General features: G+C 39.2%; 1 protein-coding gene across 7 annotated transcripts; it reads right to left on the bottom strand.

Moving 5' to 3' along the window:
- Window positions 1-24,198: 24,198 nt before the first annotated feature.
- MTX3 (metaxin 3) lies at window positions 24,199-50,499 on the bottom strand. 7 transcript variants are annotated; one of them, XR_013167132.1, is made up of 11 exons: window positions 50,398-50,499; window positions 49,827-49,896; window positions 49,409-49,485; window positions 48,295-48,387; window positions 47,605-47,787; window positions 47,396-47,472; window positions 47,012-47,169; window positions 45,778-45,866; window positions 41,953-42,356; window positions 38,374-38,422; window positions 24,199-24,282 (listed from the first exon to the last, which is right to left on the bottom strand). XR_013167132.1 is itself a non-coding variant. In XM_077139326.1 (9 exons), exons 1-9 carry the CDS (start codon window positions 50,476-50,478, stop codon window positions 42,246-42,248), a joined length of 939 nt encoding a protein of 312 aa, XP_076995441.1. In that variant the 5' UTR covers window positions 50,479-50,499; the 3' UTR covers window positions 40,503-42,245. The 7 variants fall into 7 exon arrangements, 2 of the variants coding, with proteins under 2 accessions (XP_076995441.1, XP_076995442.1); XR_013167134.1 differs by having other exon boundaries at window positions 42,141-42,356; XR_013167131.1 differs by lacking the exon at window positions 24,199-24,282 and having other exon boundaries at window positions 35,690-38,422.
- Between the last annotated feature and the right edge of the window lie 5,126 nt (window positions 50,500-55,625).

Genomic DNA, 55,625 nt, shown 5'->3' with positions numbered 1-55,625 from the left:
ATTTAACTCTGGGAAGGGACAAGACTAGGGGTGATTTTATTTTTCAAGGAGAATTTATTCATATATTAGTGGAGTACTTGAAAATCAATTACACACAAATATAAAAACCAATTTTTAAATTGTAAAGCAATAGATACAAGAATAAGAGAAAGTTTCAATCTGAGGGCCTTAGTGAACTTTATAAGTTGGTCAGAGCCCTCTGCAAAGAGGTAGGACTTTTAGCTTGCTAAAGCTGCCAGAATGCAATATACCATAATTGGATTGGTTTTTATAAAGGGGATTTATTTAGTTATGAATTTACAGTTCTTTGGAGGAAAGGCAGCTAGCTTTCATCTGGGTTTCTCTGTCACATGGGAAAGCACACAGGGATGTCTATAGGACTTCTCTCCTGCCTTCTGGGTTTCGACGCCTTTCCCCGGGGCATTTCCTCTCTGCATCATCTCCAAACAACTGGGTCTGTGTTGGCTCTGAGCTCTGAGCTGAGCTGTGCGGAGCTGCTTCTCTCTCTTCTGACTTCTCCTTTTAAGCCTCCAGCTAATTAAATGAAGTGTCATTCATTGTGGAGGGCGCTCCCCTTAGCCGACCACAGGTGCAATCAGCCACAGATGAATTTCACATGCTGATGCTTTAAGTCCACAGCAACAGAACAACTGGGCACTATCGCCTGGCCAAACTGACACCCGAACCTAACTACTACATTTGAAACATGGGATCATTACTGAGAGGTACGTGAACACATGAGCATTCCCAGCAGCACAAGAAGGAGCAGGATGGGGAGGAGGCTGCCTTAAACTGGATGCGTTTGGAGAACCCAATAAGCCTGGCCTTCCTGGACCTTTTTAAAAGTGGCTGAATAATTATTCTGATTATAAAATAATTCATGCTGAGAGCAAAACTATCAATACAGAAAAATATAGAGAGAAGAAATAAGTATCACCCCCACACCACTCTGCAGAGAGAACCACCACGCACTTCTGCATGTGCGTGCTTGCCCTGACTGTCCCTTAAGGACTCAAGTGCGGACACTGCCCATCAGCTAATTCCTCGTGCTGTGTGCAGCCCTTGGAACAAAGTGGCTAGCCTCAGGGCTCAGCCAGGCCTGGGTGCAGGCAAAGCTTATCTTCATCCATATCCCTAATTAGGACCTGTTGAGGAAAAGCTCCCTGAAAATTCACAAGCTGGAGATGAAAGTGAAATAAGTGCAAATATCTTCTAGATGTGTAATAAATGTCATTTCTTAAAAAGTAAAAGAAATACCCATTCCTCAAAGCTACATTTTACCCCCGTTAAAATGTCTGGCTCCTATCACCAGTCAGCAAAAGACCAATCTGAAAAGTTCCTTGTTAGTGTTCTTTTAGGAAGGGGACAGGACAGTATGGGCTGGATCCCTAGATTTTTTCTCAAACTAATAAACACCTGCACAATGTCATCCCCAGGTTCCTTGGCCAACAGAATAAGGTAGCTGAGTTTGAAATGATTGGAATGGAAAGAGCTTCCCCTCATTCCCATTGATTACTCCTATATCTTTTGGGGCCAGATACTTGTCAGCAAGAGATAAATTTCTGCTGTGGCTTAGGACATTGGGTGGACATGCCTGAGATGGTCAGCATCAGGGCAGGTTCCGAAACTGCCTGACCAGCCGGTCTGTAGGGCAGGTGCCCCATCCTTCTCCTCAGAAGGACAAAGGACCATTTAGATGGTCATGGGACCAAATCAGTGTGTTCAGACAGAGCCACGTTTCTAAGTCCTGAGTAAAGGACCTGTGTGATGGGGGATGGGGTAAGGAATTTCCTGTTGTTTACATTATTAGGTGGGTGTTCTGATTGCCCTTGGTGTTAAAATCAGCCCAGTGAAGCACACTGTATCTATACGTAGCCCCCATGGCCATGCTGCTTTCAATGAAACACCACCACAGTGACTGAGGTATGACTATATGGGACCGACTGTCAGATGCTGGGGATGCCAAAACGAAGGACCCATGGTCCTTGGACTCAAGAAGCTTAAAACCTACTGGTCCAGACAGATGTGAAAGACACTGACACCAACACAGATGGAATGACATAAGTAAATTACAATAAAATACCCAATGACAACAAAGGAAAAGAAAAACAAATAAAACCCACCCAACATTCACATGCTTCCAGTGAACCTACTTCTTTGCACGAAATACTTTCACATATGTATACTAACTTAGCAAAGTTAACGTAGGAGTATCATTTTGCTCTCTGCCAGGCAAGCTGTTACAGGTTCAGGTTGTGTTTCACTGTTCCCACAGCCTCAATCCAACCTTCTGACTTCCTTCCATTCCTCTCCTATAGATCAAGTTTCCTCTTGATCCTTTATTTGATGCTCTGTCCTCATTCAAACTGATTCTAGTTCCCCAGGGCCATCCCTGAGGATAGGATCATGGCATAGGGTCTGTTCACTAAGACGAATCAAGTGTCAGACAAAGATGTGCAGACAGATTGCTGAATGAGGGCAGAGAACATCTACCTGATGCAAAGAACTTGGAAATGAAGCCTTTTCACCATGGGTGCATTGGAGCTCTTGAGTCCATCCCTCTTTCAGTTATACTTGGAGTCACTACACTCTTCCCTCCACCCATACTGCCCAATGCATGCCTTTGCTTGAGTTTAAATACTCTGTTTTCACTCTAGATCCTTCAGAGGCCTCCTCAGACAGTTTGGTGGGGCCCAGGTTATAAAGCTGCCCTGCCTCATGAACTTGGAACAGTAGCCTTGGATCAAGTTGACATGTAGTGATTAAAATGATCTTCTCCATATTCCCAGCTGTGCCTGGCACCAAAGCCAGTATTTCAGTCCTGGGCTGGAAGCTTCTTTGGAAATCCACAAGGACTCTCCCACTTCACTATGAAAAATTCCCAATTTCATGTTTATTCCTCACTAGAACTCAGCTTCTATTTGTCTATGTGTCATAGGCGTCAATTTTAGTTATTTTTAAACTTCATTTTTTTTCAGAATTTGAGAATATTTTCTGGGCAGGATCCCCCAGAGTCCTCTGAAAATATTAGTCCCTTGGCCCCCTTTCAACGTCAAGCCTAGTCTAAGCTAGGGGATATGATGCACGGACTCCATGGAAACTTTTTGGAATTATCATTAATCATCTAATCTCAGAAGAAGAGGGATCCAGCAAGCGATTTCACAACGCAGCCAGGGAGGTTGCAGTCCTTGACTCAAAAAAGAGGTGCCCTCAAGAGAGAGACAAGGGAGAGCCCCCAGTGCCCACCAAGCTATGCCCATTCCTTCTGAAGCGACTCTGCTGCTCTCTCTTTAAGCCCTCCAGCCAATCCCTCACCATCCACCATCTACCATCCCTCCACCCCACTGGAGACAGGGAAAGGCCTACGGCCCCACATTTCTGAGGTTCCATCCATGACCCACGATCTACACCCATGCAGCCAATTATTGAATTTCAGAGCTCCAGGAAACCTCAAACTTGAAAAGAATTTGGCCAGTCAGCATCCCTTTTATCTTCCTGGGGTTACATCACCCCACTTTTCTTTTGGGAAGCACATTTCCTCATAGTATGTGGCTTGGAAGAAATGTCAATCAGTGTGCCCTTATCTACTTCATCCAGGGTGGGGCATATGATCCAGTGAAGGACAGTCAGAAAGTGAATATTAGCAAGAGGGAAGCAAGGTGGGGTGAAAGCAGCTGGTGCTCATTCACTGTAGAGACACCCCCCGACAAGACCAATGATGAAATCTTGCCAACTGGACTCTGAAGCTGTCCTGTTCCTGTCCTTTATCAAGCCTAGTTCTCCAGTCATCCCTTCAATTTTATGTACTACCAGATATCCTCATAAGAAATTTCTTCTTGGCTTACATTGGACCAGAATCAATTTTTGGTGTTGGCAACCAAAGCATCCTGACAAAGGAATTATCTGACTCCACTGCTTCATGGAAGAGGAAACTGAGAACCAGAGTGAGTGTTGCCGAAGGTCACACAGTAGAAAGAAACCGAGCTAGAGAAAGAGCTTGGATTTCCCTGACCTTCTCCAGGCTCTTCTTCTCCACCAGCCTGCATGCTGGTCTTTGGTAGTCAAGACAGGGTACAAGACACAGCCTCTCTGTCACTTGGCTGCTGGTGGCCCCGTAGTCCTGGAAACTTGTCTTCTCTCCATCTCAGCTGCTAAACACTAACAAGTATCTTCAGCATCTCTGATATAATCCATCTTCTTCCTGGTGTTCTTTGAGCCTGAGATACTGAGAACCTACTAAGAAATAGCTCTGAACCAGACTCCAAGGGGCGATGAGAGGGTTGCAGCACAGGGGAACATGCTCTGTCAGTGCCCAGAAACATTTGACCAACTGTGGGCCCTCCACCTCTGCCCAAGAGTGTGGGCTGTGGGAGAGCACCTGCTGGACAGCTGGCACCTCTGAGGAGCGATGTCTTCAGGACAATCATGACGTCCCGCTCCCCACCCCTCTCCACGTCCGGTCCTCACTCATGTCCCTGCCTCTTCATTCCCTAAGCCACTCTCAGCACAGGCTTGCATCGTTTCTTACCTGTACACATTTCATTAGCCTTCTACCAGCCCTGCCTCTGGTTCTTACTGATTCCATTCCTCCCACACTTATTCCATCACTCCCTCATTGATTCCAACCCTCCCTCACAGCCAGAGGAGTAATTATGAGGGCAGGTCATGTCACACTGCTCATTCTAACCTTTCCAACCTTTAGTAGCTTCCCATGCCTAAGGAAGGAAGTAAAAACTGGAAAGACAGCCAAAGCCTTCCCCAACCCTTTACCTCTGGCCTTAATTTCTGCTCGATGACACCATTTGTTAAGGGTTCCCTCATTTGGAATTCCTTCCTCATCTTTTCCTACTTTAGAAATTCTTTTGTGTCTTATGGGTTGAGTTCATACCTCTTGCTTAAAGAATTCTTTGAACCCATCTTACTTTCCCCAGATATGGTCTCTCCCTGCCTGCTCCCACAGTAGTTCACTGGTGCTTATCTTGCACTACTGTTGCCATTCTGCTCTCTGTGATCATCGGTTGTTGGCAGATATTCTCTCTCACTGAACTGAAAATTCCTTGAACCAGAAACTATGTCATATCACCTCTGTATCCCACCCATACTTCCTAGCACATAATCTTCAATAAAAATGTGTTGAGTTCATATAGTCAACAAATATCTATTGAACAGGGGATTGGAGGCATATCAACCTAGATTGGGTGCTAGCTGCCACCATTGTTTTTTCCCCTGTTCTAGTTTGCTAGCTGCCAGAATGCAATATACCAGAAACAGAACAGCTTTTAAAAAGGGGAATTTAATCAGTTGCTAGTTTACAGTTCTAAGGCTGAGAAAACGTCCCAATTAAAGCAAGTCTATAGAAATGTCTGATCAAAGGCATCCAGGGAAAGATATCTTGGTTCAAGAAGGCCTATGAAGTTCAGGGTTTCTCTCTCAAGTGAGAAGGCACATGGCGAACACAATCAAGGCTTCTCCCTCAGCTGGAAGGGCACGTGGCGAACATGGTGTCATCTGCTTTCTCTCCTGGCTTCCTGTTTCATGAAGCTCCCTGGGAGGCTTTTTCCCTCTTCATCTCCAAAGTGCGGGCAGATGGACTCTCTGCTTCGTGGTGCTGCAGCATTCTCTGCTCTCTCTGAATCTCCCATTCTCCAAAATGTTTTCTCTTTTATAGGACTCCAGAAACTTATCAAGACCCACCCACAAGGGTGGAGACATGTCATCACCTAACCCAGTTTTACAACCACTCTTGACATCTCCAGGGAGATGATCTGATTACAGTTTCAAACATACAGTATTGAATAGGGATTATTCTGCCTTTACAAAATGGGATTTAGATTAAAGCATGTCTTTTCTAGGGGACATGCATCCTTTCAAACCAGCATATCCCCCAAAATAGATTTTCTCATTTTCTACCAAGAAATTCTTGTTCTCCTCTGTACCCCAACTTCCTTCTTCCCTACAGACACACATTCACAACTCCCAGATTAATCAAATCATAACATTTTGTCACACTTTTCATATCCTTTAAAGAAATAAAACATAAACACAGTTATAAACCTGAGAGGTCTCCTTGATCTGTCTCTTCGGCTCCCACCCACCCCTGACCTAGAGTTGACTACTTTCCTGAATTTGGTCAGTACCATTCAACGGGAACCTCAAGTAGCTCTGATGTCTCAGCCAGAAATAAACTATGGAAGTTTATAACTGTGGTGTGGCAAACAATTCCTATATAATGCACTGGCCCCGGCCGAAAGTGATGTTTAGTATACTTTATGTTCTTAATGTTTGAAGGGAATTTTTTAGATCTGTGGATTTTATTTTTTTCAATCTTATTTTACAAATTCCTTTTCCATGAATGATAAGCTAGTGGGCCCACATTAAGAGACCCTCTCACCAAGGGTTTTTTCATTCTATGAAGGATTCTGAGACTGCAGAACTTCAGGCATGAGTCCTTGGAAGGAAGGTCTTGGGTTGGAGACTCCATGCTCACCTCCATGCACCTTGATTGCTTTCACCCAGCCTTGGTGGTAAACCAACATGAGAATCATCTTTGCCTCCTTCTCCATCCTCCAGCCTAGACCAGCCTTTGCAGCCTGGTTTAGCTCATTATGTATCCTTACTCCACAACAGAGTGGATTAAGTTTGCACGTTTTCAAATTTTATATGTGGCGTGCTATTATAGTCTGTATCATTCCGCAACTTGCTTTTTTTGCTCAACTTTTGGTTTTGGAGGTTTATAACCATGTTAAATCTCAAAAAGTTGTCTAGTGCATGCATATAGCAAAACCTCCATCTTTTTTTCCTGGTGAAAAATCACCCAGTTTTAAAATTATGACACACAGCGCTAAAGTGAGCATGCTTGCACATGACTCTGCTACCTGTATGTGGGTGTTTCTCACTTTTCTCATTTTATGCTTTCTGATAATTTGATGCATGTGGAATTGTATCCCCTTGTAGTTTATTGTTCTTGTACTAGAAAAAGAGCAAAGGTTGGTAAACTTTTTCAGAAAAAGGCCAGATAGTAAATATTTTAAAACAGACAGCCTCTATTACAATTATTTGGACTCTATACTTGTGGCACAGAAAGCAGCCACTGACAACACATAAGCAGATGGGCATGGCTGTTGTTCCAATGAACGATTATTTACAAAAAGAGGCAGCCAGCCAGGAGGCCATAGTTTTCAAACCCTTCTTCAAGAGAGAGTGCCTGAAAAATACAATCAAACCAAAAGAAAAATAGGCAGGATATGAACAGGCAAAAATACAGAAGGTAATCCACAAAGGGCCAATAAATCTAGAAAAAGCTTAACCTCCCTGGTCAACAGATAGTGTGTTGGTAACTTCTGTCCCTAACACAGCCACAGAAAGCCTTCAGGTACTTCTCCTAAGGTGGCAGGAGACATCTAGGTAAGTGAGACCAGTGATTCAGAACATCCCTGGGGCAGCTATCCCACCCTGAATGAGGGGCCTGAGCCCTGTCTGGTCTTTACATTGGAAATATTCGTGACCCTCCTTGGCATCTTCAGATTCATGTAAAAATGTACCTCCTGACTTTGAGCAAGTGGAGGAAGCAAGAATAGCATCTGGTGAAATCACTGATAAGGGACAGAGAAAATTTCCAGACCATCCTTCTTGAAGGTTAAATGCTTTCTTTGTGAGTGGACAACAGGACAGTGGGATAACAGAGCAAAGGCAAAGAAATTTCCAAGTCCTTTCTGCTTGATCAGCTGTAATTCATTTCCTCTGAACACTGCTGATAGCATACTTTTTCTTTTCTTTTTGGGGGGTGTATGGTCCGGGAATAGAACCCAGGTCGCCTGCATAAAAGGTGAGCATTCTGCCAGTGAACCACCCTTGTACCCTGCTGATAGCATATATTTTAAATGACTCAAGGTTAAAGATAGTTTACCACTAGAAAAACACCCCACCACCCTGAAGTGTGATCAGCAGGGAAATTAATAATTGCAGAGTTGGCAAAAACACTGCATCTTGCCTGGATTAAGTCTGCAACCTGGGAAAACACTGGGCACAGATGGTTCACTATCTGGGTTTAACAAGCAGACCTGAGAGGAACTGAATTTCTGCCTGCAACAATCTAACAAGGAAGCCTATCCACTACCCACTGAGCGGCTCTGGGAGTATACTGATTAGGTCAGTGCTAAAGTCAGGGAAGGACCCCAAGGAACAAGGGTTTTAAAATACAGGCTTATCTCACCAGCTGAGATAATGCTAGTGCCTCCTGTAAACTGTCCAGGATTATCTGAAGCCTTCGTTATCGCTAATGTCAAACAGCTCTTAGTTGGGTGACATGACAGATACCATCAGCCATGTCCGACTTAACTCGTAAGATTTGAACATAAGCCACCCCCTATTCCTTCAAGGAACTCCAAACCGTATTCCATTCCAGAAATCCCTCTATGTGATGCTACTTTCATCCCTACTGTGATGGTTAAAGTTCTTGGGTCAACTTGGCCAGGTAATGGGGTCTAGTTATTTGATGAAGCAAGCACCGACCTGATTATTATTCTGAAGGTATTTCGTGGATTTAAATCATCCGTTAGTTGATTGCATCCATGGCTGATTACATTTACAATCAACTGAAGAGCTTGCTTTCAACAATGAGAGAAGTCTCATTCAATCAGTTGAAGGCCTTAAAGGGAGAACTGAGGATTTCAGCAGTCAGAAGAGTTTTCATCTCTACTTCACCCAGCCAGTTTCTGCTGGGAAATTTCATCAAAACCTTCATCAGAGTTCACAGCTCGTGACCTGCCATACAGAAGGAATTCAGACTTCCCCATTCTCACAGTCCATGAGCCAATTCCCCTCCTTCCCCCTAGTGTAACCCGCCAGCTTTCCCTGGGACCCACAAATACGTCCTGTACTCAGAACCAGGTGTGTCCAGAAGGTTAAAACACAATCCCCTGGCAAATAAAGGACTGCTGGTACCATCATCCCCCTATTGTCCTACGCATATATAAATATTCATGGAAGACAGTCTGACACTGGTGGACCTGTTTTATGCCATACAGCTCACAGCCCGGTGGTATAGCTGTCCATGGTGGGGAGGGAGCAGGATTCCTCCATTAGGGCACGCACACATAAGAGAAGGGTGCTGTGTGTAGAACATCTCCCTGCCTGAGGGGGTCTGGCTATGGGGAACCTACACCCACCAGTTGAAGCTGACCTTGCCCTGTCTCTTCTCCTAAGGAAGACGTCTCTCCATCTGACCCTGCGTGAGTCGTCCTTTTGCTGATGACCCTGGCACCTGTACTGAAGTAGGATGACACCTCTTTAGGTTTCTCTCCTTCTGACATGAGTATCCCACAAGTAATTCTGGGATCTTCCAGAGAAGATCTGCTCATGTTCCCACCCAAATCTTTTTCCACTAATGATGCAACGGCCACATCTGCCGAGAACCCATGGCCTCCCAGTGGGCATCAACAGTCCCCAGCTTCACTCTGCGAGGGGGGCACAGGTTCAGACAGATCCTGGCCCCGCCTTCACAATACCAAGTGGTTCCACTTCCTTTCAGTAGGCGTGACTGCCCAGCTCCCCAAAGAACTCCGCCGCACTTTGGTACTTGGAAACTAATGTGACACTATTGTGTCACCAGGTCTCATAAAGTCTTTCATAAAAACAACTCTTTCAGCTTCTACCTGGAGACTTTTTCTCCATAAAGGCTCAGACACTGACTGACAACGGAAGTCAAGATACCTTACTGTCCCCTCCATTCTCTCTTCCTCACACCCATATCAACACTTGAACCCACCCAGGGACCAGTATCCAAAACCCTCCAGCAAATAACCTCATGCACAGTGACCCCACATAGGGTTGCCTCCCAAATCAAGAGACAAACCCTATATGCTGAAATAACAGTTTGAGTTCAAGGTTAAATTCCCCCTTCATTTATGCAAATAAAATACAGCAAAAGTTCATTGGACTGAAGAGAAAATTTATCTGAAATCCTAAAAAGCCTAAATGTCATAATTAAAAACGTATGTATTCACTCATTTATTCATCACCAAGCATTTATTTACTGCTGGAGGACACAAATATAAGAAGCAGGCTATGCCCAGGCGAATGTTGATAGTTAATCCCACATTTTCCCACTGACTCTAGATGAGACAGTGTGTCTTTCTCTAAGCAACATTCCAGGCAACTATTATCAATCCATAGGAGTTGGTCTGTGAAAGAAAATCAATTTGCTGCTCCTAATTAATTGCCCATTAGTGACACTAGATGTTAGAGATACCAAGATGAATAAAAATAAGATGCCTGTATTTGAGCATCATCAGTTGCTCAACACCTGGGCATCTACCTATCAAGACAGTTTTAGGGGAGGAGGTAGTCAGGAGAGGACTAACTGAAGAGGTAATAGTCATACTAAAAAAATACTAAAACAACGCAGTAGAAAGGAGGAAGAAAAGTACTCCAGGCAGACAGAATAGCATGATCAAAAGCAAGGGGACATGCTGTACACATACTCAATGGAATATTATTCAGCCAAAAAAACCAGAAAGCAGTTCTGATACAGGCTACACCATCAATAAACCTTGACGGTATCATGTTGAGTGAAATAAGTCAGACACAAAAGGACAAATATTGTGTGATCTCACTTGTAGGAAACACCTAGAAGCAGCAAATTTCATAGAGAGAGATAATAGCTCATAGGTTACCAGGGGCCAGCGTGATGGAGGTGGGGTGATAGGGAGAGAGGAAGAGAGAATTATAGCTTAATATGGCTTAATGGGTGACGAGTTTCTGTTAGAAGTGATGAAAAATTAGGGGTAATGGATACTGGTAATGGCAGTACACTATTGTGAACATAATTGATACTACTGAATTGCACACTTGAATGTGCTTAAAATAGGAAATTTTGAATTGTTATTTGTTACTACAATAAAAAATTAAAAATTTTTTTTTAAGATAACAAATGTCCATAGTGTATTGGGGAATGTCTCACAGGACACAGAAGGGAAAGGAGGAAATATAGGTTGGGGCCAAACAATGAAAGGCCTAAAGAGATAGAATTTGAATTAGATGACAAAGAGGAGACAAAAATTTCTGGAAAGTGTGGTGATAGGATCAGATCTGAGTTTAGGAAAATTAATTCTACTCTTAGGTTGGGTGGTATATGGTAAAGTTTAGAGATTAGTTTGCTAGAGTTGATGAAATGCAATATACCAGAAATGGGCTGACTTGTAATAAAATGGGGATTCATTAATTTACAAGTTTACAGTTCTGAGGTCATGAAAATGTCCAGATCAAGGCATCAACAGGCGATGTTTTCTCCCTGAAAACTGGCTACCTGTGACCCTCAAGGTACAGGGCAACCTTCTCTCCCAGATTTTGTTGCTTCCAACTTCTGGCTTCAGTGGTGTCCGCTGTTCCCGTGGTTTCTCTCCGTTTTCTGTGCGTCCTCTCTCAGCTTCTCTGGCTTTTGTCTGTATCTTCTCTCTGTCTTTTATCCCTTTGTGAAGGACTCCAGTAAGAGGATGAAGACCCACATCTCAACGTAAGATCCTACTTATCTACTGGGAGCCAGTGGTTGTATACTTTGGAGGTTTGTGTGGTGTGTGACTATATCTCAGTAAAACTGCTTAGGAAATTTTAAAAAAAAGATCCTACTTACAATGGGAATCCACAGGAATGGATTAGCTTCAAGAACCTGATCTTTTCTGGGGAACAAACAACTTCAAGCCATCACACCTAGTGACTAAAGCTAGGAAGCCCAATCAAGAGATTAAGTAGATGCACTTCCCAAAAAATAAACAAGCAAAAATTCAACAAATGGTGCTGCAATAATGGGATACTCACATGGAAAAATAATAAAATGTGACCCTGCCATACAGCATACAAAGAAAAAAAAGATTAAGTGGATGGATTTTCAATTAATAGTAACTGAATAAATGAATGATGGAGGCTGAGGGTCAGCTAGCAGGAGCCAACACTCTCCCATGGTGCAAATAATGTAGCTCTCTGCCTTTTTTTTTTTTAACAATTTAATTTCTATTTTTTAATATAATTTGGTATTTTGAGCAGTTTTAGGTTTACAGAAAAATTACCCAGAAAGTACTGAGTCCCTATATCTCTCCCTCTTTTCTCCAAACCCCCTTGACACCATCTGCATCACACATAGTTTCCCCTATTATTAATATCTTTCATTAGTAGGGTGCATTTGTTACAATTGACAAACAAATGTTGATACATTATTAATTAAAGCCCATAGTTTGCATTAGGGTTCATTCTTTGCATCAACAGTTCTATGTGTTTTGACAAGCACATAATTGTCAGAATGTATTCACCATGTATTCACCATGACAGAATCATACAGAATGTTACACCACCTAAAAATGCCCTCTGCTCCACTTACTCGTTCCTTTATTCCTTCCCCTGAACCTTGGGCATCCACTGATATTTTTACTGTGTCTATAGTTCTGCCTTTTCCAGAATGTCATATAGTTAGAATCATATTCAGTAGGTAGCCTTTTTTTCTTTATTTTAACATTTGTTTCCCCTATTATTTATTTTTATTCCATATGTTCTGTTGACAAGGTAGATAAAAGGAGCATCAGACACATGGTTTTCACAATCACACAGTCACATTGCAAAAGCTCTATCATTATATAATCATCTTCCAGAAACATGGCTACGGGAACACAGCTCTACATTTTCAGGCAGTTCCCTCTAGCCTCTCCATTACATCTTGAATAACAAGGTGATATCTCAGTAGGTAGCCTTTTAAGATCAGCTTCTTTCACTTAGCAATATACATTCAAAATTCTTCCATCAGATGAGTAAAAAATATGGAAAAAAAATAGGGAGAACAAATGTTAAAATAAATTGAGTAGATTGAAATACTAGTAATCAATGAAAAGGAACGGTAAGGGGTACAGAAACAGATAGGGGGAACAAAGGTTAAAATATATTGGGTGGATGGAAACACTGGTGATCAATGGGTGGGGTAAGGGGTACGGTAGTTATGAGTTTTTTCTTTTTTCTTTTTGTTACTTTTTCTGGAGTAAATGTTCTAAGAAATGATCATAGTGATGAATACGCAACTATGTGATGATGTTGTGAGCCATTGATTGATTGTACACCAAGTATGGAATATTCATATGTTAAGAATGTTTGTGTTTATATGTTATTTTTTCAATAAAAATATTTTTAAAAATAATAAAATAAATTCAGAGAGCATCAGAATACCATGAGAAATAGCAAACATTTCATAAAATAAGGTTTTGATTATAAATAAAACAAAAACAAAGTACTTGTCATTACCCTCTTTAAAACTGTACTTGAATGTGCTCTAATAAAAACGTATTTGCGGGCAAAAAAAAATAAAAGCAAAAAAAAATGATTCTTCTATGTCTATACCTGGCTTAATAACTCATTTTTTATTCGCTGATATGATATTCCACGGTATGGATATGCCACAGTTTATCCATTCACTATCAAAGGGCATCCTGGTTGCTCTCTGCTTTAGGCTGTTATGAATAAATCAAGCAGCTCTCTATTTATAAACTAGGCTTCCATGTTGATTTTGTCTGAAGAAAGTACCTTGTGATTTTAAAAAAGAAATCTGGCAAACATGCTTTGGGCAGGAGGTGATAAGGGTCTGGACTAAGGCAGCAACCATGAGAGAAAAGGGACGGAGGACAGTTAAAACAGATTGCCAAGAAATCAGAAAGGAGAGGTGACTAACAGGGTATACATACGTTTCTTTCCTTTTTCGTTCTCGTTTTTACTTTTTTACTTTTAAGAACTGAAGAACACAGGCAAAATATTGCTAAATGCATGACTACTCGAATCTGTCTGAAACATGTTTGTGTTTTCTTAAATACAAATAGATATTTTAATATTATTTGGAAGATAATATTCCTAGGTAGATTAAATGTTTCCCGGTAAATTTGTTGTTAGTTTTGCGTTGCTTATTCAACTTCTCCCATCCACTCCCACACCTCAGGAGATAGTAACTTTTAACTGAATTTAGCCTAAAAATAATATTTCAGTTAGTCCAAATTAATAAAGTTTAGGAGGAGTACCCTTGTCTTACCCAGAATTTGTCTTCTAAACTGTTAGAGAAAGTTAAGCTCAATCAGTCCTCCCTTGGAATGTTGTATTCATGTGTAAAGCATATGCTTCTATTCGCCCATGGTGAAATACCAGTGAGCCCCCATCCCCGTCTGCTCCCTCCCTTTAGCTTATCCCTCCCAAACCCTGGGGAATGAATGCTAGAGCAAGAAGCTTTCCCCTACTCATCAGAAAAATCAGGTGATGAGCAGTGCTTCTCTGAACTAGAGTTGCCCAAATTTTGGAACACAGTTCTGAAGACCAACAATATGGGATTGCCAATATGTTGTTTTTCCAAGAAAAAATACTAAGAAACCAAGTACCATTTATTATCATGATCATTTCCATAAAGACAATGCTGCACCAAAATTGAAGAGAGACATCTTGAGAATAAAGGGTGGTTCTTTAAGTTAAATTAACTTGGCTTTGTGAAAAACTTTCTGCACAGGGCCTGGGTGTCATATTTCACTTTAGATCAGTGAGAACCTTTGCCACTGATGAGCACAACCCAAGGACAGGCTGTGAGAGCCAGTGTGTAGAGAGTTAGCAAGTTCCTAAAGCCTGGGTGAGAATTCCTACCTCTTTCCCTGACCCAAGGACCCTGGGATCCCCTCCTCCTCTCTCCCATCCCAGAGAACTGAAGGGGAAAACCATTACCACCCAAAGAAGAGGGACAGGAGCTTCTGGCCTTCTGAGCTGAGACGGAATTTGTTTTTCTATGAAACAGTGTTATAAGTGGTGGCTTACTGCAGTTGGAGTATCAGGATCAAGTTCTATGTGAAATAAGCTTCTGTGAAGTGACCTGGGAGTTTTACTACCATTTATAACACTTTCTATGGGTAAGGATATTTTGGTTTCCAAACGAATGACTTGGAAATGAATTTTGGAGCACAATCTCATCAGATTCCGGAGAAAGTCTGTATTCCCGTGGACCTTCCCCATCCCTCTAATTCAACACACAGGGTTATTCTCCTTCCTAATTCCAGGATGCAAATATCGAGGGGTGTTTAGCACCCTGTAATTAAAGAACTGAGAGCATTTTCTGAAAATGTGTATTCTCGCCACTCTAGGACATCTGCCTGGATGGTGAGAAGGGTTCAGGCAGGGAGGTAGGAGCCCAGGTCAGAAGCTGCAAAACTTGGCTTTAAGCCTTTGGGCAAGGTGAGGTGACTGGGCTATTTCTTTGAGGTCCTTCCATTGCCAGCATTCTATGACTTATAATTTTATGAAAAGTAAACCATAGACGGTGACTGGATCTTTCCTTTTTCTGATCAAAATACTGAGAAAATAGTCCAACCACTTTAGTAGGACATCCTTATTTTTAAGACTTTTCCACCAAATGCATTGCTTTCTCTAGTTGGCCTGGGGGTTTGGAGACACAGAGTTGGCTATTATGTCCCCAAATGCTCTTGACAACAGGCCACAGAGGACACGGGAGCAAGACTCTGTGATTTCTGTAACTTAAGATTCCCGCTGGGAGTTTGACTTGATGAACCTGTTTCACCTTAGTAAATTGCTGAGGCTTCTCTTTTCCCTGAATCTCTCCTTGTGTCTTTATTCCAAACTAGGCCAAAGACACGCTCTAGTAATTGGCCACCTTCCTGTTCTGAAGGAGAAAGACTGCTGGGGTCACCCTGAAAGGCGATTTCGCTTATTACATGTTTCCATGATTCCAAGCCCAATGTGAGTTGTGACTTTGACTTAGCAAAGAAGTTTACTGTTTAAAGCTATTTCTAACTCAGCACAGCTGTTCCACAGCTTACCCTCAGCAAATGCCATTTTTGCACACTCAGTCCCAAGACCCAGCGAGAAATTATGATAACCCAAGTGTGTGTTTTTGATGAATTACCAAGGAGTGCACACTTGTCCACAGTCTCACAGGAGTTTCCCACTGGACATGCGATTATGCGCTCTCTTTTCTGGCCTAACCTAGGATCTTACTAAATGTTCTTAGCACTGGGTTCCTGCCCTGTCCTTTCACTAATGAAATCTAGGGATTAGATGGTACAATGATATTAATATTAATAAGAGCAGCAACTCTTATTTATTTGGGGCTTATTGTGTGGCAGGCAATAGGCTAGATACTTCACAAAATGATTATCTCCATTTTATAGATGAGAATAAAGGAGGCTTACCAAGAATATGTGATTGCCAAAGATTACATAGCTAGGGAATTGAAGATTTAGAATTTAAACTCAGGTTCACCTGGATAAAAGGCTCATTGTATTCCACAACAGTGGATTAAAATACCAGAGAGGAGATGAGGATATAGGCTGCTTCTAGTTTACAGATCCTTGTTATGGTTCTTTAACAGCTTCCCCTAATTTTAGCCACCTCCCCAACCTGCAAAAGGACAGACTTCTTTCCTTGGCCTTTCTTCCGTGTATCTGGGAATATTCAAAGTCAGGGTGGCAGGAAGCTGTAGCACACATAACGCATGCCTCTATTTGCACTGCTAGTCTCTGCTATCCATTTGACCAATCACGCAATGCAGACTGTACCATCTGCGGATCCACCAAAGCTCCCCGGGGGGCACAAAACCAGCCATGACCTCTTAAGGACCTCTCCTTATTAGGCTCCCTCTACTCACCCTGAAGGACTCTCGGTCCCCCACTCACCCAGGTCTCTCTGGCTGGAGGGGAGAGGACTCTACCTTCTGTGTCCTGCTCTTTTTGTGTGTTTCATTCTTGTGGTGTGTGGCATGGTGGCAGGGAGGGGATGGGGAGAAGGAGACAAGGAGCAGACTTGCCTTGGCACATTCTGGGGTTACAGTTCTTTCAGGGTCTCCATGCAGACTTCTCATTTCAGTGCAGATACCCACCCGGCTAATAGCAGCGTCAACCCAGGGCAACAGTGCTGAAGAACTTTTGCGTTGAAGAGGGGACCTCAGGGGAGGTATATGAGTGTTCCTAATGGATAATATTTTAAGCTATCTTCATTTCCCTGTTTTCCCCCTCTCTTTTCAACTCACTCAAGCCAACTGCTGATTCTATGTTCCTACTTCAGGGGAGTTTTGTTGGTAGGACACAAAGTAAGCTTTGGAAAAGTCCTTAGAAGACGATTTACTAAAAAAAAAAAAAAAAAAAAAAAAAGGACATTATCCTGGAGAAACATGAGAGATGAGAGGAGAGAAGCATTTTCCCCAAACTAGAAAGAGATTCTGTTCAGCGGGGAGGAGAGGAAGGTGGAGGTGACAGAGAGATGGATTTGTGACCTCTAGGAGCAGAGAGCTGAGACCTGTTTCCCAAGAGAGTGACGTCCGTGTGGCATGAAGGCCACCTGATCTGAGATGCTCGAGCTACGTGGCCAGCAGCGCAGGGGCAGCTGGGCTCAGGGGCCCCACAGTCTGATCAAGGGTGAGCAAGGCTGTCTCAGATATAAATTTTGCAGACAAAAAGAAAGGATCAGGGCGGGCACGGTGGCTCAGCAGGCAAGAATGCTTGCCTGCAATGCCAGAGGACCCGGGTTCGATTCCCGGTGCCTGTCCAGGTATAAAAAAAAAAAAAGAAAGGACCAGGTGGGCGCCACCCTGGAAGCCTTGGCACTGCACAAGCACCAGAAACACTGGCTAAATAACCTTAGGAGGGAAATCCGGGGAAGGACCAAGGGTTTAGGCTTTTTGTGTCTTTTTTTTTTTTTTCTTGCCAGCCAGGAGGAAAAAGAGTTTGATATGAGAAATTAAGTGGTTACAGGAAATGAAGAAAGGCATCCTTAAGCTTTGTGTCTGTGGACTGGGACTCATGCTCTTTGTCACTCGTCTTTGTCCCCTTGTCTTATTCCAGTAAGGAAAAGAGGAGAGGCTGTGCTCTCACTCTGGCCAGGGCATCTGACCAGACTCAAACCTGAGTAGGTAGACTTGACCAGGAGACATGGAACTTTCTTTTCCATTTCAATCATGTCATAAAACCGTCTTAAATGGAAAGCATTCAGTAAACATTGTTCAGTTTTTCCAGGACATCAAACTTCAGAGGGATGTCATAAAACCATCTTCAAAGAAGTATGTGATGCTTGCAAGCCCAAGAAAACAGAAGTAGAGTCCTTAAAGAAAAGTTCTAATTAAACATTGCAGAGCATTGCATTTCTTGCTTTATAATTGTGCTGAACAATGTGACTTTGTTTTTAAACACCACCGAATCTTTAAAATGACTCTGTTGAGAAAACAAGCTTTTTTTTCTTCAGAATATGTCCACTGTGTGTATTAAACTGGCTAAACATCCAGGAAAAAAGGAGCACAAATCAGACCCAGGAGAATCTATTGCTCAGTGTAAGTAGGAGGGAAGATGTTACAAGTATTGAAAACACACTAAAATTCTGATTAACATACCAGCTCCACTCCCCTGCAAGCCTCTTAAGGACACTCAAATCATTGAAAATAAAATGGAAAAAAGCTATACCCACTGGCAGCAGAATCTAATTGTTTAATGAACATTACAAGGCCTGGATCCTATTACTAATGTTTCTATTCTTGAACATATGTCCGTTGATGATGGATAGTGCCTTTTTGGTTGCTAAAGTGGCCTTCAGAAGTTGGATGTGCTGGGAGATGACAAACAGGCAACATCTTTTTCTTCTTGCTCACAAGTAAATTTCTGGCAATTTTGACAGGTCATAAACATACATGAAATGCTAATCTTAGAGGGTCACTAGATGCTTTCCTTAAGGTTGAAAATATTTTTAAAATAAATTTTCCTTATGTCTATTTCTTTCCACATTCTCAACTCTGACATTCAAGCACATTTCACAATTTGAAAACCAAATACAGGAAAAATTTATGAATCCAGGCTCTACTCTAGAGAATTTGCAAGTGTCAGGCTGGGGGACTACAGGGAAGCGTCTCTTGGCCTGCTTAAGGGACAAGCAAATGTATACTGCAAATAAGATGAGGGAAAATGTTCACCTTAATTAAGAGAAATTTTCACATATGTTAGAAATCTGCAAGTAATAAATTACATTTGAAGTTGTTCTTATGTTCCTCTTATTAGGGCATTAACATGCATTAGTCCCTTCTGGAAAGGGTCTCATCCCTTGGTTTCCATGACATCACTCTACCTTGGGCTTCCAACATGCTCTCTGGCTACATCTTCTCAACCTCTTTTGCAGGCTCTTCTCCCTTGCCCAGATGCTTCAATGGTGGAGTTATTCAGGGTTCCATCCACAGACCTCACTCAACACAAGCTCTCTGGACAACATTGACCCCAAAGGCTTTAGTTAATTCTATGCAAATAATGCTCAAATTTATGTCTTCAGCCCCAACCTCTTCCTTGAGCTCCCTCAGGCAAATCCTGTCTCAGAGGATGACTCTCCAATCTACCATTAGCCTAAGCCTTAAACCTGGACCCCCACCCTCGATTCCTCCTTCCCTCACCTGTCACCATCCTAAACATCACGTTAACCATCCACTCTGTCTCTTCCCGTGGTCACATCTTATTCATGCCACCATCATTTCTTGTCTGGGTTTCTATGACAACCTCTTAACTGGTACATCTGCTTAACAATCCATTCTCCTCACAGAGCCCAGAGAGATATTTCTAGAGTACGAGTCTTGCCGTGTCATTCCTCTGCTGAAATACTTTCCTCAGGACTCCCAATTTCCTCAGGACAAATACAAACTGCACAGGCTGGCAGGGCGAGGCCATACTCACCTCTCAGAATAATCTCCTTTGCAAGCTGACTGCAGTATCCCTCACCCTTATCTCTCCTTAGCTATACACATTCAGCTAAGATAGCACATCCTTTAGGAAGCTTTCTCTGCCTTCCCAAGGCTGCGTAAGGTGCCTCTCCTAGGCTACTATAGCACTCCATATTTCCACATCATAGCACTCAACACACTGCATTACAAAGCAGTTTTATTTGTCGGTTTTCTCCAGTGAACTGCAAATAGCTTTAAGAGGCGGCAGGTCTAACTCATTATGCCCCCAAGGATCGGGTCACTGTACATGCTTAAAAAATATGTGAAGGATGAATGAATGCAGTTACCTGAAAGATCTGTTTCTCAATACTTATAAGAAAACTGGGGCCTAGCTGTAAGCTCTTAGAGCAGTCATACTAACTCTGGAATGGTAATTGTAATTTCTGGATTTTAAGGGGCTGTTTTATATACGTAGAACCTGGTATTTAGCGATAAGAACAAAGCTGATCAGGTTAGGATTAAGGTAATTCAGAAGACAGGGGTAAGGAAGACATTGCATGTTGTGCCAGTTTGAAAGGATTATGTGCCCTAGAAAAGCCATGTTTTAATTCTGATCCATCTTGTGGAGGCAGCCAATTCTTTTTTAATTCCTATTCAGTACTGTAGGTTAGAAATTTGATTAGACTATATCCACAGAGATGTGGCTCACCCAATTGTGGTTATAAACCTTTAATTAGAGGGAGCTATGACTCCACCCATTACAGGTGGTTCTTGATTAGTTTACTGGAATTCTTTAAAAGAGGGGGCATTTTGGAAAAAGCTTCAGAGCCACAAGCAAGCCACAAGAACCACGAGAGCCCACACAGGCAGAGACCTTTGGAGAAGAAGGAAAATGTCCCCGGGGGAGCTTCATGAAAGAAGATGCCAGGAAAGAAAGCTAGCAGATGTTGCCATGTTCACCATGTGCCTTTCCAGTTGAGAGAGAAACCCTGAACTTTGTTGGCCTTTCTTGAGTGACAGTAACCTCTTGTTGGAGCCTTAATTTGGACATTTTTATACACTTGCTTTAATTGGGACATTTTCATGGCCTTAAAACTGTAAACTTGCAACTTAAAACATTCCCCCTTATAAAAGCCATTCTGTTTCTGGTACATCACATTCTGGCAACTAGCAAACTACAACACCTATATTTTAGAACTTTACCTACTCTTTGAGACCAAAGGAAGAAAGGTTTATTTTTCCCAGAACCTACCTAAACTTTCTGTAGCACATAATTTAACTCAACTTGCCTGGATAGATCACTTAAACAATCCAAACACAGGGAGCCCAGAATAAGAATGAGGGCCTTTAATCCTGTACAGCTTAATGTAATGGCTGGATACATCCCAGAGTATATGAAATAGATCAACAGAAAGAATTGGCAAAGTCCCTTGAGGGATGGGAGAAAAAATATGAAACTATTAAATTTTACCACTGGGGAAACCCTGGATACTGTGTCAAACTTTAGGGACACCCAAATCAATAGGCCAAGCCCTTGATCTTGAGGCTTGCTCTTGGGAAGCTTATGTATGTAGCAGAGAAGCTTAGCCTACCTGTAGGATGCTCTAAGAGTCACCTCTGAGGACCTCTTTTGTTGCTCAGATGTGGCCTCACTCTCTCTAAGTCCAAGTGAAGCCATTGTCCTCCCCCACAACATGGGACATGACATCCAGGGATGAAAGTCTCTCTGGTGGTGTGAAAAATGACTCCCAGGGATGAGTCTGGCCCTGGCACCACGGGATCAACAATGCCATCCTGACCAACAGGGGAAAAGAAGTGTAACAAATAAGGTATCAGTAGATAAGAGAGTTCAAATACAGTCAAGAGGCTACTCTGGAGGTCACTCTTATGCAAGCTTCAATTAGACATTGCTACCATTATAACTTGCCAAACCACAACCAAAACCATTCCTGACAATCCTAAAGAATACCTAGGGCATTATATAAGATTCTACAAAGTTTCCACGCACTAGGGTAACTTTCCAGAAACCTACAACCTCCAGATGGGTCCCTGGACCAGATGAGTCCTGAAATGCAGAGGGGCCAGCCTCTCCAGAATATCTACTAGTTCCAGGAGGGGGAGAAGGTCTATTTGATAGGGAGTAGAGGGAACATTCAGACCCTGTAAACAGAATTCCTAAGGCTGTGAGTGAGCAGAAGCCCCAGACAAGACACAGGCTCAGAAAAGATGGGAAAGATCCCGCCCTCACCTTTGCCCCAGGTGAAGTTTAGGAGGGCTAAACTCATCAGCCAATGCAGAGCCAATCTGCAGAGATCGTGAAAGCTGTTTTTACTGTGGTGGTTGGTTTTTTTAGTTCCTGGTACTCAAGGAAATCTGTCAAATCTCTAGCCGGTTACAAATTTAAGGAACAGAGAGCTCAGGGCTGAATCACAGCATTAATGCACTAAAATATTAAAATACGCAGTGTGTAACAAAAAAACTATAAAATCAACAAAGAAACTAGAAATGACAGCATATCCAACAGAAAAAGATAAATATCAGAAACCACCAACTTTGGACATACTGGATATAGACACTTAAAAAATGATTTCATGAAGGCTGAAAATTGGAAAAGAAGTAAAACTTTCTCTATTTACTGATGACACAATCCCATAAATAGAAAATCCTGAAAAACCCATAACAAAGCTCCTAGACCTAAGAAACAAAGTCAGTAAAGTGGTGGAGTACAGGGTCAACATGCAAAAGTCAGTTGTGTATCTGTAAACTAGTAATGAACAATCTGAAGAGGAAATCAAGGAAAAATATCTATTTACAAGAGCAATTAAAATAATGAAGTATCTAGGAATAAACATAACCAGTATAAAGGACTTGTACATAGGAAACTATAAAAGATTACTAAAATAAATCAATTAAAATCTAAATGAATTGAAGGTCATTCCATACTCATGGATTTGGAAGATTAAATATTGCTAAGATGTTAATTCCACAGATTTACAGATTCTGTACAATCTCAATCAAAATTCCAATAGCCTTCTTTTCAGAAATGTAAAAACCAGTCATCAAATTTTTATGGGAGGATAAGGAATCTCAAGTAGCCAAAATCATCTTGAAAAGGAAAATTGAAGTTGGAGGACTCAAAGTCCCAATTTTAAAACTTATTACAAAGCCACTGCAATCAAAACAGCATGGCTCTAACAAGAGGACAAAGGTATAGGGCAATTGAATTGAGAGTTCAGAAATAAATCCTCACGTTTATGGCCAACATATTTTTGACAAGGGTGCCAAATTCACTCATTGGGAAAGAATAATCTCTTCAACAAATTGTGTCAGGGAAAATGAATATCCATATTCAAAAGAATGAAGGGGGAACAATACCTCACACCATATTAAAAATCAACTCAAAATGGATCAAAGACCTAAATATAAGAACCGAAACTATAAAACTTCTAGAAGAAAACATAGGCAAGTATCTTTAGGATCTTGTGTTAGGCAACAGTTTCTTAGACTTTACAGCAAAAGGACAAGCAATGAAAGGAAAGATAGACGGAACTTCATCAAAATTAAAACTTTTGTGCATAAAAAGACTTTATCATGTGTAGCCTCTCCCTCTCTAAGTCAACTTGGCAGGTGAACTCACTGCCCTACCCCCTACATGGGACAGGACTCCCAGCGAGTATAACTCTCCCTGGCAATGTGGGACAGAACTCCTGGGATGAGATGACACCTGGTATCAAGGAATTGAAAAAGTCTTGACCAAAAAGGGGAATAGAAAAATGAGACAAAATAAAGTTTCAGTGGCTGAGAGATTTCAAACAGAGTCCAGAGGTTATCCTGGAGGTTATTCTTATGCATTATGTAGATATCCCTTTTTAGTTTACGGTATTTGGAGTGGCCAGAGGAAGTACCTGAAACTGCAGAGCTGTGTTCCAGTAGCCTTGATTCTTGAAGATGATTGTGTAAAGATGTGACTTTTACAGTGTGATTGTGGGATTGTGAAAATCTTGTGTCTGATGCTCCTTTTATTCAGGGTATGGACAGATGAGTAAAACATATGAATAAAAAATAAATAAATAATAGGGGGTTAAGGGGTAAAATAAATTGGGTAAATGGAAATACTAGTGGTCAATGAGAGGGAGGGGTAAGGGGTATGCGATGTATGAGTTTTTTCTCTTTTATTTTTCTGCAGAGATACAATGTTCTAACAAATTATCAAGGTGATGAATACACAACTATGTGATGATATTCTGAGCCATTGATTTTTTGCCACGTATGGATTGTGAGTGAAGATTTGTCAATAAAAATTTTTAAAAAAAGCAAAATAAGCACAATGGGAAAAAACACTTCATCATGAAAGTAAAATGACAACCTACTCAATGAGAGAAATATTCGGAATCCACATATTTGATGTTTTTTTCTATATTCTTTTATTTTTACATTTTTAACTGTGAAATGTAACATATTTACAAAAAAAAGCAATACATTTCCAAGTGCATTTTATCAAGTAGTTACAGAACAGATTTTAAAGTTTTGTATGGATTACAGTCCCACGATTTTTCATTTTTGCTTCTAGCTGCTCCAAGACACTGTAGACCAAAAGAAACATCAATATAATGATTCAGGAGTCGTACTCATTTGTCAAATCCTACTTTTCTGTTACACTCCTCCTTCTCTCTGTTTTTCTTTTTTGTGAAAAATAACATATACAAAAAAGTAATACATTTCAAAGCACATCACAGTGATTAGTTGTAGAACAGATTTCAGATTTTGGTATGGGTTTCAATTCTATAATTTTAGGTTTTTACTTTTAGCTGCTCTAAAATACTGGAGACTAAAAGAAATATCAATATGATTCAGCACTCATACTCATTTGTTCAACCTTACCTTTTTTGTATAACTCCACCATCACCTTTGATCTTTCTCCCACTCTTTACGAGTATTTGGGCTATGTCCATTTCAATTTTTTCATGTTGGAAGGAGCTGTTGATAATATGGGATGGGGGGATGGAACCAGTTGATACTCTGGAAAGTCTAGTCCCTCTGCATTTCAGGACCAATCTGGAGGTTGTAGGTTTCTGGAAAGTTATCCTAGAGCATGGAACCTTTGTAGAATCTTATATAATGCCCTAGGTATTCTTTAGGATCGGCAGGCATGGTTTTGGTTGCAGTTTGGCAAGTTATGATCAGTAGCAATGTCTAACTGAAGCTTGATTAAGAGTGACCTCCAGAGTAGCCTCTCCACTCAATTTGAACTCTCACATCCACTGAGATGTGATATCTTATTTGTTATACTTCTTTTCCCCTTTTGGTCTGGATGGCATTGTTGGTTCCATAGGACCAGGGCCAGGCTCATCCCTGGGAGTCATCCCCCACACCACCAGGGAGAGTCTCATCCCTGGATGTCATGTTCCATGTAGTGGGGAGGGTAATGGTTTCACTTGCAGAGTTGGGCTTAGAGAAAGTGAGGCCGAATTTAAGCAACAAAAGAGGTCTTCCAGGAGTAACTCTTAGGCATACCTGTAGGTAGGCTAAGCTTTTCCGCTACCTACATAACTTCACAAGAGTAAGCCTCAAGACCAAGGGCTTGGCCTATTGATTTGAGTGTCCCTAATGTTTGACACAGCATCAGGGGTTTCCCTGGTGATAAAGTTTAATAGTTTCATATTTTTTCTCCCATCCCTCAAGGTACTTTACCAATACTTTTTGATCATCTGCTTAAAATACTCTGGGATGTATCCAGGCATTACATTAAGCTGTACAGGATTAAAGGCTCTCATTCTTATTCTGAGCTCCCTGAGTTTGGATTGTTTAAGTGATCTATCCAGACAAAGTTGAGTTAGATTATGTGCTACAAAAAATTTAGGCACAAATTTTCTGGACAAAATAAACCTTTCTTCGTTTGGCTGATAATTTCTATTATCTAAAATACACAAAGAAATCCTACAACTCAACAACTAAAATAAAACAACCCAATAAAAAATGGGCAAAAGACTTGAATAGATATTTCTCCAAAGAAGATACACAAATAGCTAACAACACAAGACAAGAAGCTCAACATCATTAGTCATTAGGGAAATGTTAATCAAAACTGTAATGAGATACTATTTCATCCCCATTAGAATGGTTACTATTGAAAAAGCAAAATAGAAAATAAACAAATGTTGGAGAGGATGTGGAGAAATAGGAACACTCATTAACTGTTGGTGGGAATAGAAAATGGTGCAGCTGCTATGGAACACAGTGATCACATAACTCAGCAATTCCACTTCTAGGTATATACCAAAAGGAACTGAGAGCAGAGACTTGCACAGATAATTGCATACCAATGTTAATAGTGGCATTATTCACAACTGCCAAACGATGGAAGCAAACCAAGTGTCCATCAACAGATGGAGAAACAAAATGTGGTATTATATACAATGGACTATTATTCAGCTGTAAAATGGAATGAAGTTCTTATACATGCAACAAATGGATGAACCTTGAAGACACTATGAGTAAAATAAGCCAGACATAAAAGGACAAATGCTATATGATCTCACTGATAAGAAATAATTGGAATAAACAAATTCACAGAGCCAGAAACCAGAATACTGGTTACCAGGGGTCAGGGTGGGGTTAAGAAATGGGGAATTAATGCTTAACTGGTACAGAGTTGCATATTGGGTGATGGAAAAGTTTTGTTAATAGATGGTTGTGACGGTAGCACAACATTATGAATGTAATTAATCACTGAATTGAATATTTGAATGTGGTTAAAAGGGGAAATTTTAGGTTATATATGTATGACGAATAAAAATTAAAAACAAAAACAAAGGACTGTACAACACAAACCATGAACACTAATATAACCTATGGGTTACAGTTATAATATAATTATAATAATATTGTTTCATCATTGATAACAAAGGTACTGTATTATTGCAAAATATTGATAATAGGGAAAACTGTGTGTGTGAGGGTATATTCCGCATGATCCTTCTGTAAACCTGCAACTTCTCTAATACAAGATATCAGTAAGAGTCTTAAATAGATAATAACTAATCATGGAATTTTCTATGAAGGAAAAGAATAGGGTGTTCCAGAAATAATAACTGGAGTATGCAATTCGATTTGGGAGTTAGGGAAGACTTCTCAGAAAAAAAATTACATTTAAGCCAAAAGTTGACTTCTCTGGGGAGAATGACTGGGGGAGGGAAGTTGGGAGAAGTTGGGGAGCCTCAAAGTAGGATATGGAGATCTGCAAGGAGTTACTTTAAGAGTCTCGGCAAAAGACTAGGGTGGTTGCAGGAAGTAGACTGATTGAGGATATTTTTGGAGATGAAAATGATTGCACTTCTGACAAATTGGATGTAAAGATGAAATGGAGGGAGGTATAGAGAGTAACAAAAATTGATGTAGGGGTTAAACATATGAAGCCAGATTATCCAAGTTTAAATCCCATTGGTAAACTGTGTGACCTTAGGCAAATTACTAAACTAGTTTGTGCCTTGGTTTCTTCACCTATCAAGTGAGTGAAAATAATAGTGGCCACCACATAGATTTGTGGTGAATCAAGTTTGAGATTGCTACAGCCTTCTTAGATATCACTCTTTGGATAAGGTGTCTGTTCTCAGAAGATACGCCTGGACTGGAGATGTCAGTATGTGAAACTTTAAAACTTAGGTAGTATTTAAAGCCCAGGGAATGGAAAAGGCAAGGGAGAATTTGTCAGGTGGGCCAAGGACTGAGACACAAGAGTTCTTCTAGTGGAGCAGAAAAGGAGAAGGTCAACAAATGGTGTGTCTACAGCTCCGTTGTCCACAGGTACTATAAGAGCTGAAATAGGAACATCTAGTATAATTTGAATCTAAGGAATACTGAAACAAAGGACATGCCTTCAATTTCTACTTTAATGGAACTGTAAATCTAATTCTTTGCTTAGTCTTCATTGGTTTTGTGGCTTTTCCTATTACTCACTGGAGCCTCTTCATCCAAAAATTTTTTTCAAAGAATGGAGTATTTGGAGATTTACATTGTTTTGGTGGCTGGATCTTTGATGGTGAGGACTGAAGGTGGGGGATAGTTAAACTAGAACCAGATGATGACAAAATGTTTTATAAGCAAAGTTAAGGAGATTGGACTTGAGAAAAATGAACGGTTAAAAGGTGTTAAGCAAGGGTGAGGCATGATCATCTTGCCTTTTAGAAAGATTCTTAAGCAGTGTGGAGAATAGACTGGGAAGGAGCAAACCAGGGATGGAAGACCCATGGAGCATCTGCAGCAGTAATGCAAGATAGAAATGACAAGCAAAACCCAGGGTGGTGGGGGTGGAGAACTGGTCAGATTTGAATAATGACCATAGTAAGTTAAAGACGGGACTTGGTGAATGATTAGATATAGAGGGTTAGAGAGAGTAAGACACCAAGGCTCCTGGTTTGTTTCAGGCTAAACATTCTGTGTCTTTAAAACATCACATTTTTCCAAATCCCTCCTTATGCGTCACACAGCATCCTCAATGCTTTCTATAGTAATAACTCTTTAATTTTCAAATATGTTCTCATCTTGTTCTCTGATGAATGCACAGAGTCATTAAGTAGCTCAAATGGAAAATCAGATGCAGATTTACTTCAGTGGGGCTCAGTTCTCTGGGCCCCAAGCCTGGGTAGAAGAAAGAAAATTCTATTGCCTAAACCACAGAAGCTGAAATTCTCCACAAAGAAGAAAATACTCCAGTGACTGATTGGTCTCTGCATCATTTGGCTTAACTAAGTGACGTAAAAGTATTAATATGCTAGAGCTTATTTACAAAACAAAGTGATTTAGTTCACCATTATGAGAAACAGCCCATGTTTCAAATAGCAATATTTTTGTAATAAATAGGAAGTCCCTTAACAAATTCTGCTAAATTCCATTTGGATCACTGTTAATGGGAAAGATTTCCTAATTACCTAGCTGAACACTCTTGGCTGCACACTGACTTTCTTTCTAGCTATACGTAAACATACATAATTAAATAGGTGGCTGCCTTCTTGATGGGAACTCGAGGACCTAGGGGAAGACATTCTTAGCTCTAGATAATCATTCCCAGCCCTAACATGCTATTTACAGTTATTGTATTATTAATTTCTTCTCACTTGCACCAATTCCTAATTCCCTCTCTTGAACCTATTCTTATCAGGCTTATGCCTTCATCATCCCATTGAAACTGCTCATCAACGTCACCAATGACTTCTATTTTGCTAAACCCAGTAGGTCTCATACATGACCCATCAGTCCTCTTCCTTGACATCAATCCTTAATTTGGCTTCAAAGACATGGCATTCTTTTGATTTTTCTCCTACCTCATTGGTCTCAGTCTTCCTTGCTGGTTCTCTTCATGATCTCTTAGTGTTTAGAATGTACCAGGGTTCAGTCCTTGATCCTCTTATCTTCTCATACACTTAATTCCTTGATCTTGTCTAATCTCTTGGTTTTAGATAATATCTTTATCCTGATGACTCTTCAATCTGTATGTCCAAGTTGTTTCTCCTAAACTCCAGACTTACTACCCAAGTGCTTGCTCAACATCTCACTGGATATTTAATAGACATCTCAAGCTCAACGTGTTAAAACAGAACTCCCAGTCTCTTCTCAAATGCTGTTTTACTCACTGCCTTCCCCATCTCAGCTGATGGCAACTCGACACAATCCATAGAGTACTCATGTCAAAACTTGAAAGGATCCTTGACTTGTCTCTCTCACATCTAATAAGCCAGGAAATCTTGTTGATAGTACCTGTAAAATACATCCAGAACCCAATCTTTTCTTACCACATCCACTGCTACCATCCTGATTCATCTGAGCCAAACCATCTCTTGGCTGGGTTACTGTAATGCACTCCCAACTGTAATGCCACTCCCAGGAATGTCTTCCTGCTTATACTCTTGCCCCCTACATCTATCCTTGATGTGATAGCTCAAGTAATTCTTATCGCTTCTTTACTCAAAACCTTGTAATACCTCAGGGTAAAAGCTTACAAAGCCTTTCAAATGCCTACAAGGACTTGCCGGGTCTGCTCCTCACCCCTTAGCTCACAGATCTCTATTCTTTAACTTTTCCCCTTGTTCACTAGGCTCCAGAGGCTCAGGCCTCCTTGCTGTTTCTGAACATGCCAGACAAGCCCTGTCTCAGGGCCTTTTGCTCCAGCTGAGCCCTCTGCTTAGGATGCTCTATGCCAGATAACTGGCAGGCCGACCTGCATCTCTTCCAAGATGTTGTTCAAGTGCTATCTTCAAAATGAAAGTTGTCCTACTATTTCTAATACTGCAACTTTCCCCCAGCCCCAACACTCCCACCCCCTTATCCTGCTTTACTTTATACTTTTTCCATAACACTTGTCACTTTCTACTCTATCATGTAACATGCTTATTTATTAGCCTCATTATTAATTGCCTCTCTCCCCCTGCTGGAATGTAAGTACTAGAAGGACAGAGATCTCTGTCTGTTATGCTCATCGATGTATTCTGAGCACAAAAGAACAGAACCTGGGGCACAATTTCTTAAATAAGTGAATGAAATTTTTGGCTTCAGCCACAAGAGGCTCCTGCTACAATGCAAACATTATTGGGACAGACGCCATATACAACTTCAGGCTTCCAACCTGAGCCACCAACGTATCTAACAAGCTATAACTGAAACTACTAGTGAGATGTCTTTGACCTCTCCTTTCTAGCTCACTACTTCTGCCTATTCTTTCCCTTACGGAGGGAAATGGATACAGGTAACAGCAGCTGCTTAGTCTTTCTTCCCTTGAATCCTTTGAGCCTCTTCCACTTCTTCTCCATGAGGATCCTCACTGTGACCCAATTCCTCAGGCCCTTGTAACTGAAAAATTAAGAAGTAGTGGCCCCATTAAAAAAAATGGTGGTGATTGCTGGTAAAGCCAATATCACCAATAAACCTGATTTGGCTCACTGATACCTAGAGGAAATGCAAAGGATTACCAAACTTTTCTAGTAAGAAAGGAGGGTAAGGAGCAGTAGGAAACCCAAGCAAAGGACTGGGATGGGAGCTCTATTACCAGAAGACTAACAGGAGTGCCTTATAAGATAAAGGGAGAGGGACAACTTGAAGGAAGCCATCATGAGACAGATAAGTTAGTTTTCTCTAAACTGAACTCTTGGGGCTAACTCCCAAAGTTCTTGAGGGATCCCCACCCTGCTGCTGGTGCATAGGAAGGCCTAAAGGAAGTTGCTCCAAGCATTCTTGGAGGCATTCACTGAATGAGAAATGCTCAGGCAGGAATGTAGTAAGTTAGCTCTCCCATTAGAGGTTCTCAGGAGAGTCCAGGCCTCCTCCATGATGCTCTCTATATTGATAGTGCTCTAACAGCCACGAGAATCACGTAGTGGGTTTAGCAAAAGTTCTTCTAAGTACTGAGCTTGTATATAATCAATCCTCAAAAAATTCTATTTTGTACATCCCACTGAATTGTCCAAATCATATACCTGGTGCATAGTGGACATTCAAACATCTGTTATTTCCTGCTTCCTACCTCTCTCTCATATTCCTCTAGTCCCCCAACCTCCTTTGCGATGACTATTTTCCATGTTTTTCTCTTTCATGGCATATCTGTATTTCTTTTCATTTGGCCCCAGATGTCAGATTGGCTTGAATTACTCCAGGCTGAATCATTTGATTTCCTGTCTGTGTTCCTAACCTTTCCAGCTCCTTTTGTATCATTTCTCAGTCATTCCTGCTGTTTACAATACCTCTCAGTTTAAAGCCATCTGCAAATCTCATTAGCAAACCACTGATTCTCCCCCACCATCTCCCCCATGATCACAGGACATGGTGAATAAGACAAGATCTGACACCAATTCCCTCCCTTCAATTTGACGCACCAGTGCTCTGACTTGCTCTAACTTACTAGCATTTTCAACGTGAGTATATTATTATTATATATGTACTCCTGGCCTAGGTAAATCTGACACATGAAATTCCGGATTAATAATTTTTGAAATTTAAGTTACTCACTTTATAAAAGAATTATTAACAAGTCAGTTTCCTAGTATTCTTTAAATTATCTCTAACTAACCAAAAAAAAAAAAAAAACACCCAATTTTTCAAAGCTATTAGAGCCTTGATTATAAGAATCACTCTACCTAATATTCTTTAGCCATTTCAGTCTATGTGAAATTGCCTCTTTAGGTAGAGTTTTGAGAATAAAATTCAGATTCTTCCATCTTAATTGTAAGGTTCTAAGGAACCCACCTGTTTTTCTATTGCTCATTTATTGGATCTGGGCTTCGACTTTTCCCATGCCTGTTCCTGATATACTCAAAATGTTTTCAAATCCTATCTATTCTCCCTTCCTCAAAAACTTTTTTGAACCAAGCACCATGCTAGGTGTTTGGATACAAGGAAGGAAGAGTCCCCATCCTCTAGGAGCTTTAAATCCAGGAAAGTAAATGAAGGAAAATAATGCTATTAGCACCTGGCAAATTCTGCACATGCCATGTGTCTTATCCCATCTGGACCCCGTACAAACCCCACCTTACAGCTGAGAGAATGTAATTTCAAGAAAGTTAAGTGTTAGGTCGGGGGAACAGTGGAGGGCGCTGCAGCTGGAATCATGAGACATCAGACCACTCATTACTCAGCAGACATCTGTCCACTCATTGCTCAATGGACATCTGACCACCCGCTGCTCAACCCCCTTGCATAATGATCCTTTGTTTAACGTGCTGCCCCTTTCATGCTATCACCTGACCCCTGCCATTAAAAACTGCACGCGCCAAAGCCTGCGCGTGGACTCACCCCACTCCATCTTGGGTTCAGTGAGCTCTGCCCGGGAGCGCAGCCAATAATGCACGCTCACTTAGCACGCTCGTCTACTTTCCTTTCTCTCAAAAACCTCATTTCTTAAAACCTTTCATTAAGTAATTTGCCTTTTATACAGCATGTGAATTGACATATTACAGAAGAAATACAAATGGACAATAGATATATGGGGGAAATATTTAACCTTACTGTTTGTCAAAGAAATATATATTAAATAATTAAAATACTGTTTATCTATTGAGTTGGTGAAGAGGAAAGTAATAGTCAAAACTGGTCAAGATGCAGTAATACAGGCTCTCTTACATAGGGCTGCAAGAAATATAAAGTGATATAATCTTCCTAACAAGTAACAACAATATGCATCAAGGATTACAAGAGGAACTAACTTAATATCAGAGGGCTCCCAACACTGTAAAACCAGTCCATTTTTAATTCCTCCCTTTTAAGTACTTGGTTGGTTCTTCATCCCTTTTTAATTTGGTTCTGCTTCTCCAACTGTAAATGAAACTAATCACTGATTTCCCATGTTCCCAAAGTGTTAGATCTCTGCTAGAGAATCTCAGGGTCTTTCAGGGTCTGAAGGAAAACCTACATCTGCAATTCCCTTTGTCTTCTCTGCGGGGTAGAAGGGACAAATTACATGGATGCCAGGTCATTGGCATTGTAATGACATTCTAAACACCTCCCTCATGTTTTGAGCTCCTTCAGGGCAAGCTCTGTATCTTTCTCTTTGTAGCCCCCCCCGAAAATAACCTAGCACCTGAAAATCATGGACATTCAATACTCTCCTCCCCACCCCCAACAGCCTTCTTACTAAAAGATTAAAGAAGCAATTAGGAATGTGATAGTTTAGTGACATGCACATCTCAAATCTTTCACGTAGCAACAGTAGATAGAGAAGGCTGTTGAGCTTGGCCCAAAAGAGCTTTGCATGGCTCCAAAACTACAGAGTTTGGATGAGCTCATCTAAATTTGCTTAAATCTCCTTTAGGCCAAATAATTCCTCAGTGGACTGACCTAATCATTAACTATTACGTGTATATATAAAATCTAGTCCTTACCTGTTCCTTTCTCTTTGTTTCTTTTTCTTCTGTCTATATCTTTTATATCCTCCTTTCTTTTAAAAATCATTTTAGTATACGTATATCATGTTCATTATCAATTTTCCCCCTCATGGGTAGAATTGGGACAACACATATTAGAATAGGAACAATCTGGTAGTCTTCAAATGTCAGTTTCTTTCTTCCATTTAAAATAAAACTGTAATTTGTTTTGTTTTAATCCTATTTGGAAAGTGTCATGCTTTCTTCCACCCCCAAAGATTACTTAACTTTTTCAAAATGAGAATTCTTGAGATGACCACCTTCCCCAAATTATGATCTGAGGAATAAATTTTTAACTGTATTTACAAATGTTGAAATTTCTTTATTCTTTTCACTCTCTTAATAAATAAGCAGGATAAATATAATAGTTTCTCTCCCATTTGGTAAAGCACAATTTTTGGAGTCTCAAGCTCGTTCTGTTAGAAATTAGAAATGTCTTTGATGATACACAGCTGTCTTCATTTCTTAATCACAGCTGTCTAAAGCATTCCAGTAGGCTGACTCAGGTACCTGGAGAAATGGACTATGGTGTCTCATACGTTCTTCTGAAGCTCTTGTCAGATCAAGTTTCTAACTGACAAGAAAGAACAAGATTCCCCTTTGTTCTGCAACTAGGAACTTAATTACAAGATGATTAGAGTAAAATAAACCCTCAGGTTGTTTTCCTCTACCGTTTTCTTCTTGTTCTTTTATATACTTGCCTCAAACTTATGTAAAGCACTTGTGATCTTACCAGCTTCCCTTCATCTCATTCTTTCTTCTATGGAAATCCACAAAGGATAAAATCCCAAAATTGCAAAATTTAAGAATTTTCCTACCAATAGCTACCATCTGTGCTATTTATAGCCTACTACCCATGAAGGACATCGTTCTAAATGCCATGCAGGAGTTTCTGAGCACCCACACCAGTCCCAACCAAAGTCAAGAAATTGACCTCTGGGGAAAGCAATTAAAAAAATCAAAATTTCTGCAGTTTTCTGTTGTATGGTTCTCACAGTTTTGACTGTGAACTTTAAGTAGCTGTCAATCCTCAAAGAACCCCATTACTCCATGATTACATCTTCTCTTTCCTTTTCTCTTACAGAAAGGAGAAGATGATGATTACTGACCACCTCAGTCTACCCTGGGACCTTTCATCTGGAACCCGAAGCTCATTTGTAATCAAGACATGTATTCCTTGGGAATAGCAGTATCTACAAGATGGAGCTGGCACTTCGTGTAAGACAAATATTTATCAAAATGGTCCTATTTGGGAAATCCATGCATTTTACTGTAAATTATACTGTGATTAAAAAAAAAATTCTATTGAAAAGACACCCATCCTCTCAGAGCACTTGTTTACTTGACTAACAGCTATAAACAAGGTTCTCTATACCCATATGTCCCTACCTCATAAACAAAGCAGCAAACAACTTGAATAGCTTTCTTCCTAGCAAAAATGGCATTTATCTTTCTCAGTCTGTATTTTCCATTCAATTTAAGGGGACAACACTGGCTGTCCAGGTAGGCAAAAGAGAAAATTCAAAAGAAATTTATAGAGCTAAAGGGACATGAAAACTGTAGCCCTGAGAAGTCATGTGAACTGTCTGAGATCATAAATAAGTTAACAGCATAGAAAACAGGCCTCTAAACACCCTAAATATGAGGTGGAAAGAGCAGAGGTGGTCTCAATGCATAACAGAAAGAATGGACATTAAAAAAAAACCATCTAGCTCAGTTTCAGCACTGAATAACTATCTTCAACCACAAAAAATTCTTCCCCATGAAACTATGCATCTCAAGGCATAACATTAAATGAGGAATTAAATATTCAGGCAATTTGAGTTTTTATTGACAAAAATAGCTATTTTGACATTATATCCAGTTTCTCAATTATCAGAATACAACATCAACCATCATCACCACTTATACATAGTCCCCGAGTAAAATATATTCACACTCCGTAAGGCTGGAACACTGAAAGTATGGCCAATGTTGCTGCTTATTTTAAGACTGCTTACTTTATAACAAAACCATAGTATTTTACCCTAGGACAGAGGTTAAAAATATTTACCATTCAGAGATAGGCTGCATGGAACAAAAGCAATATGTACATACATATATTTATTCTTTTTGTCCTCTTCACTGTTAATCTTTCAGGGAGATAAAGTTACAATACAAAACACATCAAATTTCCACTTCAAGGCGAATAGAAAAATTGAAAGACATTATTTCCTAATTTACAAAATAAAAAAACTGAGTTAAAATAGAAATAAAATTCATCTATATGCATTTAGTTTAAAAGCTTGAGGATACCCTTTCTCTCCAAGAAATAAGGACACCAGGAGTGCAGGAGAAACAGTCAATGGTCCAAAAAACAGACGGCCAGTACAACCTTCTCTACAGTATACGACTTCCTTAGGACTGAGGCAAACTCTGGCAAGTCACTTTGCTTGATTTCCAAGGCTCTGGGATATATAAACTAAATGATTAAAAGGCATTTCTCTGAATTCACAAAAGAAAACTGAAGATTCAGAACAACGATCCAACAGCTTTTCACATGACTAGATGCTCACCATTACACCATACTCAAAAGGCACGCTTCCCATTCCCAAATCATGGAGTTCCAAATATACAACTGTACACATGCAGAAAACAAGCAAAGATATCCTTATGCTTGATTAATCATCCGGTTTATACGTTAAAATAAAATTAAACATATTTAGTTAGTGTTCAAATGGGGGTCTATATTTTTTTACAATATAGATACCACTGAGGGTTTAATGAAAATGATGAGCCTTTTCCTTGAAAATGTACAAACACACACACATCTAATTCTGGTTTAGGCCATGTCTTCAGTAATAAAACAAAACTTGAAAATACTGAACATCTTTTGCTTTGTTACTGAAACGAAGGTACATTTACTACAAGAACGTATATCATAACCAGGCTGTCTGTGGCTTTAGAGCAATAAATACGTATTATTTTTTTGGTACTTTTAAAGCACAGCCAAAAAAGGTTTGGAAAATTGTTCAGGAACTCCAAGTTGGCTTCATATCTGCTTCATGGATATGTGAAAACTGATTAGTCCTCCAAAAACACTATTTCAGACCTCCATCTAAGCTGTTCCAGGCTGACTGGATTTCGAGGGAAGGAGGCTGTACTGACCAAGGTCCTGACATGTGCCTAAGTAACTAATCTAATCTAAGCCTGCAGTTCTCCCCTCCCAGATCCATGGTCCAAGGGAGTCCTGACAGGTCTCTTTCCATTTTCTCACTTTTTACTAGAAGATGCACCAAAAGAAATGGAAACCTTTGCAATGAGTGCAAACAAATAAGATCACTCCTAGGCAGCATTTCCGTAAGTGTAGTTCTTAGAAGACAAATCCCATAAATGCCTGCCTAAAAAAAAAATCCAAATAAAATAAATTGGGAAAATGGTGTAAAAAATAGAAGCCCCTCTAGGAGATTCAAACCATTAGCATAGTAAAATTCTGAAAAGCTTACAGCAAATTAATTTTAGTTAATCCAGCAGTTCCCAAACTAATGTGGCCACATAACAATTTATTCTTCCAAAACATAGCTTTAGAAAGGGAACTAAAAAATGCTTTAGAAAATCCTATGGTATAACCCTCCCCCTACGTGCGACATGACATCCAGGGGTGAAAGTCTCACTGGCAACACGGGATAGGACTCTCAGGGATGAGCCTGGACCTGACACCGTGGGATCACCAATGCCTTCCTTACCAAAAGGGGGAAAAGAAGTATAACAAATAAGGCTATCAGCGGCTGAGAGAGTTCAAATAGAGTCAAGAGGCTACCCTGGAGGCTATTCTTACACAAGCTATAGCTAGATAGTTCTATGTTTCATGGTTTGCCAAACCCCAACCAAAACCATTCCTGCCAACCCTCAAGAACACTTACGGTTTTATGTGATATTCTACAAAGGTTCCATGCACTAGGATCACTTTCCAGAAACCCAGATGGGTTCCTAGGCCAGGTAAGTCCTGAAACCCAAAGAGACCAACCTCTCCAGAACATCAGCTAGTTCCAGCCCCCCATCCTATATTATCAACAGCCCTTTCCAACATGAAAGAGTTAGAATAGGTATAACCCAAATACCCCTAAAGATTGGGAGAAAGATCAAAGGAGAAGGTGGAGTTGTAACACAGAGAGTATAGGATTTAATAAATGAATATGACTCTGAATCTTTATATTGACACTGTTGTACTCTCCAGTACCTTGGAGCAGCTAGAAATAAAAATCTAAAATTATGGAACTGTAACCCATACGAAACTCTGAAATCCATTCTATACATAATTGTTGTGGTGTGCTTTGAAATGTATTGCTTTTTTGTATATATGTTATTTTTCACAATAAAAAATCCTAAGTTATAATTTCAATTTAATAATACTGAAGATACAAAAAGGCTTGTTTTTCTATTTATTTTCTTTAAAGGAACTGGTTTCTTTTGCTCTATTCCTCTATCACAACATCCTCCTTACTCATAAATACCCAACAATTTGAAAGTTACCTTTTCAAATTTCCTGCATTATTGCTCAAGGATGATAATTTTCATCATAATCTACCGCATACTAATTGGCTGTTAGATTTTCCTCATCCTTCTTGCTATGCAGAAGCAAAAAATACTAACTTTCCAAGCAAGTTAGTATACTTTCTTACAATTATGATGCTCTACTCAGGATTTTAATTATAAAACTAACCAAACTAAAACAAAGTCAGTTACTAAATCCCTCTGAACTTAAAAGAAAAAGCGCACAGGTATGCCCACCTTCTCCTTGAAAGCCTGGTCCCCATGAACATCTTGTCACACTGTATATCTAGAGAGAGAACAAATACAAGGCAAAGAAGCACTATCACAAGGAGACAGAAGAACTTTTTCAAAGTATTTCATTCTCAATAGTAATCCCAGTCTTCTTAGATAATCAACGGCAGTTAACCTTAATTTATGCCAAACATATCTGCAAAACCGGCACCAAGAAGAAACTGTGGATGTAAACTACGGGTTCATGGACCTGTCAGCACTTTGACGTAAACTTTGATGTAATCTTACTTTGTACTCTAGCTAAATAGTTTCTTGTAAGCAAATTTACTATTTTCTTCCATTCTTTAAAAAACAAAAGTTAACCTAGATATCAAAGGGAGAAAAAGTATAATTAGAAACATAAAATCACAGAATTTTTGATATCCTATAGGGAAAAAGAATTCTTATCTTTAGATTGTTGTTTTGTTGTTATTGTGTTTCTGGTAGGATAAAAGAAATCTTAAGCATTTGTTATAAACCTGAGTTATTTTCTTTAAACCCAAAAATAACATAAATAAATTATATTTAATTTATATTATGGATTTAAAATACTGTTTTGGAGCATCACATTATAAATCATAATTTATGCAGATAATTATAAACTATTAATTTACTTTAATTGTTTTTTATTTTGAAATAACTGTAGATATGAAAATTGCAAAAATAGTACAGAGATCCCATTGAACCCATCATTCAGCTTCCTGATTTTATAAGCATTTACATTTTGCTCTTAAAAGAATTAAAATTTTTTTACAGTTAATGAAAAGCTATTGAAAAATCTAATAGTCCTTGTAAGTGTTTCCTAGAGGAGGCTCTAGGAAAACATGACAAAATTCAAAAACCACTTTTATCACATGAAACTACCTCAACAAACCAGTTTTCTGACATCTGATCACTGTTACCAATGTCTATCTCTCTAGTTTTTAAGACTTTTGCAAACTTCTGAAAATCAGAACATACTTCTTTTGGAAATAAGCTTCCCCATTCCCTCATATTAATACATCTAGTAATGGTAAATGAACAGAAATTACAAATGGAAATCAAATGGCATGCTTTTGGATTCAATATATTTCCAATCCTCTAGTACCCCAAAATTAATAAAAGCCCATCTAAGTTGAAATTTGATTTGTTAATGCCACCCTTTTGTGTGGGATAAACAGTTTTGAAAGAATGACCATCCTTGAGGATCTTTACAGATCTGTTAGCATTATTCAAGTGGCTAATCTTATGGTTGACTGGTGACAGTTTGTTGATGGAGGAGCTTCATCTTATGAGAACTATGTGATTAACTTTTCTAATTCTGTACAATTAACAAATATAACAAACATATTCCCTTTTACTTTATTATTCTCTACCATTACCTACAAAAGTTAAGTAGCTTACAGTATTTTGTTTCAGACTGTGGGCCAGTTATTCCAATAAACTCAAACTTTATCCAAACATATCTTGACAGGCTGATGACAAGCCCTCCAATGAGTCTGAAAATGTGTTCCTTTCTAATAGGTTTGTGTATGTGTGGCTAGTCCTTAAAGTATTTGGGGCTCAAGTGTAGCTTCCTAACATCTCATTTGTTTCTACCAAAATAATTCAACTAAGAACCCATTATAATAATCCTCACCTATCTCAATTATATTTTGCATCTTAGAAAAGGTAGTCTAGAAGCATCACGGACCACATCATGTAAGGCTAAAGGCAATTTAAAGCAGGCATGACCAAAAAACACAAATAAATCATATTTGTGCCCTCTACAAAAAAGGATAAATATCTGTAATTCTAAAATGTAGATCTCTTTTGATTAAAATTTTCAACACATGAAATTTTATAGGATACCTCTTGGTTGAATGTGCTTTCCCACATTCTTATAAAAATTTATACACATATTTCTTATTCATGGATATTATCTTTTGACCTTGCTCACGGACAGGCTTGGAGTTAAATTTACTACTCAATTTTAGAATCTGTTAGTTTTGGTATCTCTCTTTCTCATATATTTTTTTAATTTTTCCATAAACAAATTTTAATTATTCTCTTTTACATGTGTTTTACAACTGTAAGCCACTTCAAATGCTTTTTGGAGCCAAATATAAATTATAACTGAAAATGACTAAAGCATAACCAGATGTCTGATTAATGTGCTAATCATCCTTCTCCAGTATACATCAATTCTGGAGGACAATCAAGTCCCATGGTCATGATTTTCAATATAAAATATATTTACAAAATTGAGATTGCTGGAATCTAATAACCTGCCTTTGAAGATTAATACTAACACACACACACACACACACACACACACACACACACACTCTCTCTCTCCTGTTATGGAATTCATGTAAAACTGATTATGTACTTTCCCCAAATACATCCAAACAGATAAATAAAATTTAAAGACTAAAGAAAAACTGTTTACAATGACCTATAAGATTTCTTTATAAATAGCTACCAAAGTACAGATAAATTTGGAAGATGAAGGATAAACTGTGCTGAGCTCCGCTCAGCTCAATTAGATGAGACTTTTGACTATAAAGCTTGTTTTTTTAACATGTGGGTGCAAGACTTGGTAAGATTTGCTGAGCACCATAGTAATTTTCTAAGACACTAATCAAAAACATGGTCCTATATTTTTAAACACAACAGACGTAGTTCTAGGACAACAGAAGCACCTCAGCCACTATAATAAGCAAGTTTCTATTATAACTGAAATTACCAACACAGCAAATTCTTTAAACATTTCAGCAACCAATAAATAGAAAGTGTTCTTAAAAACCTACTGCTATGTTCTGAATATTCCTTTGGATCCTTCAGGTGTAGTTCAAATATATGGAAAATAACTGGTTGTCAAAAGGCTTTTTTACTGCATAATATGCTTCCTGGGTCATAACCAAGCATGGTGGTAAACCAGAACCCAACCCAGTAAGTACTTCTGCTACTCTGGCCATGGGTTGGTTTCTCTTGAGTAGTGTCTAAAAGTTGGGTAAATTTCAGTAAGACTTCATAGCCTAGCATAATAATGATGACCAACACACGCAGTTCTCCTGGAATCAATCCAAGAAAAAGATGACTAAACTTCAAGATGCACTACAAATACATAGGTCTGAAAAGCTGGCACATTTGCTCAATAAACTAAAAAAGCCCTTACTAACCTACACTGAATACATCAGCAAATACTAAGGTTACATTGAAATGCATATAGTTGGGTGAATATTACATGTAACCACTTTTAATACTTATATATAGTACTAAACTCCAAAAAAGATGAGACTTAGAAGAGCATAACTAAAAAGCACATTCCTCATTGCTTTTTAAAGTTAAATACAGGTATTTCTATTGAATTAATTTATATTTTTTCCTAGTATCCCAAAATAGGTATGATTTCTAAATAGAAGAAAAAAGTATCAGCCAAAGAGCCATATATTAGATATTTAGACTACTCTAAGAAAACTAAATTGATAAACTAAATAAATTAACTTATAAATTAATAGTGTATGTTCAGAACAGAATTGTAGCTTTCGGTCAGCAACATGGGAACCAAAGGCAAATACCTACCAAAATTAAGGCAGGTTTTTGTTGTTGTCGTTATTGTTTTAATATACAGTACAATGTATTTTTTTTTCTGAGTTCATTTAGTGTTTACTTTGATGTTATCTGAAGTGAATTGCCAAACTAGAATACAAGTTTCCTAATAAAAAAAATAAGCGCAGAAAGTTCCTTTTGTTTTAAAGTCTTCCTTATACCTATTAACGGTGTTTTCCTGTTGACTTAACACACTTAGTGTAAGAGATTACTGCAGCAATCATATGACTCGAAGGCAAAAGCTTAGGCACAAAGCATGACGACTGTCAGGGTGATAGCCGTGGTAAGGAATTACTTTCTTCCTCTGCTGGAGTCAATTTGAGTGTTGGCAGTTTCCGAGGAGGAAGCTGAGGGCTTTGGCGAAGATTGTCATCCATCTGGAGAAAGTACAAAAAATACATCTGATTAATGGCTGTGACACCACTCACGTGGACTATGGCCTCCCCATCCAAACTACAGCCTAGAAGAAGGCAGACCATGTTTCTTGAATTGCTGGAGAAACCTTGCTCTTGCAAATACTCCCTGAAGAATTCTAAATGTCATTCCTCAAATATCAGCTGACTCAGTATTTGAAAAAAGCAATTGGCTCATCCTTGATACCCTCACAAAATTAAAAGTAATTCCACAAATTTAATACTCTTCCAAACTCTACCATGGTGTGACTTGATTTAAGAGGTTTCTCATAGTAAGTGTAAAAATAATATTGTTACACTAAGCTTCACTGTATATGAACTATGTTCATACATGACTCCTCATTTGATCCTTCCCATACACTTGTGAGGAAGAAAGGGTAGAAAAAATCATTCCTTATTTTACAGATTAGAACAAATAATATCAGAGCTGAGATTCCAAACCAGGTTATCTTATTCCAACACTATTATTTTTTAACTATATGCCATTGCCTCAAGGAAAATGACCCATACACCACTGAAAAAGACCAACTCTTATCAGTTAAGGGTATTTAGACCAAGGGAAACTAGGAGAAGTGGCAGGAAGGAGAATAAATTCATTAGACCACTGGATTAACACTCTTCTCAAACACCAGATCAACTCTAAGCCTACCAGAGAGAAATAAATTCATATGGGGCATATTAAAAAAATGCCCAAGATCAGATTTACCTTAAGGAGAAGTACATTAGTATCCCTGGAAACACTAGGAAAGGGATTATTTAGAACTGTGTCAGACCTTAGAAAACTACCCTTAATCAGAGTTCATCAAAAACAGTGCATGCTACAAAGGTTTCATGCACTAGGGTAACTTTGCAGAAACCTACAACCTCCAGATGGGTCCCTGGCCCAGATAAGTCCTGAAACGCAGAGGGGCCAGCCTTTCCAAAACATCAACTAGTTCCATCCCCCTATTCAATAAACACGCAAAAGTTACAATGGCCATAGTCCAATACCCCTGAAGAATAAGAAAAAGATCAAAGGTGATGGTAGCGTTATACAGAGAAGGTCAGGTTTAAAAAATGAGTAGGAGTACCGAATCAGTATATTGATATTTCTTTTAGTCTCTAGTACCTTAGACCAGCTAGAAATAAAAACCTAAAATTATGGAATTGTAACCCATACCCTACTCTGAAATCTGTTTTACAACTAATTGTTACAATGTGCTTTAAAATTTATTGTGTTTTTGTATATTTGTTATTTTTCACAAAAAAGAAAAAAAAAGAGAAGGAAGAGTATAATCCAGAAGATAACAAATGAGTCTGACTGTTGAGTCAACACACTGATGTTTCTTTTGGTCTCCAGGGTGTAGGACCACTAGAAGAAAAAATGAAAAATCATGGAACTGTAACCGATACCAGACTTTAAAATCTGTGATACACCTACCTGCTAAACTGGGAATTTATTGCTTTTTTGTATATATGTTATTTCTCACAATTAAAAAAAAGTTAAAAAAAAAAAAAAAGTGCAAGATTCAGGGCCTGGTATTGAGTTTACTCTCAGCTTTATCTTATAACAGACCTGAAAGCAGCTGCCATCCAAAACACAAAATCAACAGAAAACGGTAATTTAGTGCCCATTTAATATGTAGATTTTTTTAAAGTTTTGGATACATGTAGAACATTCAAAACTCCCTTATTGCCTCAAGATGTTCTTATAAAGCATAGAGGAAATGTTTCAGCAGGGGTACATACGATTTGCAGAAAAGGAAAGAGAATAAAAAATTAACTTTTAACTTTTCCAAAGGAAAAAATTATTCTCAGTGAACTATTTGAATCAATTGTATAAGGGCTTTTTTTTTTCTTGCAAGAATTAAGTTCCTCACATGTAACTCTTTCTCTTATTAAGCTCAAGCTTCTCTGTCCAAAATCTGAACAGTAGTGGCTAATAGACTTGTTGCTCTGTCTCACAGCAAACAGCACAAGACATTCCCACTGAAAAGCAGGTATGAATGGGTGCTGGGGGTGGGGTGATACTGGCTTGACTGAAAATGGGTCAGGAAATCTACTCATATTGATGACCCAAGATGGAAAAGTACAAAGTGGTGACCAGGCCTCTTAGTTTCCCCCTTCCTACATGTAGCTATTCCATGATTCTCTTTCCATTTCTGGCATGAATTTGTAAAACACAGAAAAAGGATACTATATTGGGTAGTCTGCATCTAGCTATGAGTATCTAAAACATGCCAAATCATCTTTCTTTCATATACATTTTTCCCATGATATATACTGGGTCGCCCTAAGGATTGAGAGAAATTAGATTTTAATTCAACTTACCAAAACCTCAACAATGGACCCTTATAATTTTACTACCCAGTTTTACTAATTTCTCAAACTATAACACCACATAAACTATATAGAATTTCTCCAGTGAATGACATTTATATACCTGACTATAAATACTACCAGTAATGGATCTATAATCTCATTTATGAGTTATAGGGCTGACTAGCTTTGGGGCAGTCAAGATTTCTAGGGTGCAAATTCCCTCTTGTGTTTCTGCCAGCTGAATGTCCTTGGGCGGGTGATATAAGCTCCTGCTGAAGCTTCAGTATCCTCATCTGTAAAACAGGGAGAATAGCACCAGCACACATAGAGCTGTGGTGGAGATTAAATGAAAGAATTATACGGTTCACGTAACCCAGTCTGCTACCCAGTCCTCAAGCCACATTGCCCCATTAGTTTATGAGAGAATTTAGTATTATTCATTTGTACAAGAAAAAGGCAAGTTCATTAGACACTTGAAAAAAGTGATTAACTGATAAGCGTCACTCTTGAAATTTCCATTGCTGGCTCCCACTCCTACCCGGTTCCTCAACATTTCTCATCAAATAAACACCTGCAAAGGTACAAAATATCCACAACAGGTGAAAAAAGTGTGGACTGCATTTAGAATGCAGAAAGATAAGGAGAGAAAATAAAACAGTTTATGTGGAGGGAAAAAAAAGACACCATGATGGTGTCAACAAGAAAAGGAGAAGTACAGGCGCTCAAGAGCTCAAAAAAAAGTCAACCTGCTAAGACAGAGAGAGGAAGATAAGCCAGCAAGAGGTTTCAGTTTGTTTGTTTAAAGCCAGTCTTTTGGGTCTTCTAGCTTGGAATTACTAATTCTGAGGAAAAGGTAAACCCAACACCATCATCCAATCTTTCCCCAAAGCAATCAGGCCACTATGGGCTTCAAAACACCATAATATATGTAACTTTAGTAAATGCATATTAAACAGCTTCCCGAAAAATAACTTAAAAACAAACACCAAAATTAAGAGGGTAAAATTAATGCATGACCCAAATTACAATATTAACTGTAGAAAATACTAAACTACAATAAAGTAATGATTGAAGTAAACTTGACCTTTTCAATCAAGTTGGATTCCTTATTTACAAGCTGTGTGAGTTTCTGCAGATTTGCATCTATTGTATCTTGTCCAGCTGGAGAAATGCCTAAGAAGTCAGGACAGAAATCAGAGAAAGACAGAAAATGTTGAAAGCCTTTAAAGCTGTTAGATTGAAAAAATTTTGAGTCTATCCACCCTCCCAAGTTTTCCACCCTTAAAAAAAAGACAAAAATAAAACAGGCAAAGAGAAAAACCATTCTGTGTTCAAAGGCAAAGTTAAGAAGTTAAGAGGGAAAGTAACGCTCCCAAACCAAACCCTAAACAAAAGAGACTAAACTCTGTCCTCTACATAGCCAAAGTGTCATGCAGCTAGCCAAGGTAATTAGTAAAAGAGCACAGCAATCCTTGTTTTCTTCTCAAGCGTACACTGTACCTTTCCCACCCATTTCAAATGGGTCATGGACCACAACTATTTCAATAATTCCCAAACAGCTACCCACCAAGCATATAGAGTATTTGGAGGGACTGAATACAGTCTCTCGGGATCCATCCCTACGAGATTCTAATTCAGTAAGTCTGAAGTAAGACCTATATACAAACACATTACTTATTATATAAAATAAAACTATCCACCTAAGCTAGTTACTCTTATACCTTCTGTTCTTAAATGGAAAATGTCAACTAATTATCCCAACACAATTTTAGTATACTAATCACTTAAGCAGAAAGAAGCAACAGCCTAAGCAACAGATGCCCTCTATTTACTATACCTCCAGTCTGCTGCAATCAGTTTTCAAGTAGTGGGATCATGGAAGTTTGCCTCACCAAAATCAATCTGCTGATTTCTGTTCACACAGGAAAATGCTAGAAGCAGTGGGTAAGAATCATTTAGAGTAATTGCCCATTTGCATTGGGATAAATGCTATCTTTCAGCAGGGTTTCATTTTTAGAAGAAAATGACCCAACTTCAAAGGGGCAATATTTAAAGAACAAGAAGCAAGAAATGTGCAAAATCCAGAGGAAAAGATAAACAGCAAATATCTATTTCTCTATTTAAATAAGAAACATACATGAGAATAAAAATAGATATGGAAAAATACAACATTCTGAAGTGTTATAAGTCAGCATTAAAATACAATACAACAATTTTTCATTGAAATAAGTAATGAATTTTTATTATGCCTTCTTAGGAGAATATCTACTCAATATGCAAACAAACATTTTTTTTTAGCTGAAGAGGAAATGGCTTACCTGCAAGATTAAGCCTGAAGTAACTGTTTAAGATGTTATCACAAAAGCGACACAGGTTGCTGAGCTGTTTCAAATGTTCTTGTAACTGGACTTTAGGAAAGCGCACTTTGTAAAGAGGTGCAAGAGAACCAAACACATAGGCATCCAAGGTAGAAGGCCTAAAAATGAATGAAGGATTTTTTAAAAGCATATTAACGATAAGAAAAGCATATTAAACTCTTTATTAGATTACCACTGATGAAAAAAGTTTCCAATAATAAAAATCCATTATATCTTTTTTTCTTTTTTTAAGTGAAAAACTCACCTTTTAGGTGAGCAAGAGAACTTAATGACTGAATATATGTGCACAAAATATCAAAATGATTTTTATGGGCGTGTACTCACGTATCTCCAAAGAAAAACTGAGAGGTTCCCAATCTGTGTGACAGAAGATTTAGGCACTCCTTGGCATCTCTGTATATCTAATAAGGATGAAATTATATCTCAAAGGTAGAAAGGATGCTCTAAAGCTACTTTTTAGGCAGGCATCTTGGCTCTCTCTCTCTTGTCCCTTCACTGGAGAGCCCTTGCTCTTAAAGTAATCCAGATGATACCTGTGCTTCCACCTCTCGGAGGTGGTAGAGAGGGGGCTCTCCTCTAGTCAGAAGAATCCTGTTCAATGCTCCTTTAGACATTCTTCCAGGCAGGATCAAACTCAAGGGAAAAGGAATTCGTGAAGCAAACCATGGCTTTGTCACAGAAAAGTAATTGTCATTGTCAACCCAGAATGTGTGAAGCTGTAAAGGGAGGGGGAAAAACATGACAAGAATGTTCCTCTATAAAAAGAAAGATCAATCACTTGATCAACGTGATAGTTTTTCATAAATGTCTTTGTATAAAGGGACTTCATATAAATTTTCAATTTAGAATGACTCAAGGATAAAACAACTATTTTAAATGTGTTTTGTTGACAGCTATATCCTAGGCAAACAGTTCACAGTCCTGGTATATAGGAGGAGCTCAAAAAATATTTACCAAACTAATTATAGTTCACCCAAGTTCATACATGGAGCAACAAGCTTCATCTCCCATAAAACTTTTTTTTCCAAAATGATACTATCTTTCACTTTGTTGTTTCATAAACTAATTGAATGTCTAAGAGCTCAGCTTCAGGATATGAAAGAACCACAAATAGTGCACCCAGGAAATTTCCTTATGCCTTTTTCATTATTTTTCTTCCAAATAAACTTAAGTACATTTTCAACTATGTCACTAAAATAATTGTAATATTCATGAATGCTCACCACTGCAGGAAGAAGCTTTTCTTCAAGGAGAGCAATGTAAGCCAGTGTATCTGCCCCTTGTTTTGCCGAGAGTTCATAATCAGCATTATATTTCTATTAAAAACAAAATCAGAGGGTGCAAGGGTAGCTCAGTGGTGGAATTCTCGCTCGCCATGCAGGAGACCCAGGTTCGTTTCCTGGCCCATGCAGCTACCCAAAAAAAAGGCAAAAACATAAAACCAAAGAATCTTAGAAATCAAGAACATCCCAAAGACAGTGAAGCTAAAAAAATAAGGATTTCTATTCTTCCTCATAAGTGGCAAACATTAAAAAAGGGAAAACCAGGATACACAAATCCAGTGAAAACTGCTCATTAACACACATAGTGTTCTTAACATCATGCACACAGTCGTCTCAATTAATGTTATACATATAATAAATATAATTTTATTAATTATTTCAATGTATGTACTATTAACTTAAAGGAAGAAATTATTTTTGTTAATAATGATGACAAGGAAGAAGTTTCAACTGGTTGCATTTTTCCCCTTGAAAAGAAGAAAACCTTCCAGATTTGAAAAAGCTCTAAATTCTATTGACACAGGATTTCTTCTTTAAAAAAAAGAATTAAATTAAAAGTTTTGCATTTATAAAATCTTTACATGTCTAAACATTTTGGATACCCTACTTCATTAAATATTTCTTTAACTGCAACTAACAGTTGATTGAGTGCTTTTTAAAAATAACAAGTAATTAAAAACAAAAACAAATGGTTGCTAAGCGGTGGAAACTCGGATGTGACATTCAGTACAGAACATGTACAACTGTGTGTCACTAAAGTGACAATTCCATCAATAAGTGTGGTAATGAATACTGATAAATTGAATCTGCTTTATATCTAAACTTCAATAAAATCTAAGCAAAGGGCATGAAAATATAAACTATTCCTCCCCACTTTCACAGTAAATCACATGCTTTACAGCAGAGATTTCCAAGTCAATTTCTATAAAATCCAACATATCTCCAACTGTCTACAGTTGGCAAAAAAAAAGCTAATGCAAACACCTTATAATGTATTTAAAAGGAAACAAAACAAAACATGCAAGGTTTTACCTCTTCAAAAGAAACCACCCACCTGTTTTCTTAAAAAGTTTAGTATTTTTGCCGGCTGAGAAACAACATTGTCTTCAGCTGTCAACACTGGTACATCTCCTATAATCAAAAAACAGTTTACATATAGCTAAACATTTCAATTTCCTCTGAAGAGGTTCCAAATACCCTAAGAACTATACCAATTGCACATCTGAAGGGGAAAAAATGAGTAAGCCTATCCTAGTTTTTTGCACATTCACTGAGATCAGCTCTAAAGAACATTCTCGTTTCTCATAATTTCCACACTTATTTGGCTTACCCTCTGAGTATTACTCAGAATGACCAAACCATAAGCACACAGCCAAGGTCAGGAAGGTACTCTGTGGCTATATGCCTCATAGCTTTGAATGGAAAAAAAACTTAAGAGGGCAGAAAGAGGTGTTTAAAGGTTTACACTGTACCTCTTGAACCTCTCCAGGTGTTATCTACGACATTGACTTTCAAGGGCGCACCAGAAAACTTTGCATATGCCTGAAAAAGAGTTTGCAATAAAACATTTTAGGCCGAGTACATTATGCAAATCTGGAAAGCTGCTTCACTTCACAGCCCCGACCCCCCAGTGCAGAAGGCGCCTGTCACCGGAGCCGCGTTCCTCCCGCGAACTTTGGGGGCGTGTGCGACATCGATCCTGCTTTGCGAGACCTGGTTCCCCCAAAAGTCCCGGGACCACGGGCCGAGCGCGCCCCGATTCAGGGTTTAACGCCACTACCGGGACAGCTTCGCAAGGCCGAGGAAACACAAAGCCTAGCGCAGCAGGCAGGACGCTTCCGCCAGGCCATGGCGGGGGTCACGGGCCAAGCTCCGACTCGTCAATGGCAAGGAGCCCAAGAAGCTACAGCGGTCACACCGGGACCAGCGTCGGCCTCGCAGCCCCGCGGGGAACCACGGGAAGCCGCCCGGCCAGGCCCGGCGGGCCTCGCGCCTCCGGCTCCGCCCCTCCCCCACCGCGCGCTGTCCGCGAGGCGGCCTCACCATCACCACCAGAGACTCGCTGTGCACCGATGGGAGCCCCCAGCCTCCTCCCCAGCAACTGAGCTCCAAGGGGGCCGCCATTTTCCCGGAGCCGACCTTTGCTAACCCGGAAGTACTTTTTCTGTCCAATTTCCGGCACGTGGGAAACAGGGGGGCGGAGCAGGAGCAGAGAAGGGAACGTTTGGGCTCTGGGGAGATGTGCAGAGGGCTGGTGGAGTGGTTTAAAATACGCTTAGAAGCAGTTTGGTTTAGGGGTTGAGTCCTTGGTCTAAAGTCTAACAGACTTGTCTGAAATTCCCCAAATGTTTATTGGATGCCTACTGTATGCCAGACACTTTGAACTTTACTACAATGATCCTAAATGAAACCCTTTATGAAACCAGGGCAGTTTATTTACAAGTTATAAAATGGTGAGTTATAAAATGATGACATGAGGGAAAAGAAATTGGCATACAAAAGGCATTCAATTCATGCCGGAGACCAGGGTTCAATCCAGTGCCTGCCCAAGCAGGAAAAAAAAAAAAGGCATCCAATAGGTGTTCAACCCCTTCCCGGTGATTTGACCTCTACCTGCCTTTCCGCTTCTAACTGCAGTGATGTCACCCATGTTCACTTGTACCAACTCCTTAAAAATTAATGGAAGTTGTCGGATGCATTCTGCCTTCCTTCAGTGCTATTCAGTCTGGAATGTTTTTCCCCTATTCAGCTGCTTCCTCAATAATGAGTTTAATCTACCCTGGGAAGATTTTACCCTGTTGGGAGGTTCATTTGGTTTCCTTCAGCCAGTTGTACAAACTCAAAGCTTTTATCCCTAGTTATAGATCTTCCATTTTCCACTGTACTGAGAGCTCTTTGATGATAGAGTAGGGCCAGCTTCGTTGCACTGTTCACTCACACAAGGCCCTGTGCTTAGTAAGGCACCCTTTAGTGCCCTGCTGTCACTATCTTGAAATTCTTAATGAGTTTTGAACGAGGGGCATGCATTTTTATTTTGCACTGGGCCCTGCAAATTAGATGCCCAGTTGTGTCATGAACTAAATGTTTTTTTGAGCATCAGACTAACAATTTCTCAGAAAAAGCATCAAAGAGGAAAGGCTTTGGGAATGTTGTGATTCAGTCATGCTTACTGGGTTCCAGAGATAATTCTTGGGTGCTAGGTGTGTTTTCTAAAAGTACAGTAGCTGTCTGGTTTACCCACTCGGTAAGGACTTTGAGAACTTTACTATCAGTTGTCCCATTGAAATGACGGGTACTCCTTAGCAACTGAGAGCTCAAAAAGAAATCTCTGCCAGTTTTCATTAAGTCAACAGTAAGAGCAAGTATACTCTTACTGTTTACATAGTTATGTAAATAACAGTGTCAATCTGCTGAAGTCTATTTTTTTTCCATGTTTTAAAGACAAGAGTTTTCAGAAATGGGAAGGGAAAAGTATGTCAAAGATGGGAATCCCAGAATAATACTTTATAACTGATAAATACATGGCATGTACCAGTAAAACCATGTACGAGATTGGGGGAAGATGGTGGTTTAGGGAGCTCCAAGACTCAGTCCTTCCAACAGAACAACTATTAAACAAGCAGGAACTGTCTGAAATAACTATTTTGAAATTCCAGAAGCCAAAGAATACTATAAAGCATCCACAGAAGAGTGGGGGGAAAGGTTGCTGAGTTATGGTAAAGAGCAGTAAACTGCTTTCTCCATGCAGTGGCTACCAGCATCTGCCCCCAACTCATGTGACAGGATGCCATGTGGTCCAGCTCCTACCTGACTCATTGGTGAAAGAAAGATTTTAAAATCCTCTTCCCCAAGACCAGGAGTGTGCACAACTGATCACTGATCATGCCTTTTGATTAGTAACTTCAGATCAGATTGGGAGTTGAGGAGGGTATCGGGACTGAGGCCATTGCTTTAATCCGCCCCAGAAAAAGGAAGCGGCAGCCATGTTCCAACCTGGACAGAGGTGGCAGCCACCAATATTTCAAACTACCCTTCACAGTGGCAGCAGCATTAGAGAATTAGGGATGCTGTGCTTCTTCAGGGTTTTGGGAGGAAAGTTATTTGAATGGCTGCATTTGCTGGGCAGGCCAAGAAATTCCAGCTTTAGGGAGCTCTGCAAGAAGCTCTTGATGGTCTTTCTGATTCCCTCCTTAGGGCACTGTGGAGTTGGCCTGTGCCTACTTGTGTGTCCCTAGCCCTGTTCTAGCTGGGAAAGTGGTTGGAAGTCTTCTCCAGCAAGCCGCTCCTCCCAGAATTTGCCTCCAGGCAGAAACACTTGAGACAATGAAAGGAGTTTAAGAAATTATAGAGGTAAAAAGTTGAGGTCAAAAGCTCACCAGCTTCAAACATCTGTGAGAGGAAGATCTATCTCCTGGGAAATAGATGGGACAACCAAACTCCTGTAAATAAAGGAACTCTAAAACAACTAACAAGCAAAAACCCAACATGACACAGAGGCCCGAAAGACAGGGAAACCTGCATACTGCATTCACCCTGGGCAGAAGGGATGAAGCTCAAGGAAATCTGTCTTAACACTATCTGAATACAAAATCAAGAAACAGACAAGTCAGGGAATAAATCCCAGAGCTAACATTTTTAAATATTAAAATGTATAGTGTGAAACAAAAGACTACAAGACAAAGAAATAAGAAATGATGGCCCATCCAGAAAACACCAACAAAGCTGAGACTATGGAAATACTGAACAAAGATTTTTTTTTATAAATGATCTTAAAAATACTCAATGAGATGAAGAAAAATTCAGAGAAAGAACTAAAGGATATTAGGAAAACAATAAATAAGCAATATGAGAATCTTGATAAAGAGATAGAATTTTTTAAAAGGAACCGAACAGAAGTACTACAGTTGAAGTCTACGATAATTGAAATGAAAATGTCCAGGAGGGTTTCAAGAGCAGATTAAAGCTCTCTGCAATAGACTGAACGTAAAGTCAAGGATACAAGCTGGTTGAGGGTAAACGATGGGGAAAAATATATACCATGCAAATAGTGACCAAAAACAACCGGGGTGGCTATATTAATATCAGATTAAATATACTTTAAGTAAAAAACAGTTACAAAGATGGTCACTAAATACTGATAAAGAGGATAAATAATTCAACGAGTTGTAACAGTTATAAATATATATGCACCCAACAGCAGAACCCCAAAATAAATGAAGCAACTATTGACAGATTTGAAGGAGGAAATTTGTAGACCTAACTTAATAGTAGAAGACTTTAACACACCACTCTTAATAGTGGGTAAAGCACCTAGTGAGGAGATCAATAGGGAAGCATAGGATTTGAATGATTATATCCTAGATCAACTAGACCTAACAAATATATAAATAGAACCCTGCACCCAACAAAAACAATACACATTCTTCTCAAGTGCAAACGGATCATTCTCCACAACAGACCATATGTTGTATCACAAAACAGGACTCAATAAATTCAGAAATATTGAAATCATACAAATTATATTCTCTGACCACAACAGAATGAACCTAGAAATCAATAAGAGAGAGAGAAATGGAAAATTCATGAATATATGGAAATTAACCAATGGATTAAAGAGCAAAATAGAAGCAAAATTATGAAATATCTTCAGGTGAATGAAAATGAAAATACAACATACCAAAACTTATGGAATGAAGCAAAAGCAGTGCTGAGAGGGACGTTTATACCACTAAATGCTTACATTAACAAAGAAGAAAGACTTCAAATGAAGATGCTTAACCTCAGAACTAGAAAAAGAAGAGCAAACTAAACCAAAAACAAGCATAAGGGAGGAAATAATAAAAATTAGAAAGATAAATGAAATAGAACAAAATAGAGAATCAACAAAACAAAAAGTTGATTCTTTGAGAAATCAATAAAATCAACAAGGCCTTAGTAAGATTGACAAAGGAAAGAAAAAAAAAGAAAAGGTGCAAATAAACAAAATTAGAAATGGAAAAGGGGAAGTTACAACCAACCCTGATAAAATAAACAATTGCTGTGTTTTGTAAAGCAGTTAGTGGTCACCACGAACAACTGTATGTCAATAAATTAGATAATTGTTGCAGTTTGCTAAAGCTTCTGGAATGCAGTATACCAGAAATGGGTTGGCTTTTACAATGGAGATTTATTAGTTTACGAATTTATTATCTTACAATTAGCTTACAAATTTATAGTTCTAAGGTTGGAAAATGTCCAAATTAAGGCAGCAACCTATCTTCTCTGAAGATAGGTCACTGGCATCTAGGACACCTCTAGCACATGGGAAGGCACACAGCAAGCACCTGCTGGTCCTTCCTTCCCAGATGTCGTTGCTTTCAGCTTCTGGCTTCAATGACTTCCTCTCTCAATTCCTCTGGGGGCTTTTCCTTACTAAGCTTTCTGAGTTTCACCTCGCTTTTATCCTCTCATAAAGGACTCCAATAAAAGGGTTAAGACCTACCTTGAAAGGACTGGGTTCATCTCGATTGAAATAACCTAACAAAAAGTCCCGTCCAAAATAGGTCTGCAGCCATAGGAATAGATTATAAGGACGTGGCCTTTTCTGGGGTACATAAAAGTTCCAAGCTACAATATCCTAGATTATATGAACAAATTTTTAGAAACATATAAACTACCTACATTTACCCAAGGAAAAGTAGAAGATCTCAGCAAACCATTACTAGTAAAGAGATTGAGTTAGTTCTCAAAAACCTCCCAACAATAACAACAACAAAAAAGCCAAGGACCAGAGGGTTTCACAGGGGAAGTCTACAAAACATTCCAAGAAGAAAACTCTAATTCTGGTCAAACTGTTCCAGGAAATTGAAGAGGAGGAGACATAGTTAATTCATTCTATGAAGCCATCATCACCCTCATACTAAAGCTGGATAAAGATGCCATAAGAAAAGAAAACCATGGACCAATATCTCTCATAATACGAATGCAGAAATCCTCAATAAAATACTAACAAACTGAATCAAACAGCACATTAATAAAATTATACAACATGATCAAGTAAGATTTATCCCAGGTATGCAAAGTTCGTTCAACATAAGAAAATTAATTAATGTAATACACCACAATAACAGAATGAAGGCGGGAAAACCACATGATCATCTCAACTGATACAGAAAAGGAATTTGACAAAATCCAGCACTGCTTCTTGGTAAAAATACTTTGGACATAGGAATAGAAGGAACCTTTCTCAACATGATAAAGGGCATATATGAAAAATCCATTGCTAACATCCT

Source organism: Tamandua tetradactyla, chromosome 21 (assembly GCF_023851605.1).
Source record: "Tamandua tetradactyla isolate mTamTet1 chromosome 21, mTamTet1.pri, whole genome shotgun sequence".
Classification (NCBI taxonomy): domain Eukaryota; kingdom Metazoa; phylum Chordata; class Mammalia; order Pilosa; family Myrmecophagidae; genus Tamandua; species Tamandua tetradactyla.
The sequence above is the reverse complement of the archived record's forward strand: the minus strand, read 5'-3'. Positions and strand labels throughout refer to the sequence as shown.

Bases quoted from the DNA above. Each gene is read 5' to 3' on its own strand.
- MTX3 (XM_077139326.1), bottom strand. From the start codon at position 50,478: ATGGCGGCCCCCTTGGAGCTCAGTTGCTGGGGAGGAGGCTGGGGGCTC. The intron at 49,486-49,826 runs GTACAGTGTAAA...TTTTGATTATAG, and splicing joins CACCTGGAGAGGTTCAAGAG to GAGATGTACCAGTGTTGACA. The intron at 48,388-49,408 runs GTGGGTGGTTTC...TGTTTTTAATAG, and splicing joins TAAACTTTTTAAGAAAACAG to AAATATAATGCTGATTATGA.